The 70,397-nt window shown below is 56.5% G+C and overlaps 3 long non-coding RNA genes across 5 annotated transcripts; all 3 read left to right on the forward strand.

Moving 5' to 3' along the window:
• Positions 1-3,977: 3,977 nt before the first annotated feature.
• LOC139079817 (uncharacterized) lies at positions 3,978-4,913 on the forward strand. Its single transcript, XR_011533751.1, has 2 exons — positions 3,978-4,252; positions 4,613-4,913. It is a non-coding gene; the product is annotated as an uncharacterized lncRNA (long non-coding RNA).
• A 6,608-nt stretch (positions 4,914-11,521) lies between these two features.
• LOC139079818 (uncharacterized) lies at positions 11,522-16,983 on the forward strand. Of its 2 annotated transcripts, none has more exons than XR_011533752.1 (4): positions 11,522-11,680; positions 13,125-13,569; positions 14,013-14,376; positions 14,715-16,983. It is a non-coding gene; the product is annotated as an uncharacterized lncRNA (long non-coding RNA). The 2 variants fall into 2 exon arrangements; XR_011533753.1 differs by lacking the exon at positions 11,522-11,680 and adding an exon at positions 12,882-13,022.
• Positions 16,984-56,211: 39,228 nt separating this feature from the next.
• On the forward strand, positions 56,212-62,544 carry LOC139079840 (uncharacterized). Of its 2 annotated transcripts, XR_011533804.1 has the most exons (3): positions 56,212-56,338; positions 57,171-57,256; positions 59,114-62,544. It is a non-coding gene; the product is annotated as an uncharacterized lncRNA (long non-coding RNA). The 2 variants fall into 2 exon arrangements; XR_011533805.1 differs by lacking the exons at positions 56,212-56,338; positions 57,171-57,256 and adding an exon at positions 58,416-58,522 and having other exon boundaries at positions 59,114-60,661.
• Positions 62,545-70,397: the final 7,853 nt, after the last annotated feature.

A 70,397-nucleotide genomic window follows, 5' to 3' on the forward strand; every position in this document is an offset into this window, starting at 1 on the left:
GGACAAGCGCTGCTGGAAATTTCTGGTGCAGAACCCATGCAGGTGGGGAGAGGGGCTGGCTCAAGGGTGAGACTCCACTTCACGTCCTCTGGGCTCCTGGCCTCTTCCCAGGCCTGTGGGTCCCCATTTCCTTCTAGGTCCAACCCTTGGTATGACCGCAGCCTCCATCATCTTACTCTCCTGCAGCCCCTGCCAATGCGTCTCACCTCCCCCTCCTTCTTCTTTCTCTCCTTGGTGACAGTAGTGACAATAACAGCCACCACGCCCCTGCAGCTGCTGGGCACAAGGCCGATGTGGGGGCGGCTCGCCCATTCCTCAAGCATACCCTTCACCGTGGAGGCTGTGAACTGCACCCCCAGAAATCCGGGAGAGGTCCCAAGTACCCACGACAAAGCCCCCATTTCTTTGGAATCTCATATTTTTACTTAAAGGAAAATTCATTCACGAATCGCATCCTCCTCCCTACCAGTCGATGCTCTGCAGTGAATGCTCTCCAGCCTGAGGCTCTGCTCGCCCCTCCCCGGGCCTCTGGATCCCAACCTCGTGCTGTCGGCTGCTGGTGACGGCTCATGGCACTGACGACGGTTAGGGTGACTACATGACAGCACACTCATCTGGAGGGCAGGCAGCAGAGCCAGACTCAAAGTCCGGTCTTGGCTGGTGTAGGGCAGGGCGGGGACCCAGCTGCCCAGACAAAGGCCCATTTACCAGGGCAGGAGGACGCCAGCCGCAGGCCGGCCAGGCCCGAGGGGACCCACTCACAGCATCACAATGGGCAGCTTGTGCTGGGCATCCGATCCTCCCAGGCTACCCTGGGCCTGGCACCATAGACAAGGTGAGCGGAGGGGAGGAGCTTTGTGTCCTCGGCAAGGCCAGAGTCCCAGAGGTCAGCCGAGACGCGTGGGCAGAGTAACAGAGTGACCGAGTGTGGTGGGCAGAAGCGCACAGTGAGCTGTCCACATCCTGATCCTGGAACCTGGGACTGTGTCACCTGCGGGGCAAAGGGGAATGAGGTTGCTAATCCCCTGCCCCAAGGTGGGAAGCTATCCTAGATGCTCTGGGCAGGCCCAGGGACTCCCAGGGGGCCCCTAAGTGCTGGAGAGGGAGGAAGGGGATCTCACATGAGGGCGAGGCAACATGAGAGAAATGTGACAGCGCATCGCTGGCTTTGAATGGAGGGGGCCCCCGAGACAAGGAACACGGGCGTCTCTAGAAGCCGGAAAAAGCAGGGGAATGGATTCTCCCCTGGCACCTCCAGAGGGAGCCACCGGGAGGGCTGGTGCTTAGTCTGCAGCTGGACCCCTTCCCCAGGACCAGCCTGACCAGGGAGGGGGATCCCCAGGAGGAGGCAGCTGGTCCCTCGGATCTTCCCACCTGTATCAGTGTCCTGGGGCTGCCATACAAAGCACCACGCTATAGAGGGTCTTAAACCCCAGCGCTTCATCCTCACAAGGTCTGGAGGCCGAAGTCTGGAAGCCAGCTGTCGGCAGGGCCCCTCCCTCTGGAGGCCCCAGGAGAGAGTCTGTCCCCTTCTCTCTCCCAGCTTCTGGTGTTGCCGGCAATTCTTGGGGTTCCTTGGCTTGTAGAGGCATCACCCCAATCTCTGCCTCCGTCTTCACACAGCCTTCTCCTCTCTGTGTCTCAGTGTTCTCTTCTGTCTCTTATAAGGACACTCTCCTTGGGTTTAAGGCCCACCCTAATCCAGTCTGATCTCATCTTACTTGATGACATCTGCAAAGACCCTACTTCCAAATAAGGTCATATGCACACTTTCCGGAATTAGGACATGGACATATCTCTTTGGGGGACAATGTTCAACCACAACATCATCCACACCACAAACGGCATCTGGTCATCAAGGATGACCCAGGAGCACAGAGTGGCTGAGGGCCTGCCCGGAGTCCACACGCGGGGTGCTGGGAGGGTCCCGGTCTGTGAGCCAATGCCCTCCTCTGTGGACCGAGGCAGCCCTGAAGGCCTTCTGTCTCATCCCACCATCGGCGCCGAGCCAGCCCACAGCCTGCGGTTCTCCCCCAACCAGGAGGGTGGGCTGGACACACAAGGGGGTCCCTGGCTGCCCCTTCCTGGACCTGAGCTGGAGGGAAGAAGAACCAAGTCCTGAGGAGCTTCGAGGGGAAGCCCATCAGTGACACCCTCACAACCTTCAGCCTGCGAGCAACCAGCCCTCGGCCTGCATGCAGCGGGCAGGAGAGCCTGGTGGGCAGGGCAGGGCAGGTCACGGGGGCATGCCTGACTGTGGGAGGCGGGGGACAAACCCCTCGAGGGCTGAACTCCTCACCTGCAGGACACACACAAGCGTCCAGGAGTAAATTACAGATACAGCACAGAGCCCACGGTAGGGGCCCTGGGGCCGACGAGGATCGGGGAGGAGGCGGGAATCCTTGACTAGGCCAGTGAGGCAGGAGGAGGCCCGGGGCGAGAGGCAGGGGTCTCTGAGAGCTGCCGTGGCTATGGGGACCGCTGCCCCTAACAGTCCTGCCAGGCCATCGGGGCCCTCTCACGCAGAGCCGCTGGCTGCAGCGGGCCCCACTGGTTCTCTTGGGTAGGCCTGATGGTCGCCCTGTGTGGGGGATTTTAAACATGAGCGTATGGCCCCGGAAGGCCAGGCACAGGGTCTGACCCCCAGACCTGCTGGGCCGGAGCCCTGTCCCTCTACAGCCCCCACCCCCATGGCAAAGGCCCCTTGTGCGTCTTTCTATCAGGGGAACACGACTCTGGAAGCTGACGCATCCCATAGAGTTGCCCCTGGAGCCAGGGTCCCCAGTGGAAACTATTCCTGGGATGAGGCCCGAGGCTCAGACTTGTGGATGGGGACGCAAGAGCCAAGAACGGGTCTGTGCAGTGTCTTAGCCCAGAGAACCTGCTGCCAGAAGGAAGAACGGCATCGGACGCAGAAGCTGCCGTGATGGATGTCCCCTGACAGGAGCAGGGCCCTGGCCGTGGGCCCTCAATCCGGGGCTTCTCTTGGGGAGAAGCTGTCTCAGAATTCAGCAAGCAGCAGGCAGATGGAACAGAACAACCCACTGGGGAAACCACCCAGACCCATGGCCCCGCGTATCCCAGAGCGGCAGGCAGGGAGACAGGCACTTCTGTCCCATAGAGACCCGGCCTCCAGGTGGGCACAGGTGTGGCAAATCCGTGAGCCCCAGACCCCGGCCGGGGAGGCCATGTCACCACCCTGCTCACTGGAGATCAGAAATGTGCAGCCGGCTTTCGGGGCCCTCGGGGGGAGAAGGGCTGCCCCTCACCCCAGCTGGAGACTGAGCCACCCCTCTGCCACCAGGCGGAAGTCCAGGCTGACGGTCGGAGGAAGGACCCAGCACTTCCAGACACACCTGCCTTGTCTCTCGTCCCTTGGGTCCCTGCTCCAGCTCCCCCTCTGCCTCTCCCAGGGGTGCCTGGGGTTCCTGGTGCTGAGACCTACTCCCTAGGCGCCCAGAGGCCTGGGGTGAGTGTATGTCCATCTGTCCATCTGTCCCTTTACCCAACGCCCCAGGGACGGCCCTGTTTGTTCTGCCAATGGCGCCAAGGCTTGGGTGGGAGGTCTCCAGCCCTACACTGCCTTACGGGTGGGAGGGAAGGGACCCCCAGAGAGCCACATCCCGGTGTCTCTTGAGTGGTGAGTGTCCTAGTCTGGTCTCCCGCAGCCAGCCTGGGCTACCCAGCCAGGCGCCAGGGTGTGGCCCCAACCCCAAGGCCCTCCCCACCCACTGTACCGTAGGGGCTGGAAGCTCAGCACGTGGCCTCTATTTCTAGCCAGACGCTCCTCCCGCCGCCTCTCAGCCCAGGGACCTCTGCCCTCCCAGGAGGCCTCGACCATGAGTCACTGTCTCCTCTCTGGGGTCGGGCAGAAGCAGCCTTACTTGTTCAAGACTCCAGAAGCCACACCCTCGAGAAGTGGGGCATCAACCAAAAGGCGGCCTGGAGTGGGGTCAGCGAGAAAAGGGGTCTGCCCTGCCCCAGGGCCCTGCCCCTGCCCCGAGTCCTCCAGGCTGCCACCCTCACACAGCAGACCAGCTCGAAGCCTCTTGCTCAGCCAGCCCTGCTGGCTCTAGGCGGGTCACGGTGACAGTGCATCGTCTGTCAAGGCCTCCTTGACATTGTGATGTGTGGCTCTGTTCTAAGTGGCCTAGAGGTCACATTCTATGCCCGGGGTGGCCACCCCCAGACCCCTGATGGCCAGGAAGAGCCAGGACAGCCACTGGCCCTGAGCAAGCGAGATCGCCATGAGGTAGAGCCTCCCAGAGATCACAGTGCAGGCTGCGGGTCGGCAGGGAGGGGGAGGCCTCCCAGGGTCTGAGCTGCTTGATGGGCCCAGGAGACACCCCCAAAGCCACACACAAGCATCTGGGATGAGGAGAAGCTGCCCACATTCTCGTCCTGGCCCTGCCCCGATGGACCCCTCATCCTCTGCCCTCAGTGTCCTCATCTGGTCCCCAAGGCACTGGGCTGGGCCAATTAGATGAGCTCATATTTAAGACAGGGGACTATTCTTCCTGCTAACTGGGTACAGTGGGCTGAACAGGGGTCCCAAAGAGACGCCTACCCAGACCTGCAAATGTGGCCTCATTAGGAATACGGTCCTTTGCAGATGTACTTAAAGTAAGGATGGAGACGAGGTCATCCTGGATCAGGGTGGGCCCTAAATCCAATGACAGAAAAGGAGAAGCCCCAGATGTACAGGGAGAAGGCCGTGTGAAGACCGAGGCAGAGATGGGGGTGAGGCGTCCGTAAGCCCAGGAACACCGAGGGCCACCGCCACCACCAGGACACGGGGAGACCCGGGGTGGATCCTCCCCTGGAGCCTTCAGAGGGAGCCAAGGCTGCCGACAGCTCGACTTCGGGCTTCTGGCCTCCACAACTGCGAGAATGAATGTCTGCGGCTTAACGCACCCAGTTTGCGGTGATTTGTTATGCCTGGGGGATGGATACACCCAGGATGCTCAGAATTAGGGACACAGCTGTGACTCAGCTCAGAGCCCAACAAGCCATGGAGTGGGGGTTGGGGTGTGGGGGTGGAGAGGGAAGGCCCTCAGACACTTGGTCTCCGGGCCTGAGTGACGGCACAGCGGGGGTGGCGGGGAGCAGAACGCAGCCCTGCCGTTCGTCAGCTCCACTCAGACCCTGTCTGGCAGGTGTCTGTCTCTCCAGGGCTTCTCAGCAACACAGCAGATGCAGAACAGGCTTCTCCTTCTTCTTGCCCCTGTCCTCACAGGGCACAAACACCACCTCCTCAGGATGCCCTGCCCATGCTGGCCCCCCAGGGGGTGGCCCCTTGGCCTGAGTGTGTCAGTGGGTGGAGCTAGAGAAGTCCTGGATCCCCCGACTCCGAGTTCAGGGCCAGGTGCTGGGCCCCAGGGAAGCAAAGACGATGGGGCCCCGAGGTCGATGGACCCCTGAGGAAAGAGTCTGGACATCCTGTTGGGGAGTGAGGCCCCATAACCTCTTCCCTGCTGGCCCTGGGTGGTCACTGGGTGGGGGGGTTGGGGTGGGACCCCCGAGAAGCCCTCCCATCAGGATTCTTGGAATCTCAGAAGAGAGGAGACAGGCACCGCCTCTCCTTGGGAGCAAGGACAAGGCAGGGGGCCACAGAGCGGACGAGTGTTAGGAGAAGGACACACGAAGCTGCGGGCCTGTGTGTCTTCTTGCCGGGCGGCCAGCCTGGGGCTCTGCAGTGGCCGCAGCACCGAAGCCTGACCTCCAGGCCACTACAGCGTGGCTGGGGGGACAGCCTCCCACCCCAGGGCTGAGGGCACAGGGCAGTGCATGCCGGGGAGCAAGTGGTGGCAGTGTGGTCCCCCCGGGCTTGCTGTTTGGAGGAGGAGGCCATCTGAGTAGGTAAACTGAGGCACACATGGGATGTCGGGCCGAGGAGCAGAGGGTGTGTGCAAACATGAGCAGAGCAAGGTGGGGTTCAGGCTGTGGAAGGCGATCTCTGCCAGGAGGGGTTGGGGTATCCTGTTGTCGGGGGGCGCCCTGCAAGGTGCTGGGCTGGGTGAACACAAGGACACCCCAACTTGGTCCAGGTCGTTTGCTTCAGGGTTGAGGGGAGTTGGGGGCGGCTTCCCAGAAGGCCTTTGCAAGGATAAAATGTCGAATCTCCGGGGTGACTCACACTGGCTCCTGCCCCAGAGCCGACAGGTCAGTGACGAGGGGACGGCTGCGAGGGTCACACAAGGGGGGCCGGGAGGCAGCGGGCCACACGCTCCACTCAAACCCAGCGCTCTCCACCCAGGAAAATGCTCGGCTCGCGTGGGGCGTCGACGGAGCAGCGTGGAAAAGACCTCCCTCAGCGAGCGTTCTTTCCATGCGTCTCTAGCAGCTGTGTTTTTCATTAGGGCCCTCTGAGGATCCTGTCGTCTCAGTGAAATTGCATGTTTGCCGTAGTGGCCAGAGCCCCTGCCAAGTCCCTCAATTAGCTGGAGTCCTCCCGTGGCCACAGGATGGCAAGCCACTGCTCCTGGGAGCGGTCTCCCAGCCCACTCCGGGGGGAGAGAATCCAGAATGCAGCTTCCGCTCCCTCTTCTCGGGGCCTGACCCCGGCATGTTAGCATCATGGAAACTGCTTTTAGAAACCCCATTGCCTGAGCCGCCCGGCTCGCAGGGAGACAGGGACGTGGCCTCAGCAGGCAGCCTTCGGGGAACGTGCAGCCTTTCTCTCCCCCGGGACGCCCCTGGGCTGGCAGGCCCGGTGCTGGAGAGCTGTGATGTCACTGTGACTCCATGTGGCTGCCAAGCGCTTGGCGTGAAGGCCCCTCCTGGCCAGCCCAGCACTGACGCAAATCACAAGCTTCCAGCCCTCGGAGCAGCTGCCCCGCTCCTCGGCCGGCAGCCCTGTGGTCCCAGCAGGAGGGCGGGTGGCGGCGGGCCTGGCATTTGCGATGATCAGCTGCTCTTTAAAGGGCGGCCAGCGTGGCGTATGGGGCTCCTCGGAGGTCAGGGAGAGCCGGCCACTCTCACAGCTCCTGGCGAGGTCAGCCGCCCCATGTTCCACTGAAGAGTCTGGTTCTCGCCACCGCAGCCCCGCCACAGGCCAACGCATGGGGTGCAGGAGGCCGTGGGCTGCGTGGCGTGCAGAGAAAAGTCCTGTCTGCACAGCCCACACTCACCCTGGGGGTCACGCTGGTTGAAGGTGGGAGGATGCAGCAGCCCCTGACCGCTAGGCCACTGCGGATGCCTCTGGTGTGGGCAGCCCGCTGAGGGTCAGGACTTCTCCCCAGGGAAGTGCCTGCTGGGAGATGTGGTCTCCATCGTGCTGCCTTGAGACCAGAAATGTCCGGCACCCAGTGCCGTCTACATGGGGCCAGCTGGGGCTGCTGGGAGACTGGCCTCCCCTCTTCTCATCTGGGGGCTCTGTCCTGGCCTCGCCCCAAGAAGGAGACACTGCCACTGCACTGTGCAGACACTCGGGACCCCTGGGCCTGTGGCCTGTTCACAGCCTCCAGCCCTGCCTGTGAATCGGGGCCGAGGGACCCGGGTTACCCACAAGGTCAAGGGCTGGTGAACCCTCTGACTCTGAAAACCAAACTTGTCTGTCTGTCTGTCTGTCTGCTTGTTGTCCTGGATGTGTTCCTTCCTAACCGCCCCCTGCAATCCTGCTGCACTGTTCTGGATGTTTCCACCACAATCCCAGGCAGCTCAGGGCCCTTTCTCCCGCGGATAGTCAGGTGCGGGCCCAGGACTGATGAGGATTGCCGTTGGAAACATCCGGAATAGTGCTGTAGGATCGCAGTGGGGGTAGGAAGGAAAACATCCATGGCAACAGACAGACAACAGGTGGGGTCTTGCGGGAGACCCCCAGGCTGGCGGGCGTTTCTCGGAGTGTGGGTTGAGGTCCCCCGAACTGGATCTCCTGCACGCTTCCGGGCAGCCCGTGTCCTCAGGCTGTAGCCGCCCAGGGTAGGGCCAGCCCAGCCTCCTACACGGCAGGCCACCTGGGTGGCCGGCGCCTGAAGCTCCTCAGGCAGGAGCTGTTTTCTGTGGGCACAGCATCCCCTCCTGCGGCCTCCCTCCCGCTTCCCTCTTTATGCTCTCCGGGCTGAAATTGGCTTTAGTTCTGTTTTGTTTTCATAACCTAAACAATTGGCACAGGCTGCATCAGCCGGCGGGCAGTCGGCCCATGGTCACGCTCTTCACATGGCCGGGCTGGCAGCCGTCACGTGCAAGTGGGGACGGAGCCTGGCTGGGGGAGGAACCGAGGCTCCCCTAGGTGAAGGATGCCTCCCTCCCCAGCCCACCTCTAGATTCCCAGGCAGGAAAGGGGTCGGGAGGGGTTGAGCCCCTGCCGGCCACCCCTCCCTCGCTCCACAGGCGGACAGATGCGGCCGCCCAGCCAGCGCCCCGACAGCGGAGTTTCTGCTGCTCCTGCGAGCTGAGCCAGGCCGAACGCAGCCAACAGTTTCTGTTTTCCTGCCCACTCCCTGTCAAGCTGCTGGTGGCAGCGCCCCAAAGTCAGTATTCCCACACGTTCCAACCTGCCCTTCAGTTTGGAAGATGCAAATATTTGCTCTTCCATTAAGAAAATAATCAGAAGTTATCCTTTAAGTGGAGTGTACACATCGGGGCCCTTGCAAAGCCCAGGTTTCTCCTTCTAAATGGTGGACGGAGAAAGCCCAGCTGGGTGGCTCCCGGGCGTGGAAACCAGTCCTCCCCACACTGCCCCAGCCTGCCTGAATGTTCTGGAAGGCCAGGGCACCTGGGGAGGGGAGGACTGTGGGAGCCGTTGGCCTGAGACGAGGCGGGAGCGTAGCCTGGCGGCTCCAGGGCCACACGCCCCACCCCGGAGGCAGGTCCCATGCCCCCGCCCGAAGCATGCAGGGCCTTCTGTCTACACCGGGGCGTTTCCAGCCCCAGCTTCTCACAGGGCCCTGCCAGAGACACAGAGAGCAACGAGGATCGGGGAGACCCTGCCTTGGCGTGGAAGGTCTGGAATTCAGTCACAGTCCACCATGTGCTTGACATGTGCCCGTGGGCAGCCCGCTTCCCCTCTCCGGGCCCCAGTTCTCTGCGTGTGAGACGAGGGGCCCCACGTCCTGGCGCTGCAGTCCCCTCCCCGGTGAGCACAGCTGCGGCTGGCGGCCCAGACTGTGTTGCGGAGGCCACGGTGAACACTGCTTTCAGTGCTGCATGCCGTGGCCTCAGCATTCAGGGCCTGTGGTGGGAGTCCTCACGCCACGGGGCTCGGCAACTGCTAAGACGGGGCTGTCCGTCGGAGAGCCGGTGTCCCAGTGCGCCGCGGCCCTGCTCTCCCACAGCCCCTCTCGCCTCTCAACCCGAATTAGGGGCTGAATTACGGGCTAGCAAGACTGTACATGAAACGCCAGCACACACAGCAAGCCCTTCTTAAAAGATGTGCATAGGGGATCGGCCCCGTGGTCGGGTGGTTAAGTTTACACACTCCCATTCGGCAGCCCAGGACTCGCCAGTTCGGATCCTGGAGGCAGGCCTGCACACCACTCATCAAGCCATGCTGTGGCCGCATTTCACACAGAAGAACTAGAAGGACCTACAACTAGAATATACAGCTACGTACTGGGGCTTTGGGGAGAGAAAAAAAAGAAAAAAGAGGAAGATTAGCAACATTTAGCTCAGGGCCAATCTTCTTCACCGAAAAAAGAAAAGCACACCTATAAAAAAATTTACTTAAAAAAAACAAGACGTGCATACACACACTCTCCAGTCAACACCGGGCCCCTTTCCTGGGTGCAGGCGGGCTCCTGCGGCACCAGCAGGCTGCCCAGCTCCCCGCCGGCATCTCCCTCATCTGTGGGCTCCCGGAAGGACTAAAAGTGGCCGCACCAAGGAGCATGGCACACATGCCCGCCTTGCTTTCTAATTGCCGTTCTTCAGCCATTTATGGAGAAACCTGGAGCCCTGCAGACCTGGGTGTGTGCCCTGAGGCGCCCAGTCTCGCAGAGCCTGCCCCCACCATCTCCCGGGGGCTCCGCAGGACGTGCTCTCCCTGGGACCCGGCTGAGGGAGCCCTGCCAGGCGCTCTCGGGTTGGGAGCATCAGGGTTTGGGACTGAACGCGCAGGAACCCCACATACGTGGGACGGTTCCCATCTTGGGGCAGGGGGCTGGGGGAAGGTGCCCTGTAGCCCGGACCCCCGCGATCACATTCGGGCCCATTGTGTCTCCCCTCGGAGCCCAGGTTCCCTGTTTCTGAGACAACGTCCGTGACAGGGTCTGCTGCCTGGCGGGGGCCCAGCGAGGACGAGCTCTGTCTGCTTCGTTCTGACGACGTCTCTCTGCACACCTGTGCCTTTGGCAGGAGATTCCCTGAGCCTGGGTGGGTGATGGTGGGTGCCTGTTTCTCTTCCGGATGCAGAAGCAAAAGACAGGGCAACAGACCACGGGAAGCAGGGCATGTGGACATGCGGTCAAACCCGTGTCAACCCTGTGGCCCCACAGGAACCGCCAAGTGGCGGCCGTGTGGACGACTGGGACATGTCAATAAGCAAGCACGGAGTCTGATCACATGCCCGTGAGTGTGCCGGGCCTGCCCTTCTCTCCCCACCCCCAAAAGCCCTCCTCCACCTGGGGGCCCTCCAGGGCTCCCTTCTCGTTTCTGCCGCCTCCATCCTTCTGGAAGCAGCCCCGCCCTGAGCCTGTCCTAGCACTGTCCCAACCGTCTGGGCTCCCTTCTAATGCGACCAGCCCAGCGTGGGAACCCGGGAGCCCAGTTGGGGCTCTCCTTGGACATGGGGGGCAGGGGGTCTCCTTCCTCTGGGGTCTCTAAGCTGGGCCACCAGTCAGGCCTTGGGGTGCTGAGGCCAGGACCCCGTCCCCAGGCCCCTGAAGGAGTCCCATGTATGGGAGGAAAGAAGCCCGCCACACAGAGGAATGAGGAGAGAGCAGAGAGGAGGCGAGACTCTCGGGCTGCTGGCGGAATCCCAATAAACTCTCTTTTTTGCTTTAGGTTATTGCGAGTTGGGGTTTTGTTTTCTGCAACCCCGCAAGTCCTGGAGCTCCCTACCTGGAGCTTCCCCCTTGACATCACCTGAAGCAGAACCACGTGGAGGACGCTGGGCCCAGAGGTCTCTGTAAAGCAGCTCCATGGAGCTCCCGGCCGTATCGCCAGTGCCCAGAGGGTCAGGGACCACACAAGGGACGTGAGCAAAGCTGTCAGGGCCCGGGGACTCTGCGGACGGATGGCGCCTCACACCCGGGGAGCAGAGGGCACACGGGTTAAGCCAGCACCCTCCTTAGAGCCAGCCTGGCAGGCCCAGGCACACATGCTGGCCCCGGGCGGCCTTGCCTCCCTCTCGCGGTCCTGCCTTGCAGGCGCGATTCCACCCACGCAGAAGTCCTCCTCTGTATGCGCCTGCGACTCGAGGCCCTGATCTTCCCTGACCCTTCTGGGGGCTGCCGCAGCCTCGCACAGCAACCTGTGGCCGTCCCAAGACGAGTCCCAGGAGCTGGCAACCGCACCGGAAAATTCCAAAGGCCCAGGAGGCTGTCAGAAACTGTGATGTGTGATAAAAACCCCCAAATGTTCCAGGACAGGAAACCGGTTCAACCATCAGCGTTTCCCGCGCCGACGGCGGCTTCAGACCTAACCGGCTCACAGCCATGCACCTGCGGGAGCCGTCGATTGATCTGACAAGGGGCTGAAACATGTCTTGGCAAGTGGCAGTTGGCAGAGATGTGTGCGAAAGGTCAGTCTCTTAGATCAAGGCACCCCTTCTCTGAGGCAGCGGGGTTCTGCCCCTGGAGGGAGCCGGGAGGCAGGGGGGAGCCGCCACGGAGAGGCACCTTCAGAGTGAGGGGGGTCACCCAGCGTGGACACTGCAGCCTCGTCGATGGCCCAGGAAGCTGGGCCTCCCGCGCCTGCACGGAGCCCTCGGCCTCAGGGTTTGGTTTGGGGCTCCGGTGGGGAAGGGCTGGCTGAGTGGGGAGCTGGCCGTGCTTGTCACGTTGATGGGACGCTGGCCTTGATGAAAGCAGATGTGTGCCAGTGAAGAAGGGGTAAGAGGGCGGCCTCCCTCATGCTGTCTGGGGAAACCGAGGCTGGGAGGGCAAGCCCCAGATGCTACCTGGCGCTGCTGAGATGCAAACTCCCGCCTTCCGCTTCCGGGGAGGCCTCATTCTATGCCCTGGGGGAGGCCGGAAATCGATCGCTGTGGAATGTGAGCTGCATAGCCCCTGCTGGCACACTCAGGGCGCTGTGCACACACAAAGGACAAGTCCCAAAGGACAGGTGCTGGGCGGCTGGTGCCAAGGAGGGGAACTGGAGCAGTTTCTGGGAACTGTCGATACTAATGGAGAAGTCCCACCCTACCAGGTTCCTTCTTCCCGCATTCCTGCTTGATTTGTGCAATATTTGCAATATTCGGAAGGTCAGGGTTCCTTCTTCCCACATTCCTGCTTGATTTGCGCAATATTCGCAATATTCGGAAGGGCACTGGCTGGGCAGGAAGCCATCAGCCTGATGAGTGGCTGAGCCTGCCTGTGCATGAGGCCCCCAGCCTGCTCTGAGCTGCCCCCAAAACGCCACAGAGCGAAGGGCGGCTGTTAGATTCTTGGTTCCTTCCATTCTAAAGTAGCATTGCCCAGCCTTGTAGTTTGTATTACATATGAAACTGCCTCTCCTCCCTCCCCCTCCTCCCTTCCCCTCCCTTCCCCTCCCCATCCTCCCTTCCCCGTCCCTCTTCCATTCCCCTCCCCTTCCTCTCTTCCCACTCTTAACCGGGTCCCTCCTCTCTTCTCCTCCACCCGCCCCCCTCCTCCCCACCCTTCTCCCCTCTCTCTTTCTCTCTCTCTCACTGGCTGTCCCTACACACTTCCTGCCACACATTCACCATTCCTATCCCTCTTCCTGACAGAGCCAACAGTGACAGGCCCTCCCCTCCATTACAGGTGGCCATGCAGGTGAGCCCTCTGACATCCCCCAGCATTCCTGCCAACCCCAGAGGTGGCAGGCTACGGATCCCCTTGAACCAGGGTTATCCAAGACCTTTGGGGCCATGGGATGGACACCCACTCAGGCCTGGCTCAGGGGTGAGGCAGGGCATGGATGTGTGTGGGGCCTTGGTGGCTCGGGGGCCCTGGGGGAGGACTGGGCCACTGGGGATAGGTGACCACCCATTCCTATTTGTCCAGGACAGAGGGGACACAGGCTTTTCATGCTGAAATCAAGAAAGGCCCAGGCAGACCAGGACAGTTGGCCCCCCAGGCCAGGAGTGGACCCTGGGAAAGTCACTGGAGGTGACCACCTTAGTGTGGCGTTTTGATGAAGGAGCTTGGACTCTGAGACCCCCATTTCCTGACTGCCCTCCACCCTGCCCCACCCCATGGCTGAGGGTGCTGCTTCGAGTCCTGGCTCCATCCTCCTGCCGCAGGCACTGTGGGCAGTTGGAGAGGGACCCTGAGGATACCTGGTCCCTGGTGAGCATTGAGGCTGCCGTCCTTTGTGCTTGCTCTGAACAGCTGATGATTCATCCCCACCGTGATCCGGGCATGTGCTCCTCACGTCCAGCTGGACGCTAGCGTCTCCACCTCACGCTCCTTAGACGCTGCCCTCCTGGGGGCTGCGAGACTCCAGCAGGTGAATCTCAGTTGCTTGAGCGACGGCAGGATTGGCCAGGGCCGCGGCAGGTGAAGGGTGGGGGCCTGGGGGGCGGTGGGGAAGGTCAGGGCCCACAGAGGCCGATGGTGCTGGGAGCCACAAACACAGTTTAAACCCTTTAATCCAGACTGTAAAAATAACACACATTCATTCAAGGAGAATTCAAAAATTAAGACTATTATAAGAAACAGAAGGAAACAAAGCACCATCAACGCAACACCCAGAAAGAACATTTTCAACATTTTTGGAATGTTTCTTTCCAGCCCTGCCTGTTTCTATGCATTTTAAACACAGAGTTAAATATCTCGTGTGTGAGTGTTCTGTGTTTTCCCAGAGTTTGGATTTGTCTGTTCACATCCTTTCATCACAGGGCCAACGGCTTTAACCATGTTTTCTTATTTTCTGTATTCTTGATGCTCTAGTGCTGTGACCTTCCTGACTGGGGACCCTCCGCCCCTCCCGGGGCAGCCGCCTCTGGGAGACAGCATGCCTTGCTGGACACGTCCCTTGTGTGCCAACTGACCATCTAGCGTCCATGGCCCCGTCGCCTTCCATCTGACTCTCACACCGTGCCGGTGTTGCCCCCACCCTGAATCAGCAACCAGAGATGACCTCAGCTCCGAGCCGGCTGGAATTAAAAAGCTGCCCTGCCTTTCCTGCAGAAACTCCAATAAGGCTCCCACCTTGGGCTTCCCCTCGCTCGCTCCTGCTTCTGCCCCCTGACCCAAACCTGGTGCTCCCCTTGTGGCCCTGCACAGTGTGGCGTGTCCCCTCCTCTCGGGAAATGTAAGTGACAAAGATCTCCTTTCAATGGCCTTGGCCTCTCCAGGTCATCACTCACACTCTTATAAGTTAAACCCCAGATACAATTTTAATACAGTGTATGTGTGTATGTGGCTCACTTTTGTCACTTAAATTGTGACATGGGTATTTTCCAGCGTCATTAATGTTCTTTTTAAATGTAATTCTGAATGAGTGTATAATATCCTCTCCTATGGATATACCCGAACCTCTCTCTCTCTCTCTCTCACTGTATTTGGTTTGCTTCCATTTATTTTTTAATCACCCCAAGATGAATACTTTTGTGCATCCGTATTTTCCCATGTTTTGGGATCTTTCCTCAGGTGGACGATCAGAAATAGAAGCCCTAGATGGAAGGGACATTTTCAGGTGGGGTGTTCTTGTTGACAATGTCCTCCAGAGTCTGTGTGCGTTTATGCTGCCACCACGGCCAGTGCTGAGCATCCTCGGTTACGTGAAGCGTCACCAACTGGACAGGGAGGACGCAGTGTTGTGACCTGTGTCCCTCTGGCTCCTGGTAAAGTTGAACTCTGCTCCTGTGTTCCATGGTCGCTGACATTTACTTTCTTGGGAATTCCCTAGTTCTAGCCTTGGCTTGTCCTTCAAATTGTGTCACTGAGACTTTCGTTTTCAACTTGGAGAAGTTCTTTGCACCTTAAGGGGATTGTTATGAGTTGATTTATGTCCCCCATATTCATATGTTGATGCCCTAATGCCCAATATCTCAGAACGTGACCTTTTTTTGGAAATAGAGTCCTTGCCGATGTAATCGTTAAGATAGGTCCTATGAAGAAGGGTGGGCCCCTAATCCAATAGGACTGTGTCCTTATAGAAAGGGGACATTTGGGCAAAGACACACACACAGGGAGAAGGCCATGTGGAGATGGAGGCAGAGACTGGGGAGTGCTTCTACAAGCCAACGAACGCCAAAGATTGCCTGCAAAGCATGTGAAGCCGGGAGAAACGTGGGACAGATCCTCCCTCCCAGGCCCTAGAAGGGACCAGCCCTGCCCACCCCCGATCTCGGGCTTCTGGCCTCCAGACCAAGACAGTCCACTTCTGCTGTTTCAGCCACAGTTTGTGGTCCTTTGTTACGGCAGCCCCAGCAACCGAATACCAGGATGAAACCCACGTCTGCAGCGCTTGCCCACACGTTCTCCGGTTCTGCCATGTGGAGGAGGAAAGGCATTTCCGGTCCTCTCTCCCCAGGGACCCTGAGGTTCTCAGGGCTGGCCCTGCATGTCTCATGTCACGGAGACAGTGGGCTGCCTGCTCCACTTTCCTCCTGGAAAGGAGCCCGAGATGACACGACACAAACAGCCCTCAGTCTCAATCCCTCCTTCCGTGGCCCCTGCTGCGTTTGTCACCCTAGTGACTGTGGAGAGCCACCTGACGGGGACCTCCAGCTACAGCATTTGATGGTCCCGTCGTTCTCAGAAGTGAATCTTAGATAAGAGATGCATATGCCCAGTTCTAGCAAAGAGTCAAAGATGGAGCTGCTTTTGCCACCAGGTTGGGCTGATTCCATGATGCTGAACAAGGGCCTCAGAACAAGAAGTGGCCGACCCAGCACAGATGTCTAAGCTGAGAATGGTGTGGGCACAGAGAACGGCAGAGTGTGGACACAGGGTGTTCACGCCAGTGCAGACCCAGGAGGCCTCAGGGCCTCGAATGTGCTGGGTCAGAGCCAACAGGCCCATCCACACGCATGCCAGTGTTGACAATGTAGCAAGATGGACGTGGTTTCTACTCCATGCTGTGCTGTGTGTCGCCTGCCTCTGCTCTCCTCCCCATTCCCGCTATGCACCATGTTTCCTAAGGGCCAAGGGGCTGCAAGCTCATGCCATGAGCGCCAGTGCCCATCGGTGGCTCTGCTCTGGGAGAGCCAGAAGAATGTAGGGGAAGGATCCACTCTCCCCGCTTCAAGTTGGCATCAGTGGCCACCAGGATCAGGGCAGACGTCCCTGTCCTGCTCAAGGTGGCCCCTCATCAGTACACCCAGGACCAACGGCATCTCAGCTCCAACAGCTGGAGCAGCGCAGGCTCAGCGGGGCCGAGGGCAGCTCCTGCCACCGTGAGTGCCACCTGCCTTTCCCTCCTCCAAGCCCCCATTCTCCCTCTGCTCCCCCAGCACCCAGGGAGCCAATTCCTGGTGCTGAAGTCCCCTCTGTGGAACACCAGCTGGATTTCCTGACAGCACCCTGACTGTGGGCGTACTGTTCTTAGTGAAGCCACAAACCACTGAGTGAAGGAGCTCCTCCGGGCCAGGGGGAGCCAGAGCCGTGTGCCACATGGTCATGCCCGAGCACCACCGCCACATCCTCCTGCAAGTACAGATGCAAGCGCCATGCGCCCGCATCGCCCCTCCGGCCTCGCCCTGCAGATCCACGTGCCCATGCGCACCGTGGCATATCGCTGTGTCGCAGTGTCATTTTCAGCAGCAAACTCCCGGATTCAACCTAAGTATCTGTGATTGTTAAGAATCGCTTTGCAAAGGAGAAGGGACTCTGGCATTCACTATTCGCTGAAAAAACAAAAACGCAGGAGGGCACTTGTCACTGCCACCATCCCTGAATAAAGGAGGTAAGATCACATGAGTGCCTGTTTGCTTGTCGCTGCCTGGGGCACATGCCCATGATGGCCATACTCTCATCCAGGGGGAGGGGGCAGGAGAGGAAGGAGGGCCTTGCTGAACTGGTCCCCTGTTGTGCCTGTAGAACTTTGCAGTGTAGACCGATACACAAAGTGTGCATAAAGATGTGCTGTTTGTTCAAAGAATTAAATGTGAGTAATCGGATTATTTCAGAAAAGATGCTGGCACTTGAGCCAGGCGGTGGTGGGCAGGTAGGCCCCCGGGAGTACACACATGGGCCCAGCTGACATGGAGTGTCACAAGGACAATTCCCAACCCACAGCAGACCCTTGTAAGCCCAGGGGAGTCAGGCCCCAAGCACCCCAAGCCCCAGGGCCCATGACCCCAAGGGTGCTGGTGAAGGAGGCCCTCCCTTCCCCCGGAGGCCCCAGGAAGGTTGTCTGGGGGCTGGCGAGCGTGCCTGCTTATTTGGCTGTAATGAATGGGTGCTGACAGGAGCGGACGTGCCTAATGACAGGCTTGCGGGGCTGCCCTGCAGAGCTGACCGCGAGAAACCACTTCAAAGCCGCACGCTGGCCGCATGGCAGCGAGGGACGCTGGTGATCAGGGCTGTCCGCACTGCTACTCCCCCCGTGTTTCTGCCACCCCACCCTCAGCCAGCCAGAGGAGTCCAGTGGGAGCCCAGTGGTGCTGCCTGAAGGCAGCGCTGACGTCTCAGCCCCTGGGAGACAGGCCACACAGTAGCCAGGAAGCCGATCTGCCCACGCCATCAACCGCCAGCAGGAGATGGCTGCGAGTGAGCACGGAGCTGCTGGGACCTTGAGGAGATGAAGTGCAGGCTGGCTTCGGTGCCGGGCAGGCAGCAGGCTCCGGGCTGAGGTTCACAGACGTAGCCTGACCACTGGGTCCTAAAGAAATATGACTTTTTATCTCAAACAAACAGGCATTGTGACAGTGGATGAATCTGGCTTTAACATTTGTTGAAACCTTTGGTTGAACTTCCTGAGGGCAAAGCTTGAAAGCCCCTCGACACCTCTTTCTGTTGGTCCTGACTTGCTTGTTCTCTGCTCAGAGGCCTCTCCTCTGCCCTCCCATCCTCTAATGCCCCCCGCCCCTCACGGCCAGCACAGCAGGGCAGGAAGCCCCTTCCTCCCAGGTTCTCTCTGACGCTCGGTCGCATGGCCTCTTCCACCAGGGACAGACATCCTACCGCTGACTCTGGGGGCCGGTGGCCCTGCCTCCTGCACTGGGCCTTCCCTGATTCCCAGGCACACACTTCAAAGGGCCAGCTGGGGTTGATGCCACTTCTAGAAATTTACCAACTGCCTGAGAGCCTGGAACCCTTCTGGCTACAGCTCACGGGCGCTTGCCTCTAAGAAGACGAACTCTTACGCTCTGCTCCTTAAACCCAGTAGACGCACATAGCAAACCTTGAGTACTGAGACTCCTCTTCTGGCAGTTTCATCAGCTGCCTGTGTCTTTCCTGGCCCAAATAATAAAGGGCAGGCACTACGGTTCCTCACACCAACGGGAGTCTACCCCCCAAATACACGAGTTGCAACACTACGTAGTCGCTGTTAATTAAACACATGCACGGAGACAGTTTACTCATTAAAAAAGGACCCACTTAAAAGAAATTAGTGAGGTGGCATCAGCAAGATGGCAGAAGAGGAGGTCCCAATGCTCGTCCCCCCACAAAAACAACAAAACAATGAATAAACAGCTATGTACTGAGGAAAATAGCTCTGGGAGAGGTCCAGAGCACAGTAAGGGAGATGCAGAAACCCAGATGAGCACAAAACCCGAGGATAGTTGCACAGAAAAGCATAGCAAGCCTGTTAGCTGCATCCTCCCATCCTCCAGTTGGGTACATCTCAATACCAAGAGGGGTCCCCTTGTCATGACCCCCCGTGAGGGAAAAGGGGAGCAGGGGACTCTGGCAGCCCTCATCACCTCCATGGACACCTGCAGCTTTCACTACCAAGGACCCCAAGGTCTTCCCAATGACGAACCCAGCTGACAGAGCTGCCTGGAGTCTGTGCTGCTGCAACCCGCTCCTCACCCCAGACAGGGAATGGGCTGTGGCTGCACCATCCCAGAAAAAGAACCACCACTGTGCCCTGCCACCACTCACCTCCCCCAAGTGTGCACACACCCTGGAACCCTGCTCCACAGCTGCTCTGCATACTCTCATGCCTTGGAGTCAGGCACTGCTGCCACTGTGTGTGCACCCACATGCCAGGCTCAGCAGAAAGCGTGATCCTCTTGGCCACAACTTCTCCCTGTGGGTAAAAGGAGAACAGGAGGATCCCACCAGCCTTCACCATTGAGGACCCAAACAGCGCTCACTGCTACCATGACACCTGCAGCCTTGGCAGATGCTGACCTCAGCTGGCAGAGCTCCATAGAGGCTATGCCACTGTACCCTCCATGAAGCCAGAATTGCCACTGTGTGGCCCCATCTCCCAGAGCTGAATCCAGCACACTTCACTCAGCTGGCATGCTCACTGCCACCTGTAGGTGAAGGTCTTTCCCCACCAAAGCCAGTCTGGAAAGTCTGGAAGAGGTGACTCTTCCCTCAAATGCACAGACATCAACCCAAGGCTAAAAGAAGCATAAAAAATCAAGAAAACATGACATCACCAAAGGAGCACAATAATTTTCTGGTAACTGACCCGAAAGAAATAGAGATCTATGAATTTCTTGGCAAGGAATTGGGAGCTCTGTGAGCCACAAAAAAACATGGATAACTCAATGAAATCAGGAAAACAGTACACAAACAAAATGAGAAGTACAACAAAGAGATAGAAATCATAAAAATGAATGAAGCAGGAATTCTGGAGCTGAAGAATGCAATGACTGAAATGAAAAGTGCACTAGAGAGCTTCAATGACAGACTCAATCAAGAAGAAGAAGGAACCTGCAAACTCGAAGACAGGTCATTTGAAATTATCCAGTCAGAAGAGTGAAAAAAAAAAGAATGAAAAAGAGTGGAGAAAGTTTACAGGAATTATAGGACACAATAAAGGAACTAATATATGTGTTGTGAGTCCAAGCAGGAGAAGGTAGAGAAAAAGGGGTAGAAAACTTATTTAAAGAAATAATGACTGAAAACTTCCCAAATCTTGGGAGGAAAGTGGACATTCAGATTTATGAAGCTCAAAATTTCCCAAATAGGATCGACCCAAAGAAGACCATACCAACGTACATTATAATCAAATTGTCAAAAGCGAAGAATAAACAGAGAATTTTGAAAGCAATGAGTGAAAAATGACTCAACACATATGAGGCAATCCTCGTATCAGCAGATTTCTAAGCAGAAACCTTGCAGATCAGGAAGGAGTAGAATGATATCTTCAGATTACTAGGAAAAACATGCCTGCTGTCCAAGAATACAATACCCAGAAAAATTATTCTTTGAAAATGAAAGTGAGATAAAAGTCTTTCCAAGACAGACAAAAACTGAGGAAGTTTATCACCACTGGACTGGCCTTACAAGAAATGTCTAAGTGGTTCTTCAGATTGAAACGAAATTGCACTAAACAGCAATGTTTAAGCATAGAAAAGCTTAAGTCTCACAAGTAAAGGTAAACTTGTAGACATACATAGATTAACATAGCACCGTAAAGGTGGTATATTCATCACTTTACCCTAATATAAAGATCAGTACATAAAAATTTGGATATAGAATTGGGTATAGTAATGGATATAGAACATAAAAAAAGAAAACTCTCTCTATAAGAACACAAAGTGTATATGTGTGTTGGGGGAGCAAAAGGGCAGTCTTTTGTATGTGATTGAAGTTAAATTATCAACTTAACATAGAAGGTTATAACTACAAGATATGTTACGCAAGCCTTGAGCTAACCACATGGAAAAAAATCCATAATGGATACACAAAAGATCAAGAGAAAAAACCCAAAGCAAATCACTATAAAAAAATCACCATATAAGGAAGACAATAAGAAAGGAAGAGGTGGACAGAACGACTACAAGACAGACAGAAAACAATGAACAAAATAACAATAGTAAGTCTTCACTGGTCAATAAGTACCTTAACTATAAATAGATTAAACTCACCAGTCAAAAGATACATAGTGGCTGCATGGATAAAAACCATATCCAGTGATATGCTGGCTACAAGAGACTCACTTGAGAATTAAAGACATCTGTAAGCTGAAAGTGAAGGGATGGAACAGATATTTCGTGTAAATGGTAACCAAAAGAAAGTTGAGGTGGCTACACTTATGTCAGATGAAATAGACTTTAATTCTAAAACTGTCTCTAGAGACAAAGAAGGTCATCATATAATGATAAAAGTCAATTCAACAGGAAGATATAACAATTATAAATATATATGCACCTAACATCAGAGCACCTAAACGTATAAAGCAAATCTTGACAAATCTGAAGCCAGAAATAGACAGCAATACAATAATCATAGGGGACTTCCATACCACAATTGCAATAACAGATAGAATATCCAGACAGAAAAATCAGTGAAGAAACAGCTGACTTGAACAACAGTGTGGACCAAATGGATCAAACTGACACACAGAGAATTTTCCACCCAACAGCAGAAGAATAGACATTTTTCTCTAACACACACAGAACATTCTCCAGGATAAATCACACGTTAGTTCACAGAACAAGTATCAACAAATTTAAGAAAATCAAATCATTCCAAGTGTCTTTCCTAACCACAATGGATGAAAGTAGAAATCAATAACAGCAGGAAAATGAGAAAAATTTACAAATATGTGGAAACTAAACAACATATTTTTGAACAACCATTGGGTCAAAGTGGAAATCAAAAAGGAACTTTAAAAGAGAATCAAACAAAATGAAACCACAACGTATCAAAATGTATGGGATGCAGTGAAAGCAGTAATAAGAGGCAAGTTTACAGAGATAAACACATACACTTAAAAAAGGAAGAAATATCCCAAATAAACATCCTACCTTTACACCTCAATTGAGCAGAAAAAGAAGAACAAACAGAGATCAAAATGTTAGCAGAAGGAAAGAAATAAGATTAGAGCATAAATAAATGAAATAGACAACAAAAAAATGGGAAAAAAATCAACAAACTATGAGTTGATTTTTTAAAAAGAAATGGAATCAACAAACTTTTAGCTAGACTAACTAAGAAAAAGAGAAGATTCAAATAAGTAAAATATGAAATGAAAGAGAATATATTACAACAGATGCCTCAGAAATAAAAAGGATCATGAGAGACTATTGTGAACAATTATATGCCAACAAACTGAATAATCTAGAAGAAACGGATAAACTCCTAGAAATTTACAACCTACCAAAGCTGAATCAGCATGAAATGGAAAGCCTGAACAGACTAATAACAAATAAAGAGATTGCATTAGTAGTCAAAAATCTCCCAACAAAGAAAAGCTCAGGTCCTAAGGTCTTCAGTGATGAATTCTACCAAACATTCAAAGAAGCATTAATACCAATCCTTCTTAAACTTTTCCAAAAGATAGAAGAAAATAGAACATTTTCAAACCCATTTTATGAGGCCAACATCACCCTGATACCAAAATCAGGCAAAGATGCTACAAGAAAAGAAAACTACAGGTCAAGATCCCTGATAAACATAGATGCAAAAACCCTTAATAAAATACTAGCTAACAAAATTCAGCAGTATCTTAAAAGGATCATCTACCGTGTCTAAGTGAGATTTACCCCAGGTACGCAAGGACGGCTGGACAGAGACAAATCGATCAGCGTGACACAACACATTAACAAAATGAGAGGAAAAAATCACCTGAATCAATAGGCGCAGAAAAAGCATTTGACAAAGTTCAATACTCATTCATGATTAAAACTCTAAACAAATAGGTATAGAAGGATCTTACCTCAATACAACAATGGCCCTATATGAAAAGGCCGCAGCTAACATCATAATCAATGGGGGAAATTGAGAGCTTTCCGCTAAGATCTGGTACAAGGCAAAGATGCCCACTGTTGACACTTCTTTTCAACATAGTTCTGGAAGTCCTAGCTAAGGGAATTAGACAATAAAAAAAGAATAAAAGATATCCATATTAGAAAGAAATAAAATTATCTCTATTTGCAAATGACAAGATCACAAATACAGAAAACCTTAAAGACTCAACAACAACAAAACCTGTAGAACCAGTAAATGAATTCAGTGAAGTTGCAGGAGACAAAATTGCATTTTTATACACAATGAACTCTCCAAAAAGGAAATTAAGAAAACAACTCCATTCACGACAGCAACAGAAAGAATAAAACACTCAGGAATAAACTTAACCAAAGAGGTGAAAGACTTGTACACTGAAAATTATGAAATATTGATGAACGAAATTTAAGAAGACACAGGAAAATGAGACGACATCTTGTGTTCATGGATGAGAAGAATTAGTATTGTTAAAATGTCCACACTACCCAAAGATACACAAATTCAATGCAATCCCCATCAAAATCCCAATGGCATTCTTTTCAGAAATAGAAAAACCAATCCTAAAATTCACGTGGAACCACAAAAGACCCTGAGTAGCCAAAACAATCTTGAGCAAGAAGAACAAAGCTGGAGGCATGACACTTCCTGATTTCAAAATTTATTGCAAAGCTAAAGTGATCAAAACAGCACGATATTAGCATAAAAACAGACATATGGACCAATGGAACAGAATAGAGAGCCCAGAAATAAATCCCGGCATGTATGGTCAGCTGATCTTCAACAAGGGTGCCAAGAACATAAAATGGGAAAAGGACAGTCTGATAAATAGTATGGGGAAAACTGGATATCTACATGCAGAAGAATGAAATTTGACCCTTATATCATATGCAAAAGTCAACTCAAAATGGATTAAAAACTTAAATATAGGACCTGGAACCATAAAACCACTAGAAGGAAACATGAGAAAAACACCTTCTTGACACAGATCCGAGCAATGAGTTTTTGAATATGACACTAAATGCACAGGCAACAAAAACAAAAATAGACGAATGGGACTACATCAAACTAAAAGCCTTCTGCACAGCAAAGGAAAATCACCAACAGAGTGAAAAGGCAACCTACAGAACGGGAGAAAAGATTTGCAAATCACATATTTGGTAAGGGGTTAATAACCAAAATACATGAGAAACTCTCACAACTTAATGGGGAAAAAAAAAAAAAACAATTTAAAAACAGACAAAGGACCTGAATAGACATTTCTCCAAAGAAGATATACAAATGGCCAACAGGTATACGAAAAGGTACTCAATGTCACTGATCCTCGGGGAAAGGCAAACTGAAAGCACAGTGAGACATCACTTCACCCTTGTGGGAACGGCTTTTATCAGAAACACAAAAGATAACAAGTGTTGGTGAGGATGTGGAGAAAAGAGAATCCTTCCACTGTTGGTGGGAATGTAAATTGTTACAGCCATTATGGAAAACAACACGGAGTTTTCAAAAAATTAAAAATAGAACTACTTTCTGATCCGGCCATTCTACTTCTGGTTGTATATCAAAAGGAAAAGAAATCAGGATCTCAAGGAGGTAGGTTCACCCCCCATGTTCATTTCAGCATTATTCACAATAGCTAAGATATGGAAACAATCTAAATGTCCATCGAAAGATGAATGGATATGGTAGATATGGTGTATATATATACAATGGAATATTCAGCCTTAGAAAAGAAGGAAATCCTGCCATTTGTGACGACATGGATGAGCCTGGAGGGTATTATGCTCAGTGAAATAAGTCAGACACAGAAAGACAAATGCTGTATGATCTCACTTATATGTGGAATCTAAAACAGCAGAACTTATGAAGCAGAAAGCAGAATGGTGGTTGTGAGGGGCTGGGGGCTGGGAAACGGAGGGTAAAGGTATACAAAGTTTCAATTATGCAAGATGAATAAATTCTGGAGATCTAACGTACAAGGTGACCATAGCCAACAATACTCTATTGCACGCTTGCAATTTGCTAAGAGGGTAGATCTTAAGTGTTCACACCACAAAAAGAAAGAAAGAAAGAAAGAATTAAAGAAAGAAAGAAAGAAAGAAAGAAAGAAAATCTGAGGTGATGAATATGTTAATTAGCTTGATTGTGGTGTTTATTTCACAATGTATATGTATATCAAATCATCAAATTATACACCTTAAATATACATAATTTTAATTGTCAAATATTTCTTAATAAAAAAAAAGAAATCAGCAATGGCTTGATCTTATACCCAAAGCTGGGTCCCCACTTATCTTCCCTGCTGCGTTTGAGAAGGAGGACCCCACCCCTAAAGCAGCAGAAGGTTGAGTCCACAAACCATCACATTTGGGGTGAGGGGGCGGGGCTTGCACAGTGTCTATATAACAGGGACCTGGAATCATTTTGATGCTTTAACACTCGGATACACTGTTGCCATCCAGTTGGCCCTTCCACTGGAGTAACGGCCCAATGTACAATGGAGTAATGGCCTCTTTAAAGGAGAGGGGTGCACCCATGGTCCCCCGAAGACCTGAATTGTCTCCTTTCTTGCTCAGCAGGAGGACTGAGCATGGATGTCTTCCATCCCAGGCACGGAGCTTTTTCAAAAACAGATGCATCTGTCTGCATGGCCTCGGGTGGGAAGCATCCCGAGCTCTGTTTCACAGATGGAAGAGCAGAGACGTTAATTAAATCATTTGTTGCCCCACGTGGAGTCGGCTTTGGGGCTGGGAGCAACCGTGAGACCCACTCCGGCGACCTTGACTGAGCCCGGAAACAGCTGAAGGTTCCCACCCCCGAGGGGCAGCTCCCAAGCCAGACTGAGGAAGACGCCCGGGGTCAAACCTGCCGTGTGATTTGTTTCCATTCTTGTAATTTATAATTACTTTGTTCCTCTGAGTTTCCAGGAATTAGAAATTGTGCCTATCGACCAAATTAAAGTACAAATTATTTATATTGCTAAACTGCTCCCACCATTATTTGAGAAAATCTTACACTTTGATTAACAAAAGGACACACTGGGGCAGTTTCTGAACAAAGCCACATTTTAAAATAGTCAGAAGAATGAGTCACAGGCAGCCCCAGGCTCTCGTCCCCTCTTGCAGCCAGCCTTGTACCTCAGCAGCTTAGAGCCAGGTTCCCCATGAGGCCACCTCCCAGCACATGGCTGACCTGTTCCACCTCACACCCAGGGGTACCCGCTCCTTCCTTTGAGAAGCAGAAAGCTGGGTGGGTCCTGCCTCAGGTTGGGTTCCGCAGAAGTGAAGATTGAGGCAGAGGTTCTTGTGAAAGTGATTTATGGGGGAATGGATCCCAGAGCATTATGGGGTGAATTATGTTCCCCAAATTCCTACGGTGAAGTCCCGAGCCCCACTGCCTCAGGATGTGACTGTAGTTGGACACAGAGAGGGTTCAGTTATAGTGAGGCCAGCAGGGTGTGCCCCAATGCAGTCGGACTGCAGTCTTACAGGAGGAGGTGATTAGGGAGGGGTGTCCAGGGGTGTGGGAGCACAGAGAAAAGAGCAGGTGAGGACACAACAAGAAGATGGCCATCTGCAAGCCAAGCAGGGAGGCCTCAGAGCAGCCAACCCTGCTGGCACCTTGCCCTCGGACATCCAGCCTCTAGATTGTGAGAGAACAAGTGTCTGTTGTTAAGCGCCCCAGCCTGTGGTTTTTGTTATGCAGCTGAGCTGACAAATACAGAGAAAGGGAGGGAGGCAGGACAGGGACGACCACTAAGCTAGGGCGTGGGCTGAGACAGCTCCAACCTGGTCCCACGGGCTCTGAGTGTGAGCTGTACCCCAGTGAGAGATACAGGCTCAACACAAGGTTGACATAAGGGAAGCCACATTGTAGAAAAGAAACCATATTGTAATTTTGAATGACCTCTGATTAACTAGCCCAGACATGCTCTGTAGATTTTGTGGCCCCTCTCAGCTGCTATAAGTTGATAACTTTGCTTCTGAGTTCCTTAGGAATGTGGTGACCCCCGGGCAGAGAGTCTGTGCTGACAGCCATCATCAATGACAACTGAAAGATCAGGGTATGGGGCATGGCTCCAGTCTCTGATGCACATCCAGTAAACAAAGGACTATCAGGAACTGGGACCAGAGGTCTGCCCCACCTGGAGATCAGATGGAGGCCATACTGGAGATTAGGTCTATTTTTCAAGGACTCTTAAAATTTGGCTTGTCTGTCCTTCTCATCCTTCTGTTCTAATACTTGATTATAAAATGTGCCTTTCGATGTTGTTCCAAAGCTGTTGAGCAAGATACAAAATTCTAATCAGGTAAATTGTCAACTTGAAGCTGGGAACAAGAGAATATTTCCAAATGAGTGCTAGACACTTTCATTCCTCTAACCCATATCTGTGCCTCAATTCAGCAGGAAGTAGCTAGATGGGTTGTCGCCCCAAATCCCTCAAGAATGAGGAATGACCAAAGACTACAAGGGGTCATCATGGTAATGGGTGTGTGAGCTGTTCTTCAGGAATTAGAACCCCTTGTCCACTTCAGGCTGGTTGAGACCACCAACCCATCAACGGGGCCCGGGCAGATGTCCGATAGGCGACTTTTGATGTCAAGAGGCTAAAAACTCCACCCTCAGATCATGCCAATGCCGCCATTTTGTGAACATGGGTCCTGTGAAGAGGCATGGAGTCTGACTATGCTTGAGCAGACCATCAATTACGTCACCTTTCCTCACCTCCAATCACCTCTCTCCACGTTTCAGAGCACCTTGCCCCCATCCCATAAATGTCCCTGAGTCCTCAGTTTCCCGGAAGTGAATTTGAGACAAATGCTCTTGCTTCCTCATGTGACTGCCTTGTGAGTAAACCCTCTCTCTACTGCAATCTCATCATCTCGGTGTTTGGCTTTCTAGGCAGTGGGCAAAATGAACCTGGCACAATAGCAGGAAACCCCTGTCCCATGTGTTCTGTGTGTGAGCTGTACCCCAGGGTGGACCCCTGTCCCACGGGCTCTGAGTGTGAGCTGTACCTCAGGGAGGACCCCTGTCCCACGGGCTCTGAGTGTGAGCTATACCTCAGGGAGGACCCCTGTCCCATGGGCTCTGAGTGTGAGCTGTACCCCAGGGAGGACCCCTGTCCCACGGGCTCTGAGTGTGAGCTGTACCCCAGGGAGGACCCCTGTCCCATGGGCTCTGAGTGTGAGCTGTACCCCAGGGAGGACCCCTGTCCCACGGGCTCTGAGTGTGAGCTGTACCCCAGGGAGGACCCCTGTCCCATGTGTTCTGTGTGTGAGCTGTACCCCAGGGAGGACCCCTGTCCCATGGGTTCTGTGTGTGAGCTGTACCCCCGGAGGGACCCCCTTCCAGAAACATGGCCGCTGAGTCCCTGGCAGCTCACAGCTGGGAGTGGATGCTGCGACCTGACGGAGGGGGTGGTGTAGGGTGCCAACAGCTCCCCCTGGCTCACCTGGGGATGCTCCAGCTGGCAAGATCAACCTGGGCTCTGCCGGGACCCACCTGGTGTTCTCTGGAACACTGCCTGGAGCAGAACGATACAGCATCTGGACGAGAGAGCTCAGAGGAGCAGACTGGCTGCTAGAAGCAATGTGCCCATGGCACATAAGGACCGTGGGAAGTGAGACCCAACCCTGGCTCCTGGCGGGCGTTTCTCCGCTTCCCCGGTGTCCTCTGAGCGTCTGCACACGGCTCTGGGCTCTTTGTTCCTAAGCCTCTTCCTTCAGTCATTATCAGTCTGGGGAGAAAAATAAACCTCTGTTCATTGGTATTGGCAGAAGCTTTAAGCTCTTTTCCTGGGGAAATAAAGTAGGTTTCAGACGGTGAATATGCTAATATGCAGGACTGCCGTGGAGAGGGAGGAGACAGAGTCAGAGTCAGCGCCAGGTAGGACCTAGAACCAGCCACGGGGCTGGCTGAGGGGCTGACCTCCCCTGGCCCCTCTGCCCTTCTCGCTAAAGGTTTGGGTTTGTGAATTGTTCATACACACGCACACACCATAAGCCACAGAGTGGAGGGTGCTGACGCTCAAAAATTTTCTATCTTTCTAGACGTGCATCGTGCTGCAAGAGGCTGATTCTAGTGTTTGAGTTCCAGTGCGGTATTTTAAAGTTGGAAATGGGTCTTGGTACTTGTTCGACATCATGGGTCCTGACTGACAGGGGTGGGATGGGAGGGGGGGAACTGCCCAGAGAGGACAACAGCCTAGGGTGGGCAGAAAACCTCAGGGAGGGCACTCAGAGCAGGGGAGGGAGCCGGCGCTGGGGTGAACACAGAATTCAGGGTGGGCAGAGCCCAGCCCCAGGGGCAGGTGGCGCCCCAGCCTCTTCACGGGCATTGCTCCCCAGCACACGGCACAGACGCCGCTGCCCTCGCCATGAGCTGCCTGCGTGTCTGACCTCCCAGCTCCCCCAGAAGTGACTTGCACCCCTGGCTGTGCGCAGTCCCCAAAACCCTCCTTGTCGCTTGCTAGGGGTCCCTCCCCATTCCCATCAGAGACTGTGTCCTGGGGCCCCCGAAAGCCATCGGTCAGAGCAGGGGCTAGGTGACCGACTGCACGAGATGGTTTTCTGTGGTTTTATCCCAATAATGCGAATCGGCCTGGGTGACAATGTGTACTCCTTGGGTTCCTACTTAAACTACAGAAGGAAGAAAAGACTTTCACAAGGCATCTCGGGCAGCCAGCCCCGCTTCCCCACTCACGTGCTGTGGTTTGCGTGCCAGCACACAGGCACACGTGTATCCGTGGCTCCTACAACAGGAGCAGGCTATTCCCACAAACTGAGGCCGTGGGTCCCACTGAAAGAAAGTTCCACGGGCCTGAGGTGTGATTCACACAAGGGGTCTGGAAGGCTGGAGACACACAGCCCAGGGCAAGGGACAGGATTGCCCTTCTTGGTTCCAACTCTTGGTATTGTTCGGTGTTGTGAGGGTTTTCTCATCTGTCCCTCAGTTTTCTCATCTATAAAACGGGAGGGCACGCTCTGCCTGCCGTTGCCATGACGATTAAATCAGACCTCTCGCAGGCTCACGTGGGGAGCCCTCGGGGACTGCCAGCTGTCCTCTGTCCCCTGCCATCCTGCACGTTGAGGGGCTTGACGCCGCACATGATGCCTGTGGTCTCCCCAGAGCCCCCAGACCCAGCACTCACCACTGCTCCTAATACCAGGCCATCAGGTGCCGCAGGGCGGGTGCAGAGAGGGCCCAGGTGCTGATGGTGACGATGGCAGTGCTGGTCTCTACATAGCTGTCCTCTACCCCATGCTGACCGGGATGTTCGCGAAGCCAAGACCAACAAGGCAGGTTGCCTGCACTTCTGTTTAATCTTTGGCTTCTCTGGTTTAATTACTACGAACCCGAACAACAATTAATACCCAGTAATTGTGCGGTTCCCCCACCGTTTCCAAGCCCCTTGCACCACCATGATCTCCTCTGAGGCTGCTGAGACAGACACAACCATCACCTGCCCTGCTCAGCTTATAGAGACGGGGACAGACCCCGAGATGTATAAATAACTTGCCTGATGTGGCTTCGAATCACTGGGTCCTACTCCCCTCGGGCTGTCACAGCTCCCGTATGTCACGGCTCACCTCTATCCTTTGCATAAATGCCAAGCAGAGTGGAAGGGAAGCTCAGAACGCCCCTAAACCGGAGCATTTTATAACACGAATACTTTTCAACATTGATTTCAAGTGCCCAGGGCAGAGAGACAAAGAGACATCATTGCCCTTGAACTTGGAACCAACGCTGGAGCATCAGGATGGAAACACCCATCTGTGCTACTAGGACGTCCTGACCACCTCCACCCACAGAGACAAAGGGCCAGGGTCCGTCTTCATAAAGCAGCATCTTTAAGAAGACCCCTGCCTGTAAGCAAACACAGCACACGCGCGGACAGCCCAGCCTGGTCAGCCCAGCCACCCAGATCATTCATTAATTTTCATTCCCAAACCTTGTAGGGTATTTTTGGTCACAGTGGTTTGGGCCGTGGCCCTGTCCCTCAGGGAGGGAGAGTGGGGCCATAATGTCCATATTCAGGAGAGCTGGCCCCAGGCGGGTGGAGTTCCAGAAAGGACACTGAGCCCTCAGCCCAGGCCAGTCCAGCAGGTCGGTTTGCTGCAGCGTCTGTTTATAATGGCCTGAGATTGGTCCCCTGTGTGTTTGAGGACAATACGCATAAATAAGTTTTAGCCAAGAATGGGGTGGGATGGAAGGAGGGACGTCAGAAAGGATTACAGCAGCAGAAGGCTTTGTTTGGCAAGTGCAGGAAAGGTTTTAAACCCAGTCCCTCCAGACAGCTCCCTCCGGGCAGCAAGAACAATCTAGAGAGCTGGTGTTCAGCTCCCCTTTCTGTCCGTCTCACACAGGAGCAGAGGAGTCATTGATCGCGGCTCCCGAACCCCCACCAGCCTGTGCATAACCACTCTTTGTCTTCCCTGCCACCTGGGACCCCGTGGTGGGCAATGGCACAAAGGACTCTCTCAGCGAGCAGATGTCACCGGCCCCGGAAAGTGTCACCACTGCTTCATTTAGGCACAATGTGGGATTCCAAATAGCGGCTCAGAGGGCTTGGTTTGTTTTCCAAGAGAAAAACGTCCAGGGAAATCTCTCTCCTTGCATGCTTTCTCACGACCCCTCTCTGTCCCTCCCGTGTCACATTTCACGACGCGTCCCCCTCTGCCGTCAAACGCAGCGTCATCCTCGCTCCCCCGGCGTCAGCTGCTCAGTGAGCCTCCGCAGCGTCACACGCCGCCTGCGGGGTGTGACAACCCCCACCTCCCTCCTTCAGGGCAGGAAACGCTCCCCAGGGGAGCAGGACTGGCTCTCCATCTGCCGCGTCCTTCTGGCGACCGCTCCATACACCCAAGGGAGCACCCGGCCCCCCGCCCGCCCATGGCTGCCCTTCACTGGGGGCTTCCAGAACACGAGAGGATGCTTCCCTCCGTGCACTGGACGTGCTCCTAAAGGCTGCCTCAGTCTGAAAAGATGAATCACACAGTAAATAATACACGGGGGGAAGTGGCTACCGGTGCTTCTGACAAATCGGGGGTGTTCTTTTCTGGAAAACAGCCCTTTGGAAAGTGAATAATCTCTTCCCAATCCCCTTGATTAGGGAGGCAGGGTTTTGTGTGTCAGGTTTCTTGAAGGGAGGCACCTCCTTGGGACTGCATTCATGATAGAGTATGCCCAGCGTGGCCCTGCAATTTGTCGTCCAGCTGGGCCCGTGAGGATGAAGGAGAGCCCTTTCAACAGAGAGTCGGGCAGCAGAGCAGCTGGACCGGCCCCCGCTCTCCCTGAGCACGCGGGTGCTGTCGACCTTCCCTCAGGGTCCGTCTTGGCCACTACTTTCTAGAATCACTTCCTGGGTTACAGGCCCGTTGGTCCGCAGTCCTGGGGTGGGTTTCCCCCTGTTCTGGAAGCACAGTCATATGACCTATGCGCGGCACCTCACTGCCCACTTCCGAGGCCACCGGCTCAGCAGATGTGAGGCACAGGGGTCCCCCGCAGAGCAACTTTCCTTCCGGGAGCTGCAGAACCAGGAAGCAACTTGGCCTTAAAACGACCCCTCCGAGCCCACTTCCCCGCCCCCGCCCACTGTCTGTTCACACTGGTTGAACATCAGACGGCAATGGTACAAAATGTGTGTCCCCAGCCGCAGGCCTGGGCCGCAGTGACACTGTGCTCGGTGGCTCCTCAGGTCACGGATAAAACGTCCCCTGCTGCTGGGGCCATGGAGGGATCTGGGCTTTTCCAGTGGCTCCACCGGGCAAAGCCTCTCCAAGGCTGCTGGCCGGTCCTGTGTCTGGAGGGCAGGACTGGGGTTGGCATCCTGGTCACAGATGAGTCAGGAAGGCACAGCATGCAGGCACCCAGGCGTCCCCCGACCCCTGGCATCTGGCTGAGAGAGAGGCCAGGAGGCTGATTCAGGCCAGGTCAGCTTCCCCCAGCCTGATGGGGCCCGTCGTCGTGACCTGCTGGAAAGAGGAACCCCGCAAAGCAAGCAGCCGCCCCCAAGCACGTCACACACGTGGACAACCCCCAAGCACGTCACACACATGGACAAAGGGGCCCAGTGTGCTCACAAGTCTTGGGTCTGCCTGGATCAAGGATGAGCCCCCCAAATCCTGAGGGCCATGGACACTTCTTGGGGCATGGCTGGTCCTCCAGCTCAGCTGCTGGTCTCAGGGAGGGCCGGAGGGCCCAGCACCCGCTCAGCAGGGTGTCCCCATGCCTAAGAGATGACAACCCTACGTGAAAGGCCTACCTTTCCCATGTCATCTCCCCTCCTCTTGTCTCTAATTTCACCAGGGCTGGTTGCCCTGGAGAGAGAGGGGCCCACACGTAGGATGGCGGGGCACCTGCCTCTTGTTCCCTCCCTGCGGGACGGCTGGATTTCCCGGCCCGTGGACAGCAGGGGCAGCTTTGGCTGGTGAACTGGGCACAATGACAGAGACCCCCACCCGAGCGGAGCCTCAGGGCCCTTGTCAGGCTCTGGCAGGCTCCGCGCCCTCGGCTACGAGGAGGCGAGCCCCAGGCAGGGGCTTCTCCTTCATCCTGGGCCCCCAGTGAAGGGTCACGGCCGGCCCACCGCCGACAGGCCACATGGGCAAGAGTAAAGCTTCTGTCCAAAGCACGGCACGGGCGCTGTCGGTCACTGCAACACGACCTTCGAAAGGTGATGGAAATGGGTGCTTTTCAGAAAAAGGAATTGAATGCACACAGCACTCGCTGTCTGCTTGCTCTGTGCGGGGCGTCACTGTGACTGTCAGCTTTGCCAAGCCTCCCCACCTTGTGGGACGAGGCCGGTCCTGGAGGATGGTCCATTTCAGCCCCTGCCCGGTACAGCACCCCAGGTTTCCTTGGTGAGCCATCCCCCATCTCTCCATCAGTGAAGACGGGGTGCTGCCCACCGGCCGCTGGGCTCCAGGCCGTGTGACCTGGCCAGCCACAGCCCCAGAGCCAGCCGGGGACTCGTGCAGAGCTGCTGGGAAAAAGGAGCGCCCTTTGCCCTTGTGCCGGCCTGGAGAGACCTGGGGCCGGGCAGCCACCTGGCGGATCTGACGTTCCCTTTCCATAAAGGGTCAAATGTTCTACTCATTACTTGGTTGTGGCTTTGAGAGCCATGTGTGGTCTCTGTCACATAGTCGTCTTTGTTTTGCATTTTTACAGCCTTTTGGAGTTGTGCAAATGCTGTCAGCTCAGGCCAGACACAGACTGGACTGGGCCCTGCCATGGGCCTCCTGCCGCTGTGGGTCGGGAAGGCCCTCCGGTCAGGCCAGGGAGGTGGGGCCCTCACTGAAGACAAGTAAGGACAGTGACCCTGGGAGTGTGGCCCAGAGAGGCCTCCTGAGAGCTGGATGCCGCTCAGTGTCTTGAGCCGTGACTGGCCCTGCCCGTAGCCAAGGCCCTGCTCCCGGCTGCTGGCCAGAAGAACCAGCCAGGAGAAGCACCTGCCTGGGTTGCACCGCCACCTCCCATGTCCCACCTTCCGCCCCCCGGCCCCCCACACACCAGCCAACTGCTCAGAGCATCAGGCTGTGGAGCTGGGCGGTCTGAGGAAACCCCCAAAAGATTACCCGTGGGCTTGGAGAGCCTGGCAGAGGCCTCTCCGCCCCGGGAATAATTCATGAGGATGAAGGACTTCCCAGGCCTGGTGCCAGCTCCTCCACCAGCCCAGACGCCAGAACTGAAGGCCAACTAATAGCCAAGAGGGAGGGGCAGGAGGCTTGGAGAGGACAGAGTGGAGCGTGTCCAGAGGAGGACACTGAGGGTCAGCGTGGTCCTGTCCTGGGGATGGATGGGCTGCTGCATCTCCATGGCAACTGGCCAAGATGTGACTGATGACGAGTGGGGCTGCCAAGGCTGTTCTGGACCCTCATGGGTCAGAGGGCCCTTTGCCCACAGCACACACCCGGTCAGCACCCGGCTCAACAGATTCCAGAACTGGGCCCTGCCCTTGCTCAGGAAAGACTGGTTACATTTCCTGTGAGTAAAACGCTGCACTGGGCATTGTGGGGGTCGCAGACGCCAGACCCTGCCTCGGGGTCTCGCTCTCCAGCAGGTGGGAGTCAGGGCTGCACAGCACGCAGAGACCCCAAAGGGGAGCCGCCCTTACAGACCCCACCCTGGCTGCCCCAGGATGCCGTCCATAGATCATTGTTCTTTGTTTTCCTGTCCTCGGCTTCTCTCGTGGAGGCTCAGATCAACCGCTTCGTTTAAAGGCACATGTCTGTACGATGGAGCCAATAAAGAGGGCGGGGCGGCCCATAGGGCCAGGGGAGAGGGAGGGACAACCAGGCGGAGCACAGGGGGCGTGTGGGGCAGTGAAGTACTCTGTCTGAGACTGCAGCAGTGGGTCGTTACACTTCTGTCCAAACCCAAAGAATGCACAGCACCGAAAGGGACCTGGATACAAACGGCAGAGTCTGGGTGATGACGGGCACAGGCCCGTTGGCTGTAACAAGGCACCACATGGAGCAGGTGTCAGCAAGAGGGGAGGCCGTGCACACATGGGCTCAGGAGGAAACGGGGCCTCTCTGGACTTTCTGCTCCATTTAGCTGGGAACCTAAAACTGCTCTTAAAAAATAAAGTCTATTAAAAATAAAAAGCAGACGGCTGAAAGTCCTTCAAAATGATCTTTCCCTAAAAATTCAAATTTATGTTCCTTAATAAAATACCATATACTTAACTTTTAAACTTTGCACACATCCCTCTGGTAATTGCACGGCTTGTTCCCAAAAACACCGTGCATTTGAAGCACAGCTTTGCACGCTGCCCCAAGAAGCCCAGGTTTCCGAGTGGGATGGAGGATGTCCATCAGAGGGGGGCCCGGCTCAGGGCAGCCTGGCTTGGCCCCGTTGGGACCTCAGCTTTCTCCTCCATAAGCTGAGGGGCTGAAGGCCATGACGTCACCACCTTCTCATGAACCGAGGCCGTTTCCACACGGCGCCCCAACTGCACATTTGTGGCTCGCTCTGAGCATCATGTCCTTGCCTGGAATGAGGACAGCGGTGGCCATGTTGCTGAGTGAAGAGAAAGTTGGATAACACAGCGAATCTTCCAGATCTTGCCCCAGAGCTGGACACTCAGCCGGTCACTGTGTTCGCCCCCTGAGCTCTCTACACACAGGGACAGGATAGGGTGTCCAGGACCCCACGGACCCCTGAAGAAATGATTCCACAACAGGCAAAGCCAGGGCTCGGCCCCGGGGCCCAACTCCTGGGGATTTAGAGCCTGGCCCGGGCCCAGCGGGGCCACTCCTCGGCCCATCCGAAAAACTACGGCCCAAACGTAGTGGGTTGAACCGTGTCCCTGGAAATGCCTTGTTGAAGTCCTCACCCCCAGTCCCTGGGAATGTGGCCTTATTTGGAAATAGGGTCATTCGGATGTAGATGAGGGTGAGATCATACTAACGTAGGCTGGGCCCTAATGCAGTGTGATGGAGTCCTTATAAGAAGAGGAGAGGAGACAGACGCACACAGTGGGGGCGAGGTGACGACACACGGGAGAGGGTCACACTCGGGAAGACAGGCAGAGATTCAGCGATGCTCCTACAAGCCGGGGAACGCCAAGGACAGCCGGCGACACAGGAGCTGGAGGAGACGAGGAAGGACCCTCCTCTCCGGGTCTCAGAGTGGGCAGGCCCCGCCGACACCTTGATTTCAGACTGCTGGTCTCCAGCCGAGAGAATAAATTTCTGTCGCTCTGGTTTGTGGTAGTTTGTTATGTCTGGCCCAGGACACTCAGAGACCAAATGGCAGGGCCGAGTGTCACAGCGATAAGGGGCATGCAGGGGGAAGGCTCTTGCTGGTCCCTTGTTCATTGTCCCTTGTTACAAACTTCAGCAGAGCATGTGCAGAGCATGCTCGACACAGGGCCATGAGGGCCTTCGCCCGCCCTTGGGGCTGTGGCCCGGTGTCCAGCCGGCCCTTGGGGGGCAGCAGGCCAGCGGAGCACGGGGGTGGCATGCAGGAAGGAGGCATCTCCCCGAGGCCCTGGAGTTCCCGAGGGGGCCGAGAGCTTCCAGGTCCAGGATGGGCAAGGGGTTGGGGCTTCCTCCTCCGAGTGGCCACTGCTGGCTCCACCTGGAATTGCTGACCTCTTACCACCCTGGCACCTCACCGGAACGAGGTGGCTCTCAGGCAACGGCAGGCCCTTCCGGCTGGCCCTTCCGGCTGGCAGCCTTCCTGGTGGGCTAAAGCCCTCGGGGAGCACTGAGAGAAGCGCCTGACCAATGACAGGGAAGAGGGAGGCATGGGACTCCTCAATCAAGCTCAGAAGTGGCCACGGTGCTGAACCTGTGATGTGCGGGGACCTCATGCCTGTCCTCCTCCGCCCGTGCTTGAAACACTTCCAGCGTGCCCAGAGAGGCACATTGACCAAAAAACTGTTACAGGCAGAAGCTGCCCTTCATCAGGGATGGGGTCCCACCGAGAGCTCGTAAGGGATGCATGGTGGTCCACAATGCCGCTGTGATAAGGGGAGATGAGCGGGGCACAGAAGTTCACGGGGATCAGCGAGCGCATGTGAACACGACGAGGAGGGAACAGCCGGGAAGTGCCCATCAAGACTGACCACAGCCCTTTGGACCCGGGAGCCATTGCAGTTCAGGGGACCCACACAGCAGATACGGTGCAAGCCGTGAACTCGCCTCGTTACGTTCCCTAAATAGGAATCTGAGCAGAAAGCAAAGTATTTGACAAACACTCAGCCGCGATCTCATCCTGCAGTTATGCTGACGTTCCCGGAGGGGGAAGCACAGTGAAGGGTACACGGACTCCTTGGATATTTTTTTTTTTTGGAACGCCCCATGAATCTATAATTATTTCAAAACAAAAGGTCAATAAAACCGTTACAGGCAAGCGGTGTGACTGTGCGCATGCATTCTCCTGGGCGAGTCAGGAACACAGCTAGACATTGATCCATTTCCTTCAAGTCTCTAAGAAAATGGGTCCTGTTGGGCTGGGCTCCGTGTCAAACGGTCGAGAATCCTCAGCGACAGAACATCTCAACCGCAGGGCCAGTTTTTCCTGGGGATGGTGATGATTAGTTTCTGCCTGTGTCATTTGATGTGGAAGAATGCGCCTTGGTGGGGCCAGGCAGACCCAGCGCTGGCCACGTAAGCTTGTGAGGGGACAGGATGAGTTACTGGGCACACATCCCTCCCCCTCCAGCCTCCCAATTGTCATCAGCCCAGAACTGGAACATTCTGAAGCAGAATGAGGGGACAGATAAGAACTGAGCGGCAGAAAGATAGAAGAGGAGAGCATCTGGCCCCGTAACACGGAGCTGGGCAGGAGGAGGGCTGCGGAGCGATTGGGTGCCAGATAGGGGAGGGGCCACCGGCCAGGAGGGGTGGAGGATGCAAGAGTTGGGGAGGCGTGTCGGGAAACATCGCTGTGCGTTGCAAAATGGAGCCCCGTTACTGGTCCGAGACGCACAAAGAGAGACTGGGTTTCTTTCAGAATACTATTGTTGGCTGGCGTGTACATCTTAATGAAAATTCTCTGCAGACACTGGACCACATGGGGCAGAGGGGGACTTGTCAATAGATTCACACCAGCTCCAAAATCCTCCAGGTACCAAGTGTCCTTGGGGGGCAAAATTTCCTTTCCACTCAGTTTCTCTGGAAAATGAGCCACGCTGCTAGGCAAACACTTGGCCATCCTACATGTCCTTGGGGGTGCCCTTCAATGACGGCTGCACGGGACCACGTGCGTGAAACCAGGACTCCCCTCTGCCAGAACCTCGGGCTCCCCCTGTGCTCGGGCGTGAGAGGGCTGCCCCTCAGCCCTCTCGGCACTTCCTCTGGCTCGGGGACCTGGCCTGGCTGCCCAGGGCCGGTCTTCTCCAGCAGGGCCCTTGCAGGCAGCCTGACAGTCCTGACCCACTTGAATGTTTCTGAAGAGTAGCTAAAAGGGAAGATGCTCTTTCTTGCAGGAAGTTAATCCCTAATTACTTTTTTCCTCCCTTGCCAAATCGGGAACCGGAAACCCTGGAACTCTGAGGAAAATCCAGCTCGGTGTATAGCTGAACCCGTGTGCGCGGGGTGTGTGTGTGTGTGCATGTGTGTGTGTGTCCGTGTGAGAGGGAGAGAGCCTGTCCATATCGGTGCTGACTGCACATGCCCCCCAGGCCCACGGTGGGCAAAGCTGGAAGACCCATCTGTTTCTCTGCAGCAGGAGAACCGGCATCCCAGAAGCTTGCAGCGTGTTCCCACAACAGGCTCCAGTTATCAGGGAAGCCTGGCCACACATTTGCATTTTAATTAAGATTAATGAATCATGCAGGATTCAGGAGGCCGTTCCTCACTGTCGGCAGGGGAGTGAGGAGAAAGCTGCATATAACCGAGGGTCCATCTGCAGGGACTGCGGGTCGGATCTGACCAGCTGGAGCTCAGACCCCACACTTCAGCTCCTCCCACGGGCTCTGGGCAGAGGTCTGCCCTCACAGATGCGCACTGCGGCTGTCCCTCGGCCGTGTGACCTGAGGGTGCAGCTACACAAAGGTTGACCTGTAGGATGCCAATAAATGTGATGTTAAACAAACAACAACAATTCTATGGGTAAGTGAGTTTAAGGTAAGCAGAGCTGTGTGTTTTGACTACAGGACTTCTCAGAGCCTTTAATATGCTCTTGCGCACTGTGAATCCCCAGGCTCCTTTGAGCCCAGAAGGCTTTCCTTCCAGAAATTTCCTTTGGAATTAGCACAGTATTCCCCAAACCGGGGAACTGGTGATCAGGAAAAGGTTCCTGCGTGGAATGATGTGAGCAGGTGAGAGGAGCTCTTGCTATCCCCCGGGGGATGCATGCACAGAGACGGGGGTCCTTCAGAACATTCCACAATTCCAGGGGCGTCTGCTTGAATCTGCTTGACATCAGTGCCCCTGGGTGGCCTGGATGTGCCACACGGAGCCGTCCTGTGCCTGGTCTGTTCACTGTTGCATCCCCAGCACTCGGGTGGTGCCTGGAGCACTGTGGATGTGCCTGAGACAGCTGCAGTGTGCACGAGGGGAGGCCCGGTGGGGACATCTCTAGTGAGGAACGGTGGCCCAACCTGCCCAGGACGGCAGAGAGGGCCAGAGCACATTAATCACCCTTCCAAGCCAACTGAGACGTCCACACCCGTCAGAAAGTGCTTCTTGGGAGGTGGGAATGTGAAGTTCATGGGGGTGGATGAGAACAATAAATGACATGCAAAGGCCCCTTCTCACCTGCCCCATGGTTCAGGGACTAAGACGACGGCCGGCTTCTATGAACTAGAAGATTGGGACGATTTCCAGGGGTCGGGGTGGGGTGCAGGTTTTTGTTCTGTTCTGTTTTGTTTTGAAGGTCGTTTCTTCATTTTCCCCCAGTGGACCTGGACACTGACTGTCAGATAAATGGCGCGGGACGCCAGGCTGGACATCCAGGTCTCAGGGTTTTGGAGAAGCCCCTGCTCCCGCCCCCTCCCCACCACGAGGCAGTGACGTCAGCGTGTCCCACGGGGAATCTGCATCCGAGACCGGCCAGTGGCAGCTCCAGGCTCCTTGCTCCCTGTCCCCCGGTCTAGCCCTGGAGAGGTGAAGGAGAAGCAGGCCGGGCCCAGGGGGGAGGGTGGCAGGGACTGGGGGACCATTCAGGGCCAAAGGGGAGGAGGAGAAATGGGAGATGGGGGTGGGAGCTGGTGGTGGAAGGGGGGACCACGGAGGGGCATGGCGGGAGCTGCAGGCGACGAGGCCAGCAGGGACACCTGAGGGATCACGGAGGAGTCCCCCCGACAGCCTGTGTGCGGCTGCCCTGTGCTGGGCTGGTGTCTGCATCTCTTCCAGGATCCCACCTGTCTACTGGGAGCTGGGAGTCTGGTGCCCACCTTCCAGGAAGAGAGGTGACAATGCCTCTGCTGAAGTCACTTCTTAAAGCTGGACATGGGACGCTCAGAGCCGGGCACAGCGGAAGGAAGAAAGACATGAACCCTGGGGGAGGAGGCCCGGGCGGCACCGGAGCGACCAGCTAATTTTGCCACCCGTCTGTCACCTCGGAGCCGCCAGGACTGAGCAGTCGGCTGTGACCCGGGCCCAGGAAAGCTCTAGAGTGGGCAGATCTGCAGGAAACAGTGGGCCCTCCTGTCTGCAGACTGCCTGCGAAAAGCAACAGGGAGCATTCGGGGTCCACTGGAACGAGGCTCTACGCGCTGGACGCGCCTCCCCCCACTCTCCCTCTTCAAATGCCGTGATGTGAAAGTAATGTAAATGCAGAAGTTTCTAGATTTTCCGGTTTTCCGAGAGGAGCTGGAAACCTGGGTTTCCAAGTCAACTCTCCGAGGTGGTCATGGGAACTGCGATCCTGGCTCTGTGCTCCCCAGCTGGAGGCTTTGGGCAAGTTCCAGAATCTTCCGCATTTGGCTTGAGATGGCGAGATTGAGGGAGGCGGAAGTTTGGGGTGGGAATGGGGAGTTCCGGTCAGGCACGTGGGAGAGATGCCCCTGGAGGTGGGCAGAGGCTGAGGGCTCCGTCCCGGGCCCATGCCCGTGGGGCTCTGCCAGCGTGCCTCCATCATGGAGGCCTCCCCCACCCACAGCGCAACCCTCAGGGCGCACTGACACCGCCTCCTGCTCTGCCGGTGTCCATCATCCATCATGCCACATCTTCCAACCCAGGCTTCTGGCCAAGCCCCCCCGGGCACTGAGATTCCAGTTCTTCTTGAGCTGTAGCGGGTCCGTGCTGCTGGCTGTGGCGGGAAGCTGCCCTAACGCTTCTGTGAATGGATTTCAGAGGCGTCATCTGCAGTGGCCGTGGCAGGAGGCCCAAGAACGGTCTCCAGAGCTTCAACCGTGGGTGACCGCACGGGCGGCCGGCGAGGCTTCCCGCCCCGGGGCCCTGGAACAGCACCCGCTCCACCACGGGCCTGGGCTGGAGTGGGACAGGATGAGAGGGCTGGGCTGGGCTGGCGTGGGAAATATTGGCCCTTCTCTCCCCACCCAGCACACACACGGGGGCTGTAGCAGGCTGCGAACTCGGCTGCCAGACGCAGCCAATAAAAATCAGGACCCGGACATACTTTACCGAAAGGGTATTTGTTGTTGATCTGAAATTCAAATCTCACTGGGCGTCCTCCGCTTTCCTGGCAACCCTGTTGAGGGGTTCCACACGACCCTCGGGATACCCAGAAGGCCCTGGGACCCGGCAGGTGCCGGCTCACGACATGCATGGAGAAAAAGAGCAGGCGAGCGGGGCGGCCTGCCACCACAGCCCTTGGAGAGGACCCGTGTTTGCTGCCACAGCTGCGCTCCCGGTGGGACCTGGAAACCCAGGCTGGTGATTAAACTTGACCCTCCCACTCCCAGAGTCCGAGTTCTGAGATCCAGAGAGGGAAGATAGAGCAGCTTGGAGTAACAGACCGTGCAGCCCGCCACTCTCGCCAGGCAGCCCCTGTGACTAGTGGGGCCAGGTGCAAACCCGCACAGGCTGTTCCAGCTGGTTGACGTTGGGCAAGCCCCACGGCCTCCCTGAGCCTCAGTTTCCCTCCCTGTAGAATGAGGATGGGGGGGGGGTCTGAGTGAGTCGGTGCATGTGGGACACTGCAGCCGGGCTGGCACAGGAGACCCCAGCAGGCTGTGGGGACAGGAACATCCGGCTAAACTCCTGGAAAGCTCGCGTGTCTCTCCACACCCGGTAACTTGCAGAGCACACGCTTTTGGAGGGATCACGTCCTTGCTGGCATTTGGGGGCATGGCTCCCAGCCCTGCTGCCGCGGGGTGGGCTGTGCTCTGGTGCTGGGCCCTTGTGGTCTGACCTGCTCTGAAATCTCAGGACGACTCGCCTCTGTTGGCAGTGTTTCACCCGTCACCTGGGTGCTGGGTGGGCCCTGAGCCCCTCCGTTGTGGGGGCTTTCTTGTAGAAGGTCCTCGGTACCTTCTCCCCGTGGCCTCTCCTTTCCCTTCTCCTGGTATCACCCACTTCCAAAGGGCGGGCTTTGGGCCCCAGTCTCTCATTTTGTTTTTCACTCCATTTTCGGTCTCTTAGACTTTTCATCATACTTTCTGGAATCTTTCATCCGTCCAGTTCTTGTTGACGTTTCTCTTTGCTCCGTCACGATGGTGATTTCTGAGTCTTCTTCTCTGACAGCTGCTTTTCTTGGCACGCGGTTGTTACTCCACGGAGCTTCCCGTCTCCCCGAGGGTCTTGCAGTGGCGGGTGTCTGCTCCCTCACCCGCTGCCTCTGAGCCCACTCTCTCCGATTCTTTCGTGTTGGGGTCCCCCCAATGTCTGCTGACCCTCAGCTCCAGCTCGCGTTTAAGGAGTGGCTGCTACAGAGCGAATGGGGTATCCCGTGCACATCGGTGAGTCTCGTCGCGTGCCAGCTTGACAGCGGTTGCCTGGGGGTCATTCCATGGGGGGACCCTCAAGTGCCAGTGTCTCTGGGTGTTCTCTCCTGGGCTGATCAGTTCTCCCAGAGGGATGCCTCCTGTGCCCACTGGGTCTAAAGCCCAGGTCCCGTCACTCGGTGTCCCGGGTCTCCCCACAGCCTGTCTGATGTTCACCCTCTGGGTTCGGAGTGAGAGCTCATCCCACGGGCAGCCGAGCCTGGGCTCTGGAAGTCCACATTCTCTCTATCACCTCTCCAGAGAGTGACCTCCTCCTTCTGCAGGGTGGGCGATGGGACATTGTCCAGCCTGGGGTAAGGGGGAGAGTCTGGCCCTCTCTGAGTAGTGGGCCCTACTGGCCACAACCTGTCCGAGCCCTTGAGCCTTCTGGGTGGTGTGCCAGCCTCGGCTTGCTCTGGGGGGCCTCCGCCCAACTCCACGCCTGGTGTGTAATCAAGACTCATGTTTGGGGTGATCCACGGTGCATCACTTGGCGTTCGGAAGAAGCTCTCTTCCTCTCTGTTTAAGAGCAAACACAGTTGGACCCTCACTCAGGTTCAACTCAGCGATCCTGGGGCTGTTCTGACGGTAAGTGGACTTCCTTTGGACAGGGCTCCCAGAGGGTCATGCTGGTTTCCAGCATCACCTGCTTGCTCAAGAAGGGCTGGGTTGCAGGTCGTCTCTGATCCTTGGCACCTGGAGGTAGCACCTTCCTCAGGCCCCTCGTGGCTACAGGAGGCTGAGGGGTACTCATGCTGGCCACAGGCGTTCTCCATGTTTCCTGTGCGTGTCACTGCGCCTGATCTGTTCTGCATGTGATGGGGACCTGAAGCCGGTCTTGAATCCTGCTGCCATCGGGGAGTATGGACTTCCCACACCTCCCTCAGCCACACGGCCAAGAGGGAACAGACACGGAGCAACGGGCAGGAAGCAAATGCACCCTCTTTCCCTCGAAAGCCTCCAGGCGCCCTTTGAGGTGTCAGCTCCCTGTGGGCTAAAGTCTTGGTGGAGGGCTTGGTGAGCAGCTGATCGCTGGGGACCAGAGGGGAGCAGCAGCCCTGTACCCAGCTCCTCGTGGGAGCACCCACCCACGCAGAGGGAGCGTTGGGATGGGCTCCCCAGGGGTTTTCACAGAGGTAAGGGGAGTCCCCTGCCTCTGGAGGAGAAAGAGGAAGGTGTGTCTTTGCCACCACCAGCTGCGGGAGGAGGAACAGGCCAGCTGGGGAGCTGGCTCCCTCACCACCGCCACCCACAGCTGGTGGCTGAGAGGGCACGTCAGTGCCAAGTCTCTCTCCTGCATCCCTCCCCCTGCCCCCAGCCCCTCGCTTCTGCCCCCTCCCCTCCCTCGGCTCCTCTCACCTCTCTCCAGGCCCCCTGCACCCCAACACCCACTCGGGTTGAGCCACGTGCATGGAAAGTGTGTCTGGGCTGCCCACAGTGACACAGAGCCTGGTGACCAGCTGAGCCAGCAGGCCGGGGCGAGGGGATGACGCGGTGGGATCAAGCACAGCCGTGGCTTTCACAGTGACCTGTTTCTTGTGCCCACTGTGGGCAATAAGCAGGTGACCAGTGACTAAGAACAGGTGCCAGCGCTGCCCTGAGCAGGGGCGGGGGACGGAGAAGCCAACGGGGGCAGGGGTTCTGGAGAGTTCCCACAGGTGTAGCCCGCTGGCTACAAAGTCCCTGCTTCCTCCATCCATCCACCCACCATTCCTCCCCCGTACGCTGGGCCCCGTTCAGACCTCACGGCACGACCAACCCCAGGAGGGCCCAAGGTCAGCAGGACCAGGACCAGGTCGCACCGGCAGAATGGACAGGGGTTGCGGGTTGGAACCCAAAGCTGCCTCTCTGGAAGGTCACGCCCTTTAAGCCTGGCTGCTCCCCATAGAAAGATGGGGAGACAGCCCACTGCAATGCAGCCCAGACCCGGAAGTCCTTTCCTGGGTTTTAACATGGGCCTGAACCCAGAAAGCCCCAAGGGGACAACTGGCTGGCAAAGAGACAGCCGTGTGCCTGGCCAGGACCCTCAGGGGAGGCCCTACCGTCTGCCCCCTACTTGGTCTCCACTCTGTCCCCAGACCCACATGCGTCCACCCCTCCCGTCCCCGTCTCTGCACGTGCCCCTCCCCCACCCCCCCAGCTGACTCCCTCGTGCTCCCTACCCCCTCCCGCTCACAGCACTCAGCGCCCTGCTGTCTGCTTGCACCCTGACTCCCCCACAGGCCAGGAAGTTTATGGGGGCAGGGACCCCTCTTCTTGCAGGGTGGAGAGTAGGTGAAGGGATGAAGGGCATCCTTCAATGAGATGCATGCCCCACCCCCCCCACCAGGAGCACCTTTTATATTGTCTCCAGCTGAATCACAAGCCAAAAGCCATGCCAAGCGAGGCTCAGAGCCCACCAACCGTCCCCGTCTGCTGAGGCCTGCACCCTGGCAGTCCTCCTCCAGGAAGCCCTCCAGTCCCCTGAGCACGCTTCCCTCACACTGGGACAGTTGGGGTGCCTTCTGTGCCCCCAACCAGACCTGAGGGCATCTCGCTGAGGGCAGGGAGTGTGTCTGCACCATCTCTGGATTCTGCTCCCTGCTCCCCAGACAGGCCAAGAGCAAACACAGGGAGCACAGAGAAAGTCAGGGAGAGAGGACTCGGGCCAGCCTGGCGGCTGGCAGCCAGTCCCTCACTGGCCAGCACACATGCCCTCTGGTTCTGCACCTCTGAGGGCAGGGAGGCAGGGGTTTGTCCACAGGGCTACAGAGGGGGCCTCCCGCCCTTCACAGAGGGAGCCCCAGCCTCTGGGCCCCACTTGGCAGGACCGACAGCTCTTTGCTGCCAACACTGCGTGGATGGCGATGTCCCCTTGGGAACAGCCAGGCCCGTGGGGGTCAGGGCAGAGCTTGGAGGCAGCCCACACCCCCTCAACAGAGCTGGAGGAAGGACCCAGGTGAGCTGCTGGTGGCCCCCACAAGGGTGGGGCAGATGTCAGACCCTGTTGGCTGAGAAGTGGCAGGTGGCTCCTCCCCCGGGCACCAGGCCACCTTCTGAGGAGGCCGCACAGGGAGCTGTTGTCCTCTGAGGAACAGAGCGCGCAGCCTGCCTGTAGGAGAGCAAATGTCCCCAGACGCGGGCTGGCGGCAGAAGCCCAGAGCACCGCCCCGGATTGATCCCCAAGTGTGCGTGTGTGCGGGTACAGGAGTGTCCCTGAGCAAGCGTGCCTGGCCTCAGCCACCCCTACCTTCCCCTGCCTCGAGGGGACGAGCTGACAGACAAAGACCCCTCCCTGCAGCCCTTCCCCCCAAGGGCTAGTGGGATGTCACAGCCTCTGCTCCACTCTGCCTCAGTTTCCCGTCTGTGTTCCCCAAAGTGGGGCCATCACAGAGAGCCTTGCTGAAGTCTCTGGGGACGGCCCAGGGCAGGCGGTGGGGCTCAGGCCCCCCGGTATGCTGAGAACCCAGACTCACTGCTTCTCACGTGCCCTTTCACAGTCTGGGGCAGCCGGCACACCCGCAACTCTGACACCTTTGGGGAGCTGAGGCCCCGTCTGGGACAGGCATGTGCCACAACGTGCAGCCACCATCCCCGTGACCAGCGGCGCGAACCCCCTTGCCGGTCCCTAGCGCCCACCCCCAACACTGAACCCCCACCCCTCAACATCTCCCGCACATGCTGGAGTCACTGACGGACTCATGTGGTGGGCGCTGCGTGTGCGTGCTTTGGATCCGCGTGGCAGGAGCGCATCGACTGCCCGGTCCCGGCCGAGCATGCAGGGGTTTGGCGGGGGCTCCTTGGACCGCGGCCGCTGAGCGCCTGCCTGTCTTCGGCTACACCCGGTGCTCACGCTGCGGGCAACGGCCTGGGAGGGCACTGCTGCCCCGGCGTGTGCATCCCCTGGTTCTGGGGAACGTGGATAGACGGGAGGGTGGGGAGTCCACAGAGGGGGGCCCTGCTGCCATCCGAGGGCTGCTGTGCACCCAGGAAAGCAACCTGCACCCCTCCTGTCCTCGTCAGCTGGGGCTGCTGTCACAGATCCCACGGACTGGGGGCTTTGTAGTGATGGGCATTTCCTTCTCTCCATCTGGAGGCTGGTGGTCCCAGATCAAGAGGCCGGCAGATTCCGTGTCTGATGAGAGCCTGCTCCTGGATCAGAGACCCGTCTCCTGGCTGGGTCCTCAGGTGGTAGAAGGGGCAGGGGAGCATTCCGGGGGCCCTTTCACAAGGGCACTAATCCCATCATGAGGGCTCCACCCTCATGACCTAAACACCCCTAAAGGCCTCACCTCTTCTCACCATCCCACGGGGCTTAGGATTCACCCCATGAGTTTTGTGGGGGCACAAACATTCAGTCCATTGCAATGAGTACTTGCTCAGAGATGGAGGACAGGAGGGGGAAGACAGTCGCATTCTCCCAGTGAGTGACACTCGAGGTCTCAGGGTGGGGACTAGCCGGGTGGGGACCTGGTGTGGCTGGGGGCAGGGGTGCAGGGAGAGGCCCTGTCGTGGGGGTGTGGGTGCTTGTCAGGAGCTGAGAGGCCAGCGGGTTGAAGCACAGGGTCAGTGCCCGGCCAGGCAGAGAGAAGCCCATTGTGTCAGGCCACGAGGGCCACACCCGCGGTCTTTACCCCAGGCACCATGGGCGGCTGTGACGGCAGTGGGCTCTGATCTGTCCCTCAGGACACTGGCTGAGCTGCCCTGCGGAGGGGCACCGCTGTCAGGGGGCTCCAGCCTGGGTGCTGCAGCTCAGAGAACTCCGGGGCATGCAGGGGAGGATGATGCAGGCCCAGCCAGGGGCCAGGAGTGCAGGTGACAAGGCGGGCCAGGAGAGAGAGACAGCGCTGAGCTCCCACCCACATGACTGGGGCTGTACTGGGTGTGGGGTAAGGAAGAGGGAGGGACCAGGATGACACCTCCGTTTCTAGAATAACAGGTTGGGGGATGGCCGACGGGGCCTGGATCAGTCGCAATAAGCAAGGTCACGCTAAGGTAACAAATAGCCCCAAGATCTCAGGGGCTTAAGGCCACCAGACTTCCCCACCCGTGGACGCGCTCCAAGCACGTGGTCACCATGGCAGGGAGGCTAGGGTGACTTGGGGAAGTGGTGCAGGGCTCCTAAAGGCTGCCCCTGGAAGTCCCACGTCACCCTATCTCACTCCCATTGGCCAGACAAGCCACAGCTGAAGTGGCGGAGGGGGCATGACCCCACCCAGTGTGGACCCCCAGCCTGGGCATGACGGGCACCCGAGAAGCGGAACAGGTCCCAGAGGGGCTTGCTCCTTGGTCCCTGACATTGGCAGCCACATGGAGAGAGAGCTCCCTCCAGAATAAAGCACAGATAGTGCCCACCACCCCCGAGGGGGCCAGCACTGGCCAAGCATCCCCTTCTTACTGGGCATGCTGCAGGGAACAGAATAGTCCTGCTGCTGTGTTACTGGGGTTTAAGGCCAGTTTTAAAATACCCATTTCTCTGCTGGGTTGGTAAACAGTTGCTTTTCTTCACGCTGCGGTGACCATACACTTCACGTCCACCCTGAGGTCTGGGGTGCAGGCTCTTAGCTGCCCCTCCCTGCCCCGCTCCTCAGCTCCCTGAGCACCGCTCCAAGACTCCCACCTCCCTAGGACCTCTTCCCTCACTCACACAGCCCCTTCTGTCTGACACCCCTCTCCTCTTCTTCACCTGACAAGTCTTACGTAGTCTTCCAAACACATTGCCAATGTCGCCTCCTCCAGGAAGCCTGCCAAGCCTGCCCCGCCCAGACTCAGTTTCATTCTCTTCACTGTAGCCACTGGCAGGCCATGCAGTGCCACCAAAGCTCTCCCTGTACCCCCAAAGCCTCTCTGCTGCCCAGGGCCAGGCCTGTCTCACTAACCCCATGTCCCCAGACCCGGCCCATGTCCTCAGCCAGTAGACACCACAGGGAGACCCAGTAGAGCCCCCACGCAGGGACGATTTGTGCAACAACTGAGGAGGCCAACAGAGAGGTTTCTGAGTGCTAGGGGACCCCTCAGTTTAGACACCAGACCCCCAGCAGAGAGCCCAGCTTGCGGCCACCATGCACACTCAGGCCATTTCCTGCACGCACCCAAAGGAGTGGTGACCTTCCTTCTCAGGCAGGTTTCCATGGGTGCCACTGAGGCCCCCTCCCTTGGTCACCTCTGCCCCATCACAGCAAGGAGTCCCCAGGGGTTGGTACTGAGGGTGAGAGCAGGGAGGGGCAGGAGGCGAGGAGGATGGAGGCAGCACAGGAGGGCCCTCCCGCTGAGCTCCCGAGGGCCCCAACCCCAGCGCCTGTCACCCCAGGCTTGTAAACTGAGCCAGTTTGAGTCAAGTGTTCTGTTGCTGGCAGCCACGGGCATTCTTCTGGACACAGGATGCTAGAAGGGCCTTGGGACACTCTGCATGTGGTGCTCCACGGAAGCAGGATGGAGCCAAGAGGGACATGACAAGAGGTCGAGGCTGGAGCAGCAGAGGAAGCTCACCCACTGGCAACTCACCGTGGCCCCGGCTTTGCCTCCCTGGTGGGCGTGAGAGGGAAGCCCACGCACCCTGACTTCTCCAGCCCTCTCCAGCCCTCTGAGCATGTTCTGGGTGAATTTCCAGACTGTCTTCACTAAGTGCCTCTGACCGCGTCCCAGTCTGGTGCTTATTCCGTTGATTGAGGGGTCTGTGTTCGTGCTGTCATGCGTTGATGGCTCACCACTTGGCAAACCGTGCTGAGGGTTTTCTTGAGTTAACCCCATTCTCCCAGAGGTCCCCACTGGACGGAGGAGGAGACAGAGCCACAGGGAGGGGCCGTGGCTGCTCAGGTCACGTGATGGGGAAGCTGCAGTCCATCTGCCACCTGATACCTGGGCACTGGAGCCTGCGTTTCTGGAGCTCCTCTAGAGGGCTCTTCCTTCCCTTCTCCTGGTCTCCATTCAGATCCGCCTACCCTTGTTTCAAGGCCTCTGTTTGTTTTCAGACAGGCCTTCTTTGGGCCAGTCCCGGCGGCCTGGTGGTTAAGTTCAGCACTCTCTGCTTTGGTGGCCCAGATTTGGTTCTTGGATGCAGAACCACAACACTTGTCTGTTGGTGGCCCTGCTATAGCGGCAGCTCACATACAAAAAAAAGAGGAAGATTGGCAACAGATGTTAGCTCAGGGTGAATCTTCCTCAGCAAAAAAAAAAAAAAAGAAGAAAAGAAAAAAAGATGGGTCTTCTTCCTTCCCTTTGCTTCTTTGGGGACCTGAAGCACAAGGACAGACATGGCCAATCAGATTGCTCTTCTTTTTCTCTGTCCTTGAGAACAAATACTTATCACATTGGTTTTCCTCAAGCACTTTGAAAAAGTTGTTGGGGGGGATAAAGGGAGTTTTCTTTTTTTCTCTCTCTCCCCTCATGTTTTAGTTTCCTGTGGTTGCAGTAATGAAGTATTGTCATCAGCATCATCATTGTCATCATTATCACCATCATCCTCATCATCATTTTCATTGTCATTGTCATCATCACCACTGTTGTCATCTTCACCATCATCGCTGTCATCATCATCAGCATCATCCTTATCATCTTCATTGTCATCATCACCATTGTTATCTTCACTATCATCACCATCATCATCATCACCACCATCCTTATCATTTTCATTGTCATCGCCATCATCATCATCATTGTTGTCTTCACCATCATCACCATCATCATTGTCATTATCATCACCATCAACATCATCATCACTGTCATCATCACCATCATCATGATCATTGTTGCCATCATCATCATCATCATTGTTGCCATTGTCACCATCATCACCACCATCTTAACATTGTTGCCATCATCATCATCATTATCATCATCATCATTGTTGCATTGTCACCATCATCACCACCATCAGTATCATTGTTGCCATCATCATCATCATCACCATCATCATCATCATTGTTACCATTGTTGCCATCATCATCGTCATCATCACCATCATCTCAGAATTGAGATGGTGAGAGCCTGGATTCAGGTTGTGGAAGCACAATTAGGCAGAAAGGGTCAAATTTGAGAGACATTATGACATAATGATGTATAGACTTAGAGAGAAAATAAATACTGGGGAGAAAAAGGAAAAGGGAGTTGGAGATGGCCGCACAGTATCCAGAATAGGTGACTGGGAAAAAGACAGAAGATTTGGGGGTGGCATCCAGCAGGAGCTGGAGGCCTGGGAGAGTGGGGCAGGGGGAAGAGCGGGGCATGGAATGCGAATTTGGGCTGCAGAGGTTGGAGCCACGAGGGGGACTGAGGTGAACGTTGATGGGGAAGGGCAGAGGCTCAAGGACTGAGCCTCCATTGTCAAGAGCAGACAGAGGGTTCAGGTCAGAAAAGATTCAGAGAAGGAGGGAGCCAAGCAGTAAAAGGAAAAACAGAAGAGGAAGCTTGGAGTTTTGCTCTTTTGCTGTTTTATTGTCAATGTTGTTTTATTGTTGTTTTTCGGAGAGAGAGGCCTTCACTTCCTGAGTGGATCACAGTGATCAGCGCCTTATTTAGCTGCCTAACAGAGGAAAGAGTGTGCCCTTGCTGGGGGAAACCAACCTTTACTCCAGCGTCTGCAGTTCTTTCAAGCACAATGCCCAGAAGACAATCAAAAATTACGATACTTGAGAAGAAGTAGAAAAATGTGACCCTTAATCAAGAGGTAAAAATTGGCAACAGAAGCAGACTGACACATGACACAGATGTTAGAGTTATTGAACAAGGACTTTAAAATAACTAGTACAAATATGTTAAAGAATTTGGAGGAACACGTAAAATGCATCAAGAGGCGGAGAACTTCAACAGAGAAATGGAAATGCTGAAAGAGAACCAATGGACATTCTACAACGGAAAACTCGGGGTTTGAAATGAAGAATTTGTTGTGTGGGCTTAACAGCAGAAGAAAAGATAGTAAGACAGAGAAAGGCATTCCAGGTGTGTACTTAAGCGAGAAAGACTAATTGTGAACACAGGGTCATCACATCATTTGTGTACTTGATTTATGTGAATTCAACCATACACTTGGGGCAAACATGGGTCAATGGAAATGATCCAAAGTGAAGCATAGAGAGAAAAGAAATGAAAAAAAAAGAACAGAATATTGGTGACACATGAAGCAATGACAAAAAGTTCATCATACATGCATACTTGTAATGGGAGTCCCAGAAGGAGAAGAGAGTAAGAACGGGACAGAACAGATGATGGCTGAGGATTTTTCAAAATTGGTAAAATATATCACCCCACAGATTTAAGAAGCCTAGAAAATCCTGAAAAGGATAAAGACAAAGAAAACCATGCCCAGGCACATCATAGTGAAACTGCTAAAAACTAAAGATACGAAGAAAACCTTGGCGACATCCAGAGAAGAATGACGGATTGCCTCCAGGGGAACAACAATAGGAATGATGGGTGCTTTCCAATTAGGGACGATACAAGCCAGAGACAATTTAATACACCTTCCAAGCACCGATGGAAAGAACTTCCAACCTGGAATTCTACGTCCTTCCCAAGTGAGTGCAAAACAAAGATCTTTTCAGACAAACAAAAGCTGAAAGAATTTCTTGCCAGCAGACCTACACGACAAAAACGAGACCAGAGGAAGTTCATCAGGCTGAAGCAGAGTGATCTCTCTTGTGAGCATCCATCCGCAGAAAGGAAGAGAGAGCACCACAAAAGTCCAGAGAGGAGGAACAAAGGATGAAAGAGGAGGTGGAACAAACGAAAAACCAAGAGCAGGACGGCAGATTTGAACCCGACCCACCATATCAGTAATTACACTAAACCGAAATGGGCTAAACATGCCAGTGAAGAGACAGAGCTTTGTCAGAATGGACAGGAAAATCCAGACTCAACTGTATGCTATCGCCAGAGACACAGTTTAAATCAGGACACAAACTGATTGAAAGTAGGAGGGGAAAGATACGATGCAAACTCTAATATAAGAACACTGAAGAGACTGTATTAACATCAGACAAAGCAGACTTCAAGACAAGGAGCATTACCTGAGCTACAGAGGGACATTTCAATGTGATGAAAGTGTCGATTCATCAGGGAGACAAAAGGGAAAGAAGCCCTCAGGATGTTTGTAGTCACGGGCAAAGAGCCTGTGGACAGTGAGGTCACAGATGAAAGAAAGGATGAGTGATTGATGGGGCAGAAAGCTTGGAAAGGAGACAAGACTCATCTCCCTTCAAGAAAGGGATGAGGAAGAGACACAGAGAACACCCAGCAGGGGAGAAAGTGTGTCTGAAGGCAGAGGGCGAGTCAGTGGGGCCTTGAGCCAGTAATTGCAGCCTCATTAACAAAGAACATGGCACAGTCGTTTTCTGGGAGAGTGAGGTAGGTTGTCCACAGGGCCCTTCATCAGTGGGCATAAATGGGAAAAAGGAGGGGGGAATCCAGAGCTGTATTCAGTACCTCCTCTTCAAACGCTTATCGGTGCCTCCTGTCTACCCAGCAGGGCTGGGGGCCAGAGCCCAGGGTGAAGATCTGGACATGTGCACCAAGCTAATTCATAAGTTGAGTCTCTCCAGCCCCAGGCTGTGTCCAGGAAGGAGACCACTGTGCTGTGTGACCTTGGACAAGCCCTGGTCTCTCTGGGCCTCAGTTTCCTCGGCTGGGTACCGGGGTACTTCCCCTGGGGGAAGTGGTGCCCAGGTGGATCTGCCCAGCTCTGCCTGTCCACAACCTGTGACTCCATCAGGAAGGCCTGAGCACAGCGCTCACACGGCCTGTCTAGGAAGCAGGTCTGGACGCTGGCCTCCCGGCTCCTGGGACAGCCCTGGGTGGGCCGTGAAGTGGACCAGGCTCACCTGTGCCCAGGTGGGTGGCTTGGCAGGAGCCGGACAGGTAGTTTACACGGGGCGGAGGGTGAGAGCAGGGGCGCAGCGTTGTGCCTGTCACGTGAGATGGAAGCCTAGTTCTGGGGGGGCCGTGCGTGCGGGTGAGAATGTGTGTGTGTGTGAGTGTGGGAATACGTGTGTGATGTGGGCAAGAGAGCGTGTGCGTGTGTGGGTAAGAGTTGTGCATGTGTGTCTTTGTGAGTGTGAGGTGATGAGTGAGTCAATGTGCATGTGTGGGAATGAGTACGTGGTATTTGTGAGTGTATTTGTCTTTGTGGTCTATGCGTGTGTCTGTAATGTGTGTGGTGTGTGTGTCTATAGTGTGTGTATGACATCTGTGTCCATGGTGTGTGTGTATGTAAGAGATGGTGTCCGTGGCGTGTGTGTGTTACGTGTATGACGTGTGTATGTCCATGGTGTGTGTGTGACGTGTGTGTGCACCACCCCCCCCACCACGCACCCGCCTCTCCTGGCCCGGCCCTCTCTCCCCACAGCCCCGCCTGCCGTCTGCCTCCTGCCTCCTCTGCTCCACGGGGCCCCTCACTGCGGAAGCGGGAAGCACCGTGGCTGGAGCTGGCTCTTGCCTCCAGGCCGGTGGGGAATTCCTGCTCCGGGGGGGCATCTGGCCTTGGCCCCAGTCCCTCCGTCCTGTGGGAGGGTGTTCTCTGAAACCCGAGCAGGGCCAGGCACGCGCAGGACCGTGGAGACCCAGAGGGGCTCCTCACGCAGACAGCCCCGTGGCCTCCCTGCCACCTGCCACCCGCACCGTCCCAGGACCCTCAGCAAGTCCCTCAGACCCGGCGATGAAGCATCAGACGACGGGCCAAGAAGAAGAAAGTGACAGGAAGCACAGGGCAAGCTGATGTCTGCGCAGACACCGCGGCTCCATCTCCAGGGGAGCTGGGTGCGCAGGGCAGGTGCTGGGGCTGGAGTTCGGCACGGCCCACCTGGCTCTCAGCACACCAGCTGGGTGACCCCAGACAAGTCACGTACCCCACTGAACCCCCACTGTAAAACGGGGGCGGCAAGGTGGGGTGGCTGACAAGCTGAGGCCCCTAACGCTGCACCCAGTGGAAGAGCGTTCGCTGCCCCTCATCTGTTTCCTACATGGAATGACAGGCCCCCGGGGTCAGGGCTGGGGACACCTTGCGGAGGTGATGGGGAGAGTGTCCCCTGTGCTCTGCACGTCTGGATAGCGCCGTTCAAGAACCTGCTTCCGAACACTCTATTCGAGCTAACACTCTGATTGTGGTTCAGGGGGACACCGGGGGCAGAGCATGTGCCAGAGAGGTGCTCTTGTGTCACTGACAGCTGAGGAGGCAGCTTGGGAACCAGACGGTGCTGTCCTGATCCTGGGGGAGTCTGGGCCCAGGGCCAGGCCACCAGGTGGGCCCACTGGAGCGCTGGAGAGCAGGGCCATCTGGGACGAGGGGCTGCTGTGGCCACTGCTGCCCGTGCCAGGATCCTTGAGCCCTTAGCTGGGAGGATCCACTCCATTCTCAGGCCTTTTCTGTCTTGGAACACCCGGTCATCCCCAAAAATCCCAGTCAGTGTCCGGGGTGGTGGCCAGCTCGGGACAAGCAGAACTGTGGCAGCCACTCTGTGTCCCTCAGGCCGCCGTCCTGCTCTGCTGGGGCTCAGCCTCCACCCGGGGGTCTGGCCTGTGCGTGTCAGGCCCCTGATGTCTACTGGTATTTACTAGGCTTCCGTCAGGGTCCACAGGTGCTGGCACAGGGCTCCAATGGGGAGTGAAAGCCCCTGCACCTGCCCTCACAGGCTTCGGTCTCTGCGGCCCTGTTCAAATGACCTGGAGGGTCCAGGCTCCTGTTGGCCCCGGTCTCGCTCGCAGGGCCCAGCCCTGCATGCCACATCACTCACGGAGAGAAACCGGACACCGTCCCTGGGCCCGGTGAGTGAGACACTGGTCTTGGTGCAAAATTTAAAGGGGACACTAAAAATCTTACTAATCGAGATCAATATTATTTCAGGGCAACACTCTTCAAAATCGAAAGTAATGCAAAATTCATGATAAAAGTATCAAACTTTTAAACAAAGGCAGGTTCAAGCCCCGCCCCAGGGCACCCTGATTCCGCAGGAACCGGCCGCCTCCGGCTGTTTCCATAGCAACCAGCCCTGATGTGCAGGCAGTTGAGGCGCATGAGACACGGGAGGGGAATCCCTACCAGGAAGAGCCTCGCTTCCCGCTTCCCGGGCTTCCTTCAGAGGGAAAACAACATTCCAGGGATGAGGTAAGGAAATCCCTCCTCCGGGGAATTTCCCAGAGTGCTGTGGGGAATCCACCCTCCACGTCATGGGAACGGAGCCTCCGTCCGTCCCCAGCGGCCCCAAGACCTCTCTCTCCCTGGGGGAACGTCGCTCCCGGACCCAGGCACAGAGAAGAGGCAAAGTGGGCAATGGTTGAACTGAACGGCGTTTCCTAACACATTGCCCCTTCAAATAATTATTTTTGGGGATTGAGCCTAGTAACAAGAAAGTAAAAAATAGTGTGAGTGCATCTGATGGCATTTTCTTTATTAAAAGCCCTTGCCGGTCGCTGATAAATCTGAGGATAAATTGAGGATAAATCTTGAGGATAAATCTGAAGGAAAGCTGAAAGCTGCTTCCAGACTCCTACAGCTGGGGAAGTCCCTCCTGAGGGCAGTTGGTTGTCTTGAGTAGGGGGGGTGGGGTTGTGAAGAAGCAGATGTTGCATTCAAATTGGGTCATTTGAGGAGCGTTCACTAAAGGGACAATTTGCAAAAGTGTAGACAGGCCTTAGGAAGCGAGGCAGGGGTGGGGGATGTCCTGGGGGTAGCACAGGGCGGGGTGTTGACTCCTAGACGGGGGGGGGGGGGGGGTGTCCAGTGACTGACCTTAGGAGCCCTGCAGTCACGGTGGGCAGAAAGGCCTGGGGGGCAGTGTGGACACGTGCTGGATCAGTCAGGGTTGTCAGAGGAGCAGAGCCAGCAGGATGCGTGCGCACACACACGCACACAGAGGGCAGTGGAGTTATCTATTGCTGTGTAACAAATTACCCCAAATCTCAGCAGTTGAAAACAACAAACGTTTCTTATCTTACAGTTTCTGTGGCTCAGGGATTGGAGAAGAGCTCAGGGTTTCTCATGAGGTTACAGCCACGATGTCAGATGGAGTTGCTTCATCTGAAGGTGTGAGTGGGGCCAGAGGATCTGTCGGCGGGAGGCCTCGGTTCCTCACATGGCTGTTGGCGGGAGGCCTCGGTTCCTCACATGGCTGTTGGCGGGAGGCCTCGGTTCCTCACGGGCTGTCGGCGGGAGGCCTCGGTTCCTCACGGGCTGTCGGCGGGAGGCCTCGGTTCCTCACGGGCTGTCGGCGGGAGGCCTCGGTTCCTCACGGGCTGTCGGCGGGAGGCCTCGGTTCCTCACGGGCTGTCGGCGGGAGGCCTCGGTTCCTCACGGGCTGTCGGCGGGAGGCCTCGGTTCCTCACGGGCTGTCGGCGGGAGGCCTCGGTTCCTCACATGGCTGTTGGCGGGAGGTCTCGGTTCCTCACGGGCTGTCGGCGGGAGGCCTCGGTTCCTCACATGGCTGTTGGCGGGAGGTCTCGGTTCCTCACGGGCTGTCGGCGGGAGGCCTCGGTTCCTCACATGGCTGTTGGCGGGAGGCCTCGGTTCCTCACGGGCTGTTGGCGGGAGGCCTCGGTTCCTCACATGGCTGTTGGCGGGAGGCCTCGGTTCCTCACATGGCTGTTGGCGGGAGGCCTCGGTTCCTCACGGGCTGTCGGCGGGAGGCCTCGGTTCCTCACACTGCTGCTGGTGGGAGGCCTCGGTTCCTCACGGGCTGTCGGCGGGAGGCCTCGGTTCCTCACACTGCTGCTGGTGGGAGGCCTCGGTTCCTCACGGGCTGTCGGCGGGAGGCCTCGGTTCCTCACGGGCTGTCGGCGGGAGGCCTCGGTTCCTCACGGGCTGTCGGCGGGAGGCCTCGGTTCCTCACGGGCTGTCGGCGGGAGGCCTCGGTTCCTCACGGGCTGTCGGCGGGAGGCCTCGGTTCCTCACGGGCTGTCGGCGGGAGGCCTCGGTTCCTCACGGGCTGTCGGCGGGAGGCCTCGGTTCCTCACGGGCTGTCGGCGGGAGGCCTCGGTTCCTCACGGGCTGTCGGCGGGAGGCCTCGGTTCCTCATGGGCTGTTGGCGGGAGGCCTCGGTTCCTTGCCACATGGGCATCTCCATAGGGCTACTTGAGTGTCCTCACAACATGGCAGCTGGCTTCCCCCAGAGTGAGTGATCCAAGAGAGAGCAAGGTGGAAACCACCATGTCCTTTGTGACTTAGTCTCAGATGTCACTTACCATCACACAGACCAACTCCAGAAACAGTGTAGGAGGGGACTCCAGCAGGGGGTGAGCACCAGGAGGTGCACACCACTGGCTGCCTTCTTGCCAACCAGCCATGACAGATAGAGTGAGTACAGGACTGTGAGGGAGATTTTTGCCGGAATTGGTGGAATTGGTGACTAAATTTGAAAACGGCAGCGGTACTCAGTGCCCCCCGACACTCCCCCCACGACAGGCACACACTCATCCTAAGAGCCCCCCAGGGCAGGAAGCCTTCCCGCAGGGTTCAGTGCGCGGAACTCACCAGGGCAGACACCCAGCCCCAGCCCCAACCCAGCCTGTGTGTAGGGCTGGGGGAGTCAGAGCTGGTGGCTCCCGGGAGGAGCCAGCCCCACGGATGGAGGGGCCCCGGGGAAAGGAAGCACGCCCGTGTGCCCACCCCAAGCCCCGTGAGATGCCAGGAGGGAGGGAAGCATGAGCAGGGTGTGAGAGGAGTGTGTGAGACGGATGGACCTCACCTGGCTAACCCAAGCGGACCAGGTGTGTGTGGCATCTGTGCAAGGGCTCACGGGCCAGGGAGGCGGCTCACAGAGCGTGGCCAGAAGCCGCCATCGGCTGAAATAGTGCAGTTTTGTGTTCACACCACGTTGAGGCTCTGCAGTCCATCGCGGACAGAGAAAGAACACACACGGAGCTGGCTTCTCTGCTTCTCCTGCAGGAGCATCCATCACCTGCAGCATTTTCAGAGCAACCGTGACTGTGAATGCATTTGTCTGCATTTTAAGGAGCTGGTGTTCAGCCTGGTAAATAAAAAGAGAGGATGAGAGAAGAAGGGAGTTAGAAAGAGAAACGCCGAGAGACGAAGTGAGCTAGGACGCCTGTGCGGACACCCATCCTGAGATTTCACTGTTTGCTGCGATGAATGGTGACTCCGACCCGGGGTGTCTTTGGGATCCCTGATCGTACCTCCCACTGCAGGCTCAGTAGTGTCTGCACAGCAGGAAGGCCTCTCTTGGCCCCTGGGGAAGGAGGGCCTTGGAAGCAGCCAGCCCAATGGGGAGAGGCCAAGGCAACACACCACTCACGGGGACCCAAATCCATTTGACGTCACTACCCACCCCTGGGAGCAGGGTGGTCCTACTAACATCAGTACAGGCAGCGGAATACTTAATTCACATTCTCACAAAGATCGAGCCCCTTTCTTCCAGATTCGGGGACGTGATAATTTGGGACATCAATTCAGATGAACTTAAATTAAAAAGAGAATTTATTGGCTTACATCCTACATCACCCAGGGCAGCTTCAGGCATGGCTGGATCCAGAACCCCAAGTGACGACCTCAAGGTTCTGCTTCTCTGCCAAGGCTGGCACTGGGAGTCCTGCCCAGGGTGATCATGGCAGCCACTGTCCAGCACCCGTTTCACATTTGCCCATCTCACTGTCCCCAAAGTGAATTTTGCAGGTCATGGGTTTTGAGTTGGGTTGAGCCATGTGATAACTGTGAGAAGGGCATCAAGGGGAAGGAAAGCCTGCCCACCTCTTCCTCTGGTCAATTCTACTGCGGAGTTTAGTCCTTCAGCTTGAGACCACCAGAGGAGGAAGATGTGGGCAGCTGGGAGGCCTCCCAGAGATGACCTTTGTCACCTCATAATTTCCCCAGAGCCCACGCATGCCACTCCCTCTGGCCAAGGAGCCCCTAAGAGAGGGGTGGCCACTCAGGAAAGACTGTACTCACCTACGTGCCAGGCATCGTGCGAGGGGCTGGGGGTACAGAGACGCCCAGGATGCACAACGCTCCTACCAAGAGCTCCTCCATTCTGCTAGGGAAGCGTGGACACTGCCCAGCCTCCCTCCCCTGTGCCGGGCAGCACATCTCTCTTTTCCATGGGGCTGACCCTAACCAGTACAAGGACGATGCAGACCCCATCCAACAGCCACAGTGGTTGGTTCTGGGATGCTCACGTGACCCAAGCCGCACTGCAAGAACTCTTTCTGGGACTTGTCTGTAGAGTGACCAGAAAATCAGCCTCTTCCCACTGGGGCTGCTAATTTGGTAGGAGTAAATGGGATTGCCAAAGTCTACCTCCAGCCCACGGGCAGAGAGTTGACGCACAGAATAAAGTCAAAGACAAGCAGAACTAAGACATGGAGGGTGAGGTAGAACCTTGAGGCCAACATTTGGGCTCCTTGATCCACCCACGCCTGAAGCTGCTTCTGGGTGATATGGTTAATATAAGCCAATAAATTGTCTTCCTGTTTATGTTCATTTGAATGGGAATTCTGAGCCAAGAGAGTTCTAACTAATACAGAGAGACCAACAGTGATGCAGGAAGGCCAGGTTAATGTACTAGGCATTCAGGCAGGGGTGTGCAGAGGCACTATGGAAACAAGGAGAAGGGCAGGGCGGGGTCTCTAAGGACACCTGCAGCTACCCAGGCAAAGGCCCTCAGAGCATCCTAGGCAAGGGAACCGCATGAACATCGGCGAGGATGGGGGCAGGGACTATATACGACTCGAGATGGCCGTGAAGGGCTGCATAGGGCAGGGAGTGGGGGGTGAGGCCGGGTGTCGCAAAGCCGTGAGGCGGGCATTGTGTGGGCAGCACCGCCTCTTTCCGTCCTGGAGCAGTGAGGCGATTAAACACTCGGGGACACACAGAGCAACCGAACGTAACCTGCAGATAAATCCTTGCTGCGTCTTCCTCCAGCAGCCTGGTGGGATCCACGGACCACACGCCTCTTCCCGCAATCCCTGCATCCCTCCGGCCCGCTGACGGCTCAGCAGATAAACTGAGGCAGGGCAGCTCGGCTTGCAGTAAACGTGCCATGCCTTCCTCTTCCCAACCCCTTCCCCCTTTTGACCACAGGATGGATCCCTCTTTCCCCTTCTTCCCCCCTCCGTCTCCCTGCCCACGCCTTGATCCATGGGGCCCATCAAGGCTCTCTGGGCAGCACCCCCAGCCTCCAGCCTGGAACCCCAGACCCTGCGCCTCTACCACCCTGCCCTGTTTCTGGGGCTGGTTTGTGACCTGAGATGGGGGAAGGCCCAGCCTTAGAGCTCCAGGGGAGCTGCAGAGGGTTCCCGGAGGGACAGAGGCGGGCAGGGAGCTTGTCACAACTCTGAAAGCCACGCTGGCCTTCAGCTTGGGGTGGATGCGATGCCTGATGTCCTCAACCCAAGGTCACGGAGAGCACGGTCTCCCAGGTTTCCTGAGCAGAGAGCAGGCAGGGTGAGGAAGGAAGCTTTACAGGGGCTCTGATACCTGGATGGGTCCCTCTGAAAGCGTTTGCCCAGCGGGGCGCCTCCCTCACACCCTCAACCCACCCCCACTGGGTCAGACCCTCAGGAGAGAAGGCCGGCAGACAGGATTCCCGAGTTATTGTCTGATTTAGACTATAGTGTCTATGTCTCCTCAGAGCTGTGCTTGGATAGGCCTGGAAGCTGGACCTGACCACTGAGCACAGCAAATTCCTGCAGGAGCCGTTCTGGAGGATTCCCAGCCCTCCTGGGCAGGGTGGGGACTTCCCTGAGCAGGAGCCAAGGGGAAGGATGGGCACCTCCACCACGGCAGCCCCAGGAGGCCGAGACGATCCTGCAGAGACCAGCAGAGGGGCCTCCTGGCAGGCCGAGCCTCCAGGGGCCAGGGGCCACAGCCTCCAACTCCCAGGAGGGACCTGACAGGCGGACTGTCCCAGGGAATTCAGAGTTGAGGCTGCGGGGTCTCTGCACTGGGCTCTGAGTCTGTGCCCCCAAAGGAGCAAAGAAAAAGTCACCCATGTGTCAAAGTCAAGGATGAAATGCCACCTGCAGAGGACCCGAGTTTATGCAATAACTCAGAGCAACGTGGGTGCAGAGAAGCTGCCGAGCTCACGCCCAGCAAGCCAGTGACTCAGCGCGGCCCCGAGGCCAGAGGGCTGGTGGCCTGTGGCTCAAGGCCGGGCCCACAGGACGGGGGCGGGGAGGGGCTGGAAATCCCAGCGCTCGCCCTCCGCCTGAGACTTACAGGCACCCGAGCCAAGCAGGCACACACTGGCTGGCTCTGCCCAGCCTGGCCGGCCCAGGCTCTCCCCGCCAGGGCCCTCTTGGGAGCAGGTTTTTGTCGCAATATTTGACGATAAACTGAGGCGGGGCAGCTCGGTTTGCAGTAAACGTGCATTTCCTTCTGTCTGGACGCACGGGATTCCGGTGGCCCTGGAAGGAGGAGGTCTGCGTCGATCTGGTTTCTGGAGCAGAGGGCTCTGGCCTTGGTCGGTGGCTGCCTCCGTCTAGCCCCTCGGGGCACGCGGGACACAGCACCTCGATCCCGCACGGTCCCCTGCCTCCTCCAAGGCATCTGGCATGGTTGTGACCGTGTGGAATTTTCCCCGTGACAACAGAGGTCTCAGACTCAGGGACACGTGCACACATACACACATGCACACGTGCCTGCACATGCAGGCAGCGCTCGCACATGCCCGCACAGCTCCCTGCACTGTCCTGCCTGGCTGGCAGCTGGCACGGGGCACATCAGCTTGGCTCTCATGAGCCTCCCAGAGCCCCGGGGCCACAGGTGGCTGAACAGCGGGGCATGGGCAGGGCCGAGGGAGCAGAAGCCCCGCTAGGGGCAGAGGGGCCTGAGGCCCTGAGGATACTGGGCTGCAGGCACCGGTCAGCCCAGGCCAGCCCACAGGCCTGGAGAGACAGAGGCCTGCTGTCCACAGCCCTCACCGCACACGGCATGGGGGGCAGCTCCTCCGCCCCATCCTGCACTGCAGGGTGGGGGTTGCTCCCGCGTGGTCACCTCTCCCTCGAGGTCACCTCTCCCCCTGTAGTCACCTCTCCCCCTGTAGTCACCTCTCCCCCGTGTGGTCACCTCTCCCCATGTAGTCACCTCTCCCCCTGTAGTCACCTCTCCCCCTGTAGTCACCTCTCCCCCGTGTGGTCACCTCTCCCCATGTAGTCACCTCTCCCCCTGTAGTCACCTCTCCCCCTGTGGTCACCTCTTCCCCTGAGGTCACCTCTCCCTCTGAGGTCACCTCTCCCCCTGTGGTCACTTCTCTTCCCACGGTCACTTCTCTCCTGAGGCCACCTCTCCCTCTGTGGTTACCTCTCCTCTGTGGTCACCTCTCCCTTGTGGTCACTTCTCCCCCTGCAGTCTCACTGACCAACATGACACTCCCTTCTCCTGCCAGGGGCTTGCCCCTCTGGCCCTGTTGGTCAACAGCGCTGTCCCTGGGCTCAGGCACCTGATCTGGAGTCACAGGGGCCGGCACCACCTGACGGGCTGGATGGGGTCTGAGTCACTGAGTCCCTCCGACCTCAGCTTCCTCCTCCGCAGCTTGGGGACGGAATATCTGCTTTTCAAGTCTGTTGTGGTGACCAAGTCAGAGCAACCAGGAAGCCAAGTTCCTGCCCCTGCATGCGCCTGGGTCCGCATGCAGATGTGTGCAAACACATCCATCACGGGAGCAGTCTGTTTCGGGTTAAACCCCGTCCAGCCTCCCGGCCACCCCCTTCCTGTCCCCTGGCCTCCTCGGAGAAGGCGGCTGGAGGATGTGCCTCCCACTCGGGGTGAAGCAGGGGGAATTGAGGCGCATGGCGAGCTTGGGGGCACAGACACAGCCCTGTGCCCTATGCTCTGCTCTGCTTTCTGCAGCCCCAGCCTCGGGGCTTAGCGTCCTCATCCGGGCACTGGAGACACCTGTCCCACCAAGCGGGCATGAGGGTGAGTGACCGCGTGTGACAGGCAGCACCTCGCCTGAGGGCACCGGCACTTGCTCTGCTCCCTGCTCGCTCGCTGGGCTGGGGCACCTGCTGACTAGACCCAGCGCTGGATTTATCACCCACCAGCAGGACACAGGCGTCATCTCTGCCCAACCTGGTGACTCTGCAGCTGCTGCTCCTGCTCCCTCTGCCTCAGTTTCCCCACTGGCTCCCCACAGTCCTTTCCTGGGGACTCTCCTGCTGTCCCCGACCTGTGGCCCGGGTCCACAGCCCCTGGCACCTCTGGAGAGGTGTCTCCAGCTGCCCTGAGCGTGGGGAAGACTCAGAAGAAGGCTTTCCTCAGGGAGCAATGATGACGACTGTGCCGCAGGGCTGCCTCCTGAGAGCCGACGGCCCACCGAGGCCCCCGGCAGACGTGGTCTGCTCAGCCAGCAGAGCCTGTCACCTCTCTGGGCTCATTCCCTCACGTCTGCCCAAGTCCCATCCCAAGGGAACTGCAGATGAGCATCCTTCGTGGGGCAGGAGTTGGGGGACCTGAGCCCCACACCCCCAGGCCTTCGCAGGCTGCTCTGGAGCGGGAGCCTGAAGCCAAGGGCGGAGAAGATGGGTGACAGGGTGCTGCCCTGAGACGCCCGGCGGGCTCTCCCAGGCAGCTGAGAGGTTTCCATGTGTGTCCCGGGTTCTGGCTGTGAGTGGGCAGGGGGCCCCTGAGGTTCCAGAACCAAGACCCGCCCAGCGCCCACTACCGTCTTCCACACACCCTGCACTTGTGACTTTCTATCCTGCACTTGCTCTGCCCGCTTGGGGCAAACCACTTCCCTCTGGAGTTTTCGTTTCCCCTTTCCCCAAGGATGGGAGGCCACCTGCCCGGCCCAGGCTGGGCCCTCTCCAAGGGCAGAAGCAGCACCAGGCCTGGTGCATGAGGCTCAGAGCCAGCCTCGCACCCAGGGGCAGCAGGGAATTGTGGACAGTGGTGTCCTTCCTAAATACAAGTGGAGAGAGGTGCCACCTGCCCCCAGAGGAGAAGGGACACGGGGCCAGAGAATAGCCATTGTCTGGGCCCCAAGGACTCTCTGCTGCGGGCACCACTACCTGCCCCTTGCAGCCCCGCCCAGGCCCCGGGTGCAGGAGTCCCACGCCCAAGGATCAAGGCTGAGAGACAGCATGGTGCAGCTCCCTCCCGAGCATCCTTCCCACAGCTTCTGCACCAGAAGGCTACCCTCCCCTCGCCAGCCCCAGGTCACCCCAACACGTCTGCTGGGGTCCCCACTGGCCGGTCCCTGCATCTGAAAAGACCAAGACGAGCACCCATCGGCAGTCTGCACCCCTTGCCCGCTGGGCGGTGGGATGAGGCTCTGGGCCCAGAATCGGCAGCTGGCTTGCTGCTGTGCTGAGCCCCCCACCTCAGGCCCTGCTCACCAGCCCCAGCCTGCTGTAGCCACTGGGGATGGTGCTGGCCCCAACACAAGCCACCCACTCCCCTCCTACTTGCCAGGCCCCTTGTGTGGTTGGGCTGGGGCAGACCATCTACCAGCCTCTCCACCTCCACCCTGGCCTTCCCGGGCCTGCCCTCAATGGCCGAGTCTCTGAGCATCTCCCCTCCCTACACTGTCCACATGCCAGGCCCTGGCCACCTCCCCGCCACCCCGCAGAGTGGCCCTCGCCTAACCTGACCTGCTGAGCTGGGGGCTCCCCGGGCCTCTCAGACCCGGGCCCTGGGAACCGGCTGCCCCTCCCTGCTGGGTGGTTGTGGTCCCCGCAGGCCGGGGAAGCCCCAGAGCCGTTTCTGGGATAAATAGAGCCTGGGCCCCACAGGCAGCCAGTTCCGCTTCCCCAGCAGCCCCACGGGGATGGGAAGTGTTGTTTGCTCCAGGAGGGGGGCACCCTGTGCCCCTCGCTTGGGTCCCGCTTCAGACACACAGCCCAGGCACATCTTGACCCCTTCCCACAGGAAAGGACATGTCGGTACAGGGTCTTAGGAATTTCACATCCCTCTGAGATCCTGGCTTAGAGAGGTCAGGGCTTCCCTGAGGGGGCAGTCGGCCAGGGAGGGAGGGCTGCCCTTCTGTTTTCTGCCTCCGTCTCCCCAGCTGGGCTGCCGTCTCTCTAAAGAAGCCTCTGCTTACAGCACAGGTGTCTGTTTCGAAGCAGAAACCCAAGCGTTTGTCAGGAGGATGGAGTCCTTCCACTGGGAAAACACTTCTTGACAACATGGGTCATGGAGCGCATGGAGGGCAGGGGATCAGAGGGCATCCTGGAGCCGCTGACAACCAGAACCGGCATCAGGACTCCAGGCCCGGCCCACTGGAGGCGTTCCTCCCCAGGAGGCCCTGTGAATTGACGCTGTGGGTCCCTCATCCTCCAGATAGAGGAACTAGCCCCCTTGGGCCTCTGTATCAGGGTCTTGCTGCTGCTGCATCAAATACCACAGACAGGGACGCTTAAAACAACAGACATTTATTCTCGTACATTCTGGAGGCTGGACATCCAAGCTCAAGGTGTCGCAGGGCCGCACTCCCTCCAGAGGCTCCAGGGGAGGGTCCTTCCTGCCTCTCCCAGCTCTGCAGCTTCTGGAGGCCCCAGGCGCTCCTTGGCTTGTGGCAGCCACTCTCTGCCTCCACCTTCACAGTCCTCACGCGTCCTTCTCCCCTCTCCGTATATCCAGAACTCCCTCTCCTTACAAGGACTCCAGTCCTATCGGATTTGGGGCCTGTCCTGCTGACCTCAGCTTAACTTGATGACATCTGCAAAAACCCAGCTTCCAGATAAGGTCACACTCACAAGCACCGGGTTTGGGACTTCAACACATCATCTTGGGGGACCCAATGCAGCCCACGCACCCTCCTTCTTACAAAGAAGGTGCCTGTGGAAGTCTCGTCAGATGCAGGGACTCGCTTCCCCCTGGGGTTCCGGCCACTGACTGCATGCCTGCTCTTAGGCAAGGTCTCCCGGCTGTGGGGAGGGGCCCCACAGGGCAGTGATGGCAAAGAGAAAGGGGGTCTACCTCGGAGGCTTAAAGAGTTCCGTCACTTTGCAGTTGGCTCTGGGGTCAGGCCACCGGGTATGATGACCCACCACCATTTACTGCCAATGTGTTCTGGGACAAGGGGTGTCACCTTCAGTTTCTCCATCCACGGGGTGTGCTGACCGGGAGACAACCAGAGAGCTTGCGTAGAGGACCAGGGCTGAGCAAGCCCTCGGGGCGGGCTGTTATCCGGCCACAGAACCTCGGTCCCCCAGCAGAGGGAAGGAAGATGGGCAGGGGTCCCACGCTCTGCCTGGACCCTCCTGCCAGCTGCCAGGCCTGTGGCTCCAGCGCAGCCACAGGACGTCAGCTTTGTGCGCTCCAAGGTTATCCCTTGAGGCCTCAGTGTCCCCATCTGCGACCCTGTGGGGACAAGGTCTCTTTGCCTCCAGCCTCCCCAGTGGATGAGGCTCCAGGCCTCTGAGCTCGGAGGAGGAGCCCAGGAATGGAGGGAGGGAAAACCAGGCTCCCTGGGCTCCCTTGGAGAGGGCCGCCCTGCTCTGAAGGGGCCCGAGCCCAACATCTCCCACAGCTGGAGACATGGCATACCCACCCTCCATGCCGGCACCCATCCCTGCGCCAGGATGGCCACTCCCTCCCAGGCAGGCCCGAGCCCTCTGCAGGCGCTGCTCGGGGCCAGCTGCCACCAAGGGCCCAGGAGAGGGGAGAGGTGACCCCCCAACACCTCAGCACAGGGGTCTCGAATGCCAGCTCTGCCTGCACCCCTCCTTGCATGCTGCTCTGACTACGCACTACTGACCGTGGTTAGCCCAAGGCGGTGACCAGCCCTGACGTCACCTGGTCCCGGGGGTCTTTCTCCTGCCTCCATTGCTGGCATACGTGCAGGGGAGTGTCCCCTTCCCCCTTCAGGACCCGGCTTTGCTCTCTGTTCACAGAGGGCAGCTCCATGGCTGCATCCAAGCTTACTGCCCCCACCCGCACTGGCCACCAGCCCAAGTGACCTGCCACAAGAGGCCCCATGGCCTCCCCTGACCTCTCTCCTGCACCCGCTCAGCAGGGTGGGGAGCCGCGGGCGCTCTGAGCTCCCGGTGGCCGCTGCACGCCGTGCCCGTGAGAGGCAATAATCAGCGCCTGACTCAGACAGGCAAAGACGACCAGGCTGTCATGCCTATTTCAGGAAAATTAATTATACCCCATGTGGAGAGGGAACTCGCCCATTAAATGTCTTAAATGCACCAGCCCAGAATGCCACAGTGCAGCCTGCCTGCAACTCCCGGCACGGGAGAGGGTGGGCAGAACCCCCAGTGGCCCCAGGTGTCTAGAGGGCTCCCGGATGGTGGGCAGCTGGGCTCCAGGCTCTTCCAGCTTGGCCCCTATCCCCGCCATCCAGCTATCAATCTCCACCAGGGGAGTCCCACTCGAAAGCCGAGCCTTTGAGCCAGCTCGCTGTCAGAAGGGGCCCAGGGCCAGGGCTGACTCTGACAGGGAGACCCTGGCTGGCCCTGGCATGCCCACGGGAGCCTCTGCCTCTTGGAGGCGAGAGTGGCCCATGCATAGGGAAGGCTGCCCCTGTGCCCATTTAGACAGCTGGCCTGACTCCAGAGTCCCCTCTTTCCCCTACTTGCTCTTTGGGGTCTTCTGATTGCCCAGTCGGAGGAGACGGACAGCAGGTGCATCCAGAGAGCAGGGCTGGGAGCCAGGCTCAGCTGACCCCAGGCTGAAACGCCAACCCCCAGCCCGAGGACCCGGGCCATGCCATCCCTGCCTGGCAGGAGCTGATACACAGCCAGGCTGCAAACGTCAGGGAAAAGCTTCATAATGACTAACAATAGCAGCTCACGTTGCCTGGTGTTGCCTGCTCCACGTTCCGCCCATGCCTGCCCTCGCTGGTCCTCGGAGAGCCTGGGGCACGTGCCGCTGTTATCTGTGTGGCAGGAGGAAGAAAGTCGCTGGAGTGTCCCAGCCCAGCCAGGCTGCAGAGCTAGGCCAGGGGGTCGCTGCATCATGCACAGCTGACCAGCTCGGCCCCGTGAACGAGTGAAGTCCTACAGGCGGGAATGGCCGGGCCTTTGTGCCAGGCTTGGAGCTTATGGAAACACGAACTCACCCATCCTCACTAAGTCTTCATTGCCACATCCATCAGTTAAGCTGTTGTCTTAGTTCGTGGTTTTTAAACTTTTGTTGTTATTGTTGTTGTTATCATAAAAATAAATCTTATATGAACACTGCTCTACAAAATACGGTAGAAGTGAGCAGCCTCATTGAAGCCCACTGCCTCTCTGATGTGAGGTGTGGCCGCGTGTCCAGTGGGAAGTGGACAGAGGGGATGTGTGCCACACCCCCCTCTACCTGGGGACAAAACGGAGTAATTCAAACACAGTCAACCCAGAAGAAGACATGCAAAGAGGACAAGGAACAAAGAAGAGAGAGACAAATTGGGAATAAGGAGGAACAAGATGGCAGACCAATCTCAACCGTGTCATTAAGCACGTTAGATGTTAAATGGACAAACACCATTAAAAAGCAGAGATGGCTGGACTGGATGAAAATCCAAGATCCAACTACATGCCATCTACAAGGAACCCACCTTACATGTACAACAGGCTAACGGTGTGAAAAGGGTGAAAGATATGCCATGCAACCACTGCCCACAAGAAAGCTAGAAAGGCTATGTTACTATCAAAGGAGACTTCAGACACGGAAGACTAACAGACAATGAGGGACGGTTCACAGTGATAAAAGGGTCAATTCCTCAAGACTTAGCAATCCTAAAAATGTGTGTGCCTGATAAGAGAGAGTTTCAGAATACGTGAAGATGAAACTGAGATAATGCATGAGACAGACAAATCCACAAGTATAACCGGTGATCTCAACACTCCTTTCTCAGGAATGAAGAGGAAAAGATCACAGAAAAGACAGTGTCGCCCAACATGACCTGAATGATGTTTGTAGAATAGGCCACTTGACAATGGGAACGCACACTCTTCTCCAGGGCACACGGAGCTTCCACCAGGATGAGCCACACACTGGAAATAAAATGAGTCTCGGTGAAACAGAAGACATTACTACAGATGCTGCAGACATTACTACAAATGCTACTAAGAGAATGTGGTGAATGTCAGAGAAACAAAGCCAACAACTCCGATGGAATGGATGGACGCCTTGAAAGACACAAACTTAAATCTCATCCAGATGACTTAGGGAATCTGCATAGCTCTAAGTTTCTTAAAGAAATTGAATTTGTAACTTAAAATCTTCCCACAGAGTGATTCCAGCTCCAAATGCCTTCACTGATGAATTCCATTAAACAATT

This window comes from Equus przewalskii, chromosome 27, assembly GCF_037783145.1.
Source record: "Equus przewalskii isolate Varuska chromosome 27, EquPr2, whole genome shotgun sequence".
Classification (NCBI taxonomy): domain Eukaryota; kingdom Metazoa; phylum Chordata; class Mammalia; order Perissodactyla; family Equidae; genus Equus; species Equus przewalskii.